This window comes from Meriones unguiculatus, chromosome 9, assembly GCF_030254825.1.
Source record: "Meriones unguiculatus strain TT.TT164.6M chromosome 9, Bangor_MerUng_6.1, whole genome shotgun sequence".
NCBI classification, from domain to species: domain Eukaryota; kingdom Metazoa; phylum Chordata; class Mammalia; order Rodentia; family Muridae; genus Meriones; species Meriones unguiculatus.
The window spans coordinates 40,982,689-41,054,620 of record NC_083357.1 but is presented as its reverse complement, the minus strand read 5'-3'; the positions used below and the strand labels follow the sequence as shown (position 1 = coordinate 41,054,620).

Sequence of the window (71,932 nt, the reverse complement as noted above, 5' to 3'; positions counted from 1 at the left end):
CTTTGCTGGCCAAAGTCAGTCACAGCTTATATTAACCCAGAATCTCACAAAATAATGCTCTCTTAACATTGTTCTTCTTTTATGCTAATATTGTCCTAATATTCTAATATGATAACATTTATCAAAATTCCATAATATGCTGTGATTTTAAAACTTTAAGAAAAACCAACTGACTCAGAGAAAAGAGAAAGTGAGAAACAATCTTGAACACATTGGCACAGGAGACAACTTCCTGATCAGAACACCAATTACTCAGGCATTAAGATCAACAATTAATAAATGGGACCTAATGAAACTTAAAAGTATCTGTAAAGCAAAGGACACTGCCAATAGAACAAAACATCAGGCCACAGAATGGGAAAAGATTTTCACCAACTCCATATCTGACAGAGGGAAAATTTCCAAAATATATAAAGAACTCAAGAATATGAATGAGGATTAAGCAGATTCTTGAGTTCTTGATATGTCTTGGAAATTAATCCTCTGTCAGATGTGGAGTTGGTGAAGAATCTGGACATCACCAAACAAAATAATCCATTAAAAAACGGGGCACAGATCTATATACAGAATTCTTAACAGAGGAATTTCAAATGGCTGAGAAACACTTGAATAAATGTTCAATATCCCTAACTATCATAGAAATGCAAATCAAAGCTACTCTGAGATTCCATATTATACCCTTCATAATGGCTAAGGTCAAAAACTCAAGTGACAGCACATTTGGCAAGGATTTGGAGCAAGGGGGAACACTCTTCAATTGCGGTTGGAGTGCAAACTTGTATAGCCGCTTTGGAAGTAAGTATGGTGGTTTCTCAGAGAATTAGAAATTGATCTACCCCATAACCCAAATATACCATTCCTGAGCATCTACCCAAAAGATGCTCCATCCTATCACAAAACACTTGCTTAACTATGCTTATAAAAACTTTATTTGTAATAGCCAGAAACTGAAAACAAGCTAGAAATCCCTCAACTAAACAATGGATAGAGAAAGTGTGGCACAATGCAGTATTACTCAGCTGTTAAAAAAATTACATCATGAAATTTGTGGGCAAATGGAAATAGATGGAACTATAAAAACTCGTCCTGGGTGAGGTAACCTAGGCCCAAAAAGAGTATTATGTACTCACTTATAAGTGAATATTAGTCATACAGTACAGGATAACCATGTTACAACCCACAGACCTAAAGAAGCTAAGTAATAAGAAAGGCCCAAGGGGAGGTGCTTGAATTTCATGGAGAAGGGGAGATATATTAGACATCATGGCCAGATAGAGGGAAGGCAATGGGTGGAAGAGCAGTGGAGAGCAGAACAGGAGGGATCAGGTTGGGAAGGATACAGGGAGAGAATACTGGGAGAGGCAATGGAATGGGGGGGGGCATCTCTGGGATAAGCTAGAAACCCAATGGAAACTCAATATAAATCTATGAGGGTGACCCTAGCTATGACTCCTGGCAATGGGAAATATGACACCTGAACTGTCCATCTCCTGAAACCAAGTAAGATTTCCAATGGAGGGATTGGAATACCGGCCAAGCTACAACCTGCAGTTTGTCCTGCTTACTTACATGATGTGCAGGGTTAATGGAGCAGAATTTGGCAAAGGATCCAACCAACAAATGGTCCAGCTTGAGACTCATGTCATGAGAGGGAGCCCTCCCCTGACACTATTCTGCTCGACTTGAAGGCAGGAGCCTAGAATAACTGTCATCAGAGAGGCTTCACCCAGGAACTGTTGGGAACAGATTCCGAGACCCACCGCTAAACAATTGATGGTTATTGTGAATAAAGCAGCAATGAGCATAGCTGTGCAAGTATCCTTGTGGTAAGGTGAAGCATACTTTGTTTAGGTATATGCCCCAGAGTGGTATAGCTGGATTTCACTGTATATTTGTTTCCTATCTTCCTGAGAAACCACCACATTGATTCCCATAGAAGCTGTAAAGTATTGCCTTCCCACCAGCAATGGGTGTGTGTTACCATTTCTTGCCAGCATGAGTTGTGCTATTAATCTTAGCCATGGTGATAGGTTTCAAAAGAAATCTCAAAGTAGTTTTGATTTCCCTGATGACTAAGGATGTAGAACATTTCTATACATGTGTCTGAGCCATTTGAGTTTCTTTTATTGAGAATTCTCTGTTTAGATCTGTACTCCGTTTTAAAAATTTGTATTACATGTTTTTTTTTATCTATTATTGACTTCATTATGTACTTTGTATATTAGTTCTCTATTGAATGTGGAATCAGTAAAATTCTTTTTCACTCTGCAGGTTGCCACTTTGTCTGAATGATGATGTCCTTTGCCTTACAGAAGCTTTTCAGTTTTGTGCAGGGTGATAAGTATGGATCTATTTTTATTTTTCTACATGTAGACATCCAGTTGGACCAGCACCATTTGTTGAAGATGCTATCTTTTTTCCATTGAATGGTTTTGGCATCTTTGTCAAAGATCAGGTGTCCATAAGTGTGTGGGTTTATTTCTGGGTCCTCTGTTCGGTTCCATTGATCCACCATTCTGTTTCTATGCCAGTACCATGCAGTTTTTAAAACTGTTGCTCTATAGTACAACTTAAGATCAGGGATGGAGATACCTCCAGAAGATCTTTTATTGTAGAGGATTGTTTTAGCAATTCTGGGTTTCTTGTTATTCCATATGAAGTTTAGAATTTTTCTTTCCAGGTCTGTAAAGAATTGTGTTGGTAATTTGATGGGTATTGCATTGAATCTGTAGATTGCTTTTGGTAAGATGGCCATTTTTACTATGTTAATCTTGCCAAGCCATGAGCATGGGAGATCTTTCCATCTTCTCATATCTTCTTCTAATTCTTTCTTCAGAGATTTGAAACTGTGGTACATCTATACAATAGAGTATTACTCAGCAATGAAAAATAAGGAAATCATAAAATTTGCAGGTAAATGGTGGGATCTGGAAAGGACCATCCTGAGTGAGTTGTCCCAGAAGCAAAAAGACACACATGGTATATACTCACTCATATAGACATACAACATAGGACAAACCCACTAAAACCCGTGCATCTAAAGAAACTAAGCAAGAGAGAGGACCCTAACTAAAATGTCCAATCCCCATCCGGAAAGGCAAAGAGGATGGACATCAGAAGAAGAAAACAGGAAACAACCTAGGAACCTACCACAGAGGGCCTCTGAAAGCCTCTGCCCTACAGACTATCAAAGCAGATGCTGAGCCTGATGGGCAACTGTTGGGCAGAGTGAATGGAATTTTAGGTAAGAACTGGGAAATAGTAAGAGCTGGAGAGGACAGGGTCTCCACAAGGAGAGCAACAGAACAAGAAAATTTGAACACAGGGAACTTCCCAGAGACTCATACTCCAACCAAGGACTATTCATAGAGATAATCCAGAACCCCTGCACAGATGTAGCCCAGGGCAGTTCAGAGTCCAATTGGGTTACATAGTAATGTGAAGAGGGACTGCCTCTGACATAATCTGATTGGCCTGCTCTTTGATCACCTCCCCCTGGCGGGGAGCAGCCTTACCAGACCATAGTAGAGGACAATGCAGCCACTTTTGATGTGAACTGATAGACTAAGATCAGAAAGGAGAGGAGAACCTCCCCTAACAGTGGACTTGGGGAGTGGCATACATGCAGAGGGAGGAGGGAAGGTAGGATCGGGAGGGGAGGAGGGAGGGGCTTATGGGGGGATGCAGAATGAATAAAGTGTAATTGATGAAAAATTTTTAAAAAAAAGGGAAAAAATAATTTAAGAACCTTAAATGACTTTCAAAAGTGGAGGAAAACATGGAGTTAGTCAATTGGCATGGAGCACGTCTCACCCCTGGGGGCAATGGTCTCCTGAACCTACTCAGACCTCGGACACCACCACTGCTAGTTCTAGAACTGATGCAGGATGTTCCAACGAGGGGGTTAAGGCTTCTCATAATATTTCTTATAAGCCCACACCTGTTTGTTTATATCCTCCATTTTTATTCATTATTAGCCAGATAGAGCCAAGTAATTGTGGTAATGATACTTGCTTTTTTGCCCAATGCTGGAATGCTAGTAAATTTAGGTATGCCCTGCTTACTCGCATGCCTTGCTGGGTGCCTGTGCCCATTGATGCCCCTCACGCTATAACTCTCTTCAGACAGAAAAGGTATCTTGGAACTACAGCCATCATTGTTACTGCCATCTCATTGGTGGCTGTTGGAGCTACCACCGGGGCATTAGCCATGAGTCATACTGGGCAGACTGCTCAGACCCTGAATAATCATTTAGCCAATGTAGCTCATGCCTTAGTTGTACAAAAAGGAATTAATGCTCAACTAAAAGGAAGCTTGACAGTGTTCAATCAGAGGATTGACCTCGTGCAGGAGCAAATTGATACCCTATGGCAAATCACTCAACTTGGCTGTCAATGAAAATATGCTGGACTTTGAGTCACTAGCATATAACGTGAGAATTTTTCCTGTGCTGCAAATCTGTCTAAACAATTGTCGAGCTATATTTTAGGTAATTGGACTGGAGAATTCGATACTATGATGGAGCAGCTGAGAGTGGCCATTGTCACAGTAAATTCTACCAGAGTGGACACAGGACTAGCCACAGGATTATCATCATGGATTGCTGCAGCCATGAATCATCTGAAGGAATGGGCGGGCATGGGAGCGTTAGCAGGCCTTCTGGTGTTGGTCTCCTTGGTTTGCCTGTAGTATATATGCAAGATTAGAGTCTCACAACAGCGTAATGCAACCATGATCATTCAGGCCTTTACAGCCATTGAAGCAGGACATTCTCCCCAAGTATGGTTGGCTACCATAAAAAGCTAAAATGTTATGCTCAGGATGCGAGGCTAAGTACTGCACTCAGGGTCAGCTGCTTTTGACCCAGAGAAGAGCATGTCTGATTGCATGAGGGTTGATGCCCCAGGTCCCGCCTCTGAGAAAAAGGTATCGGTCAGGTCTGATGCGCTTTGGGTGGATGACACCTAAATGAATATCGGTACAAAGTCCCAACTTATTTCTAATATCAGAGATCAGACCTCTACTCTTGCCTGATGCGTCTAAAACAAAAAGGGGGAACTGTAGAGAGCTGCGGAATGCTATGCCTTAAAGATGGAGCTGGTTTCCGCCTTCCACCTTCCCAATGGTGAGTGCTCTCTGTCACGAACAATTCCACATTTGGCTAAGGCTGAGGATCTGGCTTGCTTCCATGTATGTGGACCTATCTGCATTGCCCACGTGGCACGCTGGGTTTGGCTACCCAGAGGCTATTTTAAGCTGTGGGCTGGCTTTCCCCGGGGTCCGATGATTGTTCAAGGTTCCTGAATAAACTGCATTGAGAAAAAAAATAATAAAAAAATAAAAAAAATTTAAAAAAGAACTAAAAAAACAAACTGATGAATAAGGAAAAAAAAAGAAAAGAAACTGTCATCAATACCAGGTTAAAAAAAAAAACAACCAAAAAAAAAAAAAAAAACATGATGGGGCTGGAAGTGCAAAAGCAGGGGCAACAGTGCCTAAATCAGAATTCTGAGAAGGCTTCCACTAACTTCCAGAAGGGATGGATGCAGATTTCCCCTCCTGGCTTCAGACCAACTTCTGACATGTGTTTAAGGAAGGGAAAAATTCTAGACCTAGCTACGGTGTGATTCTTACTCCTTGGAGTACAATGACTCAATCAAAAGCCAAAGTCAAGAATGGTGCACAGAGCTATTTGGCCAGAAGGACATATCAGGAAGCTCCTGGTGGGTGTCAGTGTTTATAAGACCTGGAGACACAATGCTCATGAATATGTTGGCAGCAGTGACTACTAGGAATTCAGTTAACCTCGGAGTGCTTGCATGCTGTCTGTGTCAGGGAGAAATGCAGTTCAAGGAACTGGAACCATTTACAATCAATTTGATGAGAGAACACAAGGAAACCTAATGGGCTGAGTTTGGGGTGTGAGAGCTGAAGCAAAATCCTGCCCAATCATTTAGCAATATGGTCATGAAGGAGGTGCTCTTTGCTCTCAATAGTGACCCCTAATCCAGGCCCTTCTTCTGATAGCTTCTCTATGAGTGAAGACTTTTTGCCACACCTTGATGACTGCAATGTGCAGTACATGGACCTCTTGCTGTTCTTTATGGTTGTGGTGATGCCCACTATGGCCTTGGTGAGAACACTGCCAGATTTCAGGGTGTAGATGAAATATCTCACCATTTCAGTGTTTACCAGTAAGGCACAAAAGTCTGCAGGAGTTTTCACCATGGTTTTTTGAGTGACATTTACAAGTTACAATAGTTTCATAGGTGCACATGCACACACACATGAAGATCACAGAAGTGTTTGTGGAAGGTTTGTTCTAATGTGGGTCTCAGGGAAGGAACTCAGTTCCGTAGGCTTGCAGGAAGTACCTTGACATGCTGAGCCAACTCCAGGCAATCATCTCAATCCAGGTGTTTTATAAGTCACATATCTGTATTTATATTCTCTGTATATGATTCTATGCTTTATTTCTTAATGAATAGATTCCTTTCACTAACAAAGTTTGCCTTAGTGAAAATACATGTTAACTGCTGGAGACTATGGAGAGATCAGTGGAGAGTCTAATGTTTGGAAGACTTTAAAGTGACTATGGAACCTACCCATTTTGTCAGCCACAGTCCTAGACAGATTTACTTTAAAAATTTTTAAACCCTGTATCTCCTAGAGAGATGATTGAATTTAGGGCACTGTACATTCTAGGCAACTACTCTACCCCTTGAGTTAGAGCCCACATCTGGAACACTATTCATCTTCTACAGCAATTACAGGGCAGGCTGGATAAGTACATTCAGATGGCAATTTGGCTGCCCCAAATCTGGTCCTTGAGTATGGCTGACAGAATGCCTTCAAGACTCAGAATGTTTAGCTATCTGGGAGAGAAAAGGAGGGGCCTCAGTTCACTCTGTCCAAGGACAATTTTCCAGGAAAAGGCTGATGTAAAACTATTATCTACCTATACTAGCACCAGTAGAAACAGTCAGATTAATCTACCCATGTTGTAGCATTTAGCAAGCCATCCAAAGCATGCTGACCCCAGACTCCTTCAAGCTACTAACATGAACCCAGTCAATAGTGTAATAACTTTTTTGTGTGGCCTGAACCAAGTCTCACCTGGTGTCCAGAGTGTCGACACATGGCCCTTTTCCTTTTAGTGTGAGCTTAGAAAAAGATGGTGACATATGGCAGATAGTATAACCAAAGGCTGTGCCATGTTCTCTGGCTGCTGAGCTTTTACAAGGCCTGGTTTGCCAGCAACTGTCTGGGACCCACAGGATTACTTTCTCCACACCTTAACTCTCTGACTCACCTCAAGTCTCAGAAGTCAGATCCATCCCCTAAATTATGAAACGGTCACCTGTAAGAAACACTTGCTACATATACTCTGAGATCTGACATGGCAAAAAGACAAATTCAACTGTCTATCTTATATCCCAGGTTTGCACACTCATGTTCTCCTCCTCTGCTTCTGGCTCTAAGCACTGTAAATGCTTTTTTGTTTGTTTGTTTGTTTGTTTCCTCCCTAAACTTACTCGATGAAGATTTTTTTCCTTATCAAAGTTTGGGCAGTATCCAGGCAGACATGATGCTAAAAACAGTGCTGAGGGTTGTATGGTGTTGATCCAGAGGCAGCAGAAAGGTACTGTGCATAATACAAGAAGAAGGAGAAGATATATTCTCAAAGACTGCCTCCACAGTGATGACCTGCTTACAACAAGGCCCCACCTACTCCAACAAGGCCACACCTCCAATAGTGCCATTCTATGTAGCCAAGCATTTAACCACATGTATCAATGAGGGCCATAACCTCAAACCACCAGAGATGGCTTGCAAATGTGATCTGAATATCACTTATACACCCACACACATACAACTCAGGCCTCACATATGTGAGAAAGCCAAAGTTTCTTGAGATGAAGCATTTGAGTTCCATCTTGTCTTTGTTTTCTGGGGTATAGATCTAGAGGTATATTCTGAACTTTGTCCCATCCAGAAGGAGAAAGATCTTCAGACACCATAGGCTGAGATATGCTTGTTTCTCACCTTCTGTCACATTGCCTCTTTGCTAACAGCAAGACCCCCAATTTTAGCTAGGCACAAGGCCGCCCAAAGTTGAACCATTGTCCAGCCTCCTCAGATCTGGTCTGGCTACATAAGGATTGGCTGAAGGGATGGTAAAGAGAAGTGTCAAGTCACTGTGGAGAACTCTCTTAAAGGTCAGGTTCTCTTTTTTCTCTGGCTGCAAAGCCTGGCAGTCAAGTGGCTACAATAGGCCAAAATGAATGAGGAGGCACCTACCTCAAGAATTGTGGAAAGTGCTGGTCAGCTACTGTCTGATCTTCCTATTGTCCACTGGATGTTTTGTTTAAGTTTTGGGTTTTGTGATGGAGATGGAACCCAAGGCCCTGTGCATGTTTGGCTTGTGCACTACAGATGAGCTACTGACAAATGACCCTGCATGGAACTTTTGTCAGAAAAGAAAATCTGTGTATTTAGGACATTGTCAACTACAAGTTCAATCATCTTGTTACCTGAAGGCTAGAGTCTACCTGCTTTTTCCCACCTTCTCTAGGAAGAACAACTCAATTTTTGTCAGAGCATAATATTCAAGTACTTTCTAATTTATTTTACATAATTATTTCTGCATGTGTTTATGCCTTTCTGTGTGTATACATGCAGACATATATGAACACAAAAAAGCCACTGCTCCAGTGGGAAGTCAGAGGAATACTTGTAGAGCTTGGTTCTCTCCTTTCTCTCAGGTCACCTGGCCTGGCAACACATACTTTTCCAAGATGAGCATCTCACCAGCCCCATCAACTACTTTCTAGAAGGAGGTCAGCTCCACAAAGGAGGTCTGCTTCTTTACCATCCTTAAAATACAGTTGGCTAGACCTTCAACATGCCAGTGTGCATAAAAATAAATAAATCTTAAAAATATATTATGTATAAAAAAATACCTGGGTCATCATCTTACACACCTTTAACCCAACATTAGGAGGCAGATTCCTGTGAGATGCAGGCCAGCCTGGTCTACAGAGTGATTTTCAGGCAATCCACGGCTACACAGAGATACCCTTTCTTAAAATAACAAATAAGAATAAAAATGTAATAAAAAAAGAATTAGCACTGGGGAGTGGTGGTACAGGACTTTCATCCAGTACTCAGGAGTCAGAAGCAGGTGGATCTCTGAGTTCAAAGCCAGCCTGGTCTACATAGTTAATTCTAGGACAGCCAGAACTACAAAAAGAAATCCTGTTTTAAAAATAACAAAAAAAACAAATAAATTAAAATTAAAACATTAAAAAAATGATAGTAGTAATAATGAGGAAGAAGAAAAAAAGAGGAAGAAGGAGAAGCAGAATCATCGAATCAGAAGAAGCAGAAGTGGAAGAAGCAAAAGAAAAGGGAAAAGAAGGAGAATGAAAAGGAGAAGCAGAAGGTGCAGGAGAAGAAACAGAAGAAGAAGAAGAAGAAGAAGAAGAAGAAGAAGAAGAAGAAGAAGAAGAAGAAGAAGAAGAAGAAAACTCTCATAAAGTGCTTTCCTAACAAGCATGAAACCTACATTGTGAATTCCCATAACCTATATAAAGCCATGAAGCTTGTGTATCGCTAACCCTAGTGTTCTGGGACATAGAGAAAGAGAATCAATAGAAGTGCCAGGCCCAGTTATGCAGGCATGCACAGTGGCAAAAACAACAATGAGGAGATAATTAGATGGCTCAGTTAGTGAGAGTGATTGCCATTAAGTTTGACAACCTAAGGTTGTTTCTTTGAATTCATGTTAAGATGGAAGCAAAGAAATGATTCCAAAAAGTTTTCCTCTGAACTTCACATGCAGGAATGGCATGCACACACCTGTCCCTATACACAGTCAAAAGGGATCCTAAGAAACCCTGGCTCAAGGTAGAAGATAAAGACTAACACCTGATGTCCTCCTCTGCCCACAATACCCATGCTCACACTCACACAAACACATATGCACACATATCAGACACATGCAACAAACACACAGACATACTATTTTAAAAATACAACAAGAAAAATTTTCAGCAACTCATCACTGTCTCAGCTAATTATTCAGCCGTCTTTAAAATACTGCATGGTGGACATGAATGTCCAAGTTTGACAATAAACCCACTGGTCCAGCAGAAATGGATCTAGACCAGAGCATTCAAGTCTCAAGTTCTAGTGACCACTCTGCAAGCCCCAGGAGTCATCCAGAGGTGGGAGTCTGTTTGCATGTGTTGGCAAAACACATACTGCTCTTCACTGCTCAGGAACAAGTCTTGGTCTGTTGCCACCTCATGCTTCATCCTCCTCCCTTTCTGCAATTATCTTTAGCCACATGATCATGACTGTGACTATGCACAGCCACCCAGCACAGGTGTCATTGTGGGCTGCAGCTAATTTAGCCATCTTTAGGCCTCTAACTCTGACACTGGAGCCTCTATGTGACCTGGGTGGGTTTCATTTGCTAGCTATCTGTCTAGCTTACACTCAGGGAGATGTAAGCTAAGTGAGGTTTGATTTGTTGTGCAGTGCTCATCCTCAATGCTAGCAGAGAGCATGGAATACAGTAAGCACTTTAAAAATCCTAGTCAGAAATTGTGCATGTTGACTCTGACTTTAATCCTTGCACTCTGAAAACAGAGGCAGGTAGATCTCTGTGAGTTTGAAGACAGCCTGGTCTACAGAATGAGGTTAGAACAGCCAGATCTACTTTCTTAGACACTGCCTTAGAAAAAAATAAATAAAGAAACACAAAAAAAAAACAAAAAAACAAAAAGGGGGCTTGAGAATTGGCTTAGTAGTTTACAGTACTGGCTGCTCTTGAAAGGACCAGTGTTCAATTCTGGGCAACCAATGGAAGCTCAAGGCTTCTAAAACTTCCATTCTAGGGAATTCAAGACCCTCTTCCAGTTTCCTTGGACACCAGGCACACATGTGGTGGGCAATCATTCCTGCCCATAAAATACCTCTATGCATAGAATAATAAAATAAACATTAAAAAATGACTATACATGTCAGGGCTTTATGAAATGGTTCAGCAGGTAAAGGCTTCCTGTACAAACCTGAAGACCTAAGTTCTACCCCCAGAATTTACATAAACATAGAAGGGAAAAACTGACTGCATAAAATTGTCTTGTGACCTCCACTTGTGCACATACACAGAATAATAATTCATAAAAATAAAAAAGAGAACAATAGCTTTTGAAATGGAAGAGTCAATCAAAAAATAAAAACTCAGTTAGGTTGGAGGCATGGCTCTGTGATAGAGCACATGGAAGGCCCTGGGTTCCATTTATAGTACCAAATGTAAAAACACACAAAACACTAGTAAGGAAGTAAATTCAAGACGTACTTTATATCAAGAAGTGAGTGTCCTGGAGCCCAGCAGACTTAGAATCCCAGCCTAGAGATTTGAGGTTCATATGACAGTATCCTTTATCCTGACCAGAAGCCTGGCTTGGATTTTGCAGAACCCCCCTCCCCATTCATCAAGTACACAAGCCAGAGGCCTCGTGACCTTGAACTTTTTCACAAAAAGCCCCACTACAATTGTGCCAGAGATGGTGCTTCATAGAGCTATGTTCATGAAAACAGGCTGAAACTCCTCCTTCCTCCCCCTATTTCTACCTAAAAGCCAAGGACTCAGTCCTGGCTCCCAACAGAACAACCAGAGCAAAATGCTTCTAGCATATACCACTATGGGTGATTTCTTTAAGTGTCTCCAAATAATCACTTAAGCTTTACTGGAGACTGAAGCAGGAAATGTTCCCATGGAGACCCCTGGGACACCCCAATGGAGATCATTACCAAGTGGAGGGGTTTAGAAAATGGGGTGCTAAACACAGAAGAGAGCCTTGTGGTCTGTACTCTGAGAGGAGGAGAGAGGCAAAGTGGCAAAGTGAAAGACCCCAGCTTAGAGAGGCAGAAGAGTTCCTGGTTTCCACTAGCATTGCTAACTACCACATGATACAAAGCTGCTAGAATAAGCATAGATGAGGTCAGATGGAAGAACACAGCAAGGGTGGCAGTGGTGATCTCCAGGGTAAATGAGAGTATTCCTTCTGACTGGTTTCTCTTGCATTTGGATTTATTTTACTACAGCGTTATCTATTAATTGTTTTGCAAATGTTGTTGTTGATCATTTCCATGCTGACTATGTTGTCTCTTCAAACCAATCTCACGTGGCACAGATCTCCTCTATGGCCTGGGTGAACTCTGTCCACACAGTGACACACAGACATCTCACAGATTGGAGGAACCAATGTCAGGCTTCTCAAACTCTGTTAGCAAGTCTACATTTTGGGCAACTCTCTTTACACCATAGCAACATCACTCAGGACATGAGTCCTTTTCTTCCAGGGATTGAAGAGGGGAGCATCCTCAGAAAAGGTTGATGAGTCTGCTGCTCCAGAAATTAAAGGCATGATTACCTCTGCCCACTTTATTTCTACCCTCTACTCCATCCTGCACCAGGCCCTGCTCCACAGCCCCACTATTGCTTTAAAGCCTTGAGCTGGACTCACATTCACAGAGATCAGCCTGCTAAAAGGTTTAGAATGCAAGCTCCATAGCCTGCAGAACACACCTGCCTCTGCTTGTAGCCCTGTGTGTAATATCTGGGCAGCCAGCTCAGCTGACCCACTTGTGCTTCCCTGACATTCCACAATCAAATGGTGCCAAGTAAAGCTGGCAAGAAAAGAAATGTATTAGGAGAGAATTAAGGTGAGAAAGTGACTCAGCCCAACACTAGCCTGCAGGTATCCAGGGAGAACGCTCCAGAGACAGAGGCCCTGGTAACCTCAGCTTGCAAGCTGACCTGCTAGTATTGGTGCATGGCTGAGCAAAATGGGTCTGAAGAGATCAATGGCCAAGCTGCTGCTCTGCCCCTGCCCTTTAGAGCATCTCTCTCAGGCTAGTATGAGCTTGATCAGTGGCTTTACATACACACAGGCCCCCTTCTTAACATTCGTTTGCCTTGTGGGATGTGGAATCAGACTAGGGAGGTGACTTCATCCTTGGGAAGAGCTGCTCACAATGAGGATTGAACATCTGGTAGAACCAAATCCCCTAAAGTGCAGAGTAAAACCATTAGGTGTAGCAGCTTTGCAATTCAACATTTCAAATTCAAATTTCTTGACTTTGGAGAAGATGCTCACCTCAGAGACTTTCTCCATTTATTTAGCCAGGGAAGCCCATACGGTTCAACAGTTGATTCATTCATTTTCACATTCATCCCATAAATGCTCCAGGGTCTATGTTCAGTTTAGAATAGATTCTAAAGAGTAAACACCTACTAACTCCTTCTGAGATGATTGCTATGTGGATCCTGCAATCTTTGCACTCAGGATGTTAGGGAAAGAGGATCTCAAATTAAAGGTTAGACCCAGCTTCAAAGAGATACCCTATTTCAAAAAGACACAAGAAAAATATAACGAATAACTTGTACTGGGAGGATAAAAAGAAAGTGAAATTCTTATGCTTTCTTAAAACTATGATAACCAAATCCAGCTATGTCTCCAGCCCCTAAAATATGTTCAACAGCAAAAGATATATCTCCTTCCATCATCTTACCCACATTCACCTAAGCAGAGGGGAAATGCGGGGATATAACATATCTGGGCACCATGGGTCACCACTGATAATCTGTTGAAGCTTAGTATATTCTGCTGTAAGCAGGGACAAAGACAACCCAGTGAACCTAGAGCAAGAAGCAAAACTATGGTTCTGGGAGGAAATGGATTAGAGCTGTGGAAAGATGAGCAGATCTGACCAGACTAGAGATTTCTGCCTCTCATAGTCAGTAGGTTTATGATTTTAGAGAAAACTTCCCTGACCTCTTTGAGACTCAGTTTCATCTATAGGAAATAACAAAACTTACCAGAATCGTAAGGGTTCAGAGAGGAATAAATGAGAGAGAAGCTGAAAGCCGGAAAAGGCTAATTCTACTTCCGGTAACTCCTACAGATGATTTTGTCATTGTTATATTTGGTTATTGATGGGCTATGGTTACAGTTGAAGTTTAGGTAGTTTGGTTACAAAGAGTTTACATGTGCAAGCTGAGTTCAGCTGTTTTCAGTAGCTTAGAGCCTTAGATGGTCTTTGTGACAAGGACTTCAGATTTCATTACAGTACCCTATGAATGTATACCTGGCCTAGATGTGTGGCCATCCAGCCTAAGTCTCTGATGCAGTGCTTCTGTGTCAAAGAGTTGGTAGGTGGTAACTTTTTAGGAGAGGCCAGAGTGAAAAGGCCAGACTTAGAAAATCAGACAAAGATTGGCAGGAATGGCACTGAAAATCAGGTTCTAAAAGTAGCCGTAGCATGACCTGTTTTGCAGTTCAATAATATCACCTACTTGGATGATGGAGAGAGTGAGAGAGAGAGAGAGTAGAAGGAGAGCAATCTCACAGCCATCCAAACACCTTACCAAGATCCTGTACCACACTTTACATATTTGTTTGCTTACTTTGCCCATATTTGTTTGCTTACTTCTAATCCTAGCACTCAAGGGGTAGAAGCTGGTAAGAAGCAAGCTTGAACTCCATGAGAACTTGTTTCAAAACAGTGACAAAGGAAAAGTAGGAAAGAAGAGATGGAGGAAGGGAGAAAATATTTTAAATGTAGTAAAGTTTCCCTCACACATAGGAGGCCCTAGGATCAATACTGACTCCATCAAAAAGGAGGGGTTTAGACACACAAACAAAACAAAACAAAAATAATAAACCAAACATCCCAAACCAACCTAAACCAAAAGAAACCAAACCAAAACCCAAAAATCTAACCACAGAAAAAAAAGCACAGGCATAGAATCTTGAAAACCAGGAGATAAAGAAGTGACTCACCGAATAAAGGCACTTATTGCCAAGCATGACAACCTGAGTTTGACCCATTTGATGGACATGGTGGGAGGAGAGAACCAGCTTCTGCAAGTTATCTTCTGGCCCCTACACAAGCTATGGTACAAGCATGCACACCCACATATATACATACAATTAAATACATGTACTAAAATCTTTGGAAACAGATTTCAAAACTAGGCAACTCTAAACACTGCATAGTTTAATAACACAGGCATTCATGACCAAATGGTATAGAAAAGGCAAGGCTCCCTGCAGATTCACACAGGGTTTGGATGAGAAAAGGAAGTCTAGCAGCATGCTACTAGGGAGGGGACCAAAGAGTGCTCTGGATATTCTGGAAGGTTTATTGGTCACAGTGGGAAGAGGAAGACATGGCCATATGTTTGACAATATACCCACCATCTTTGATGTTTTCTGAATGGACAGATACCTGCAGTGAAGAAGCATGGACACTGCTGTCACAGGACAGGGGAGACAATGCCTTTCCCCCTTCCTTCCCTGCTGGCTGTGGAATATTACACGACGATTTAGCACACATACCCTTCTGCTTGGGTTACTGTTAGCTGTTCACAAGTCTCTCTTCCTTTGCCCTTAATTTATTCATTTAACTGACAATTATGGAATGGTCCTAAACTGTCAGCATGCAGAAAGGAATGTCACTGAAAGGAACATCCAATAAAGAGGAGCCACCAGCTCTGGGGTATGGTGACATGCCTCTGATCCCCAGAAGTAGGAAAATAGAAGCAGATGGAGCAGGAGTCTGAGTCCAGCCTGAGGTACATGAGACCCTATCTAAAACAATGATAAAAACAAAAATAAAGAAAAGCCTGCCTTTACAGATGTGGGAAGGTTGACAGAGCTATCTGTACAAAATGACCTGACTTGGCCCTCTGTGTTCTCAGGATCTGTCACCCAAAAGGGAGAGGATGAGGGGCTGGGGGGAGGCTGAAAGCTTGGTCTGTCTGACAGCCCAGCCTAGGATCCCCAGAGCAGGCAGATCCCTCGCTTGTCACTGAGCTCAGCCTAGAGCTTGAAGACAATTGCTTGGGCCCGGAGATATGAAAGTCTTAGGTATCACTCAGAGGAGACTCCCCCAGCTTAAATGCAAGCACAGTCACAAAAGTATTTGGCTCTTTTTGTAGGGGACTTTCTGGGGTCCGGCTCACTGGAGTCTTACTGATAAGAGTCTCTATGGTGCACATGCAGGTTTAGTATCCCAGAGGGTCTGACCTGAGGGTCTGTGCCAAAGCCCAGGAATCTGGAAGTCAACATGCCCCGCTGGTGTCTCATGCATAGTCTAAGGATATATCTGCTTTGTGCTGAAAAAGGAACTTTAAAAAGCAAAGGTTCTTGTGAACACAGGTGAGTACTGGAGAAGCCAGGGAAGTTAACACAGACTTAACCCTCAAAGAAAGAAAACGTTTATTAATCTCCCTCCAGAAATGGTGGGAAAGGGTGAGGTTTAAAGTCTCATGAGCATTTGCAATTTGTAGAGACTGTTATTGCCTATATATCCCAGAAATTATGTTAGTTTTTCCTGTATGCTTCTCACCTGAATCTGGAGCATTGTTTCTACGTTCATAAAATGCATCCCTATGAGAAATGTCATTTGTAGTTTACAATAACCTAAGTCACTTCTATGTTACATTAGGGTTAGGGCCTGGTCAATCTGGGTTCCAACTGGCATTATGTTTACCTCAGTCATTCTCCCCAGACCTTAAACCTTGAGCACTGTTTTTACGGCAACATTACCAATCTTTATGGGAAATTCCATATGTACTTTGAAAAGAAGTTCCATGGGGCTGGAGAGATGGCTCAGAGGTTAAGAGCACCGGCTGCTCTTCCAGAGGTCCTGAGTTCAATTCCCAGCAACCACATGGTGGCTTACAACCATCTGTAATGAAATCTGGTGCCCTCTTCTGTCATGCAGGTGTACATACAGATAGTTTACTGTATAAATAAGAAAATCTTAAAAAAAAAAAAAAAAAGATGCCTACGAAAAGAGGTTCCATGTAAATATGTCTTAAGCTTTGTTGTATACATGGAACTGAGTTAATCATCATTGGAGCACTCCCCCCCCCCAAAATAGTGCTGTGTTTCAATATGACTAAAACAAAGTACTTCATGTCAGGCTCGAGAAGTATGAATCCTTTATGGACAGCTAATTCAAGCAAAACAGAGTTTCATTCTTGTCTCTTCCTGGATCCTTTGGCTTCTGGCCATAAAGCCTTCAGGGACACCTGCACATCCAAATGTCTGGGAATCCCACATGTTTCTGAGACCCTCATTCCTCTGAAATTCAAATGAGACTTTCAACCCTGGAGTACCCCAATGAGTCTATTTGTATATTCCTTCAGAAATATTCCTGGAAGGAACAGTAGGGTGGGAAAGAGATAGGCCTGGGTTTGGAAATTTGTGGCTTGCTCAGGTGTGTGTGTGTGTGTGTATGTGTTAGGTTGCTATGATTTTTTTTTTTTTTTTTTTTTTTTTTTTTTTTTTTAGTGCTGAATGCTGAACCCAGAGATTTGAGTGTGCCAGGCTGCACTCTACCATGGGTATGAATATTAACCCCACTTCCTCTTTGCCACATTAGTTGGATCCTCCATAACTCAAGTTTTCCCATTAGCTCAGAAGAAAGACTAATAACGGTACCTATGTCAGAGGATGACTCTGAGGACTGAGAGTCAGTGATGGGAAGCTGTTGAGCCTGGGATGTAATAGGCTCCACACTGAGATTTCAGGTCCCTTTGCTCTTGTCTGGTGGTGAAGAGGAGGGCAGTGTTGGGTAGAAGTCATTCCAGGGAGGGAGAAGCTGCCTTCCTGAATAAAGGAAGCTCAGAGAGGTAGGGAACAGCTCTCAATCCCTGAAACCAGAAACCAAAACTCAAACAGAAAATTATATTCAGCAGCCTCCTCTCACTGCAGATTTAGCAGGACAGAGCCACAGCCTGTGGCTGGTCTTGAACACTTAGTGGCAAGGGAGACACCAGTTTTCTCAAGGATGTCTTCAGAACAGCACAGAAAAGAGAACGAGGCCCAGAAGCAGCCTGGCTGGCTCACTGGCTAGGTAAAATTATGGCCTGTTCACACCAACGTGCCCCATTCAGAAGAAGACAGCTCCTCCCAGGAGTTCTGTGTTTCCTGGGGCGGGCTCAGCAGGCGGCTCCTGATACAGCGGCTCCTTCTGCAAGAGGCTCTCCTCATAGGCTGTGTCCAGTTCCAGTTCAAGGTGCAGCTTTTCACACCTGGGAGAGGAAGGCAGTTAAGACACAGGCCTGGTTGGGACCTGCCATATCAGCCTTCAAGCTGCTACCTCTCACCACCTCAACTGTGCTGGATGGTCAACACTGATCTCTTAACTGAAGTCATTGTTTGTAATCCCAAAACATCAGTCACAAAGTATCTGGGCCTACAAAATGTTTCTGCTTTTACATACATGTCAGAATTGGAGCTAGGAACTGTATGTTCTCTGTTCTGCTACAAAGACTAGCACTTTCTCCTACAGTCCAGGGGCATCATTATTTAAAATAACCTACCCTAATAATAGGATTGATATATAAGTTATTCATGATGACTCAGTGATGGATCATATCACAAGCTCATTCTTCCTGCTCAGGAGGCACCTTGCACCCAAGCATCATGCATAATGGAGCCTGGCATGCTAGCGCAGCATTTCCTGAGTTGTGTGTCTGCCAAGAATGGCCCTGGACAGGCTCTGGCACCAAACTGAAACCTCTGTTTTCCTAAGGACTAGAGCTGGCAGACTGCATCCTGGCTGTCTATGGGAGGGTGTTAGAGGACTCTCCCATGAAGGTTCTGATCATCAATGCAGCAGGGACATCTGCCTAGCTTCATCCTGGAAACTCCTTTACCTATTCTCTCCAGAGAACCTTTTCCACATAAATGGGTTAAAAACTGCAGAGGTCAGTGCTAAAGGGTGGGAATCTGAACACTTCAAGTGATGCTCCTAAATAAAAATATAATTTCAGCCTGGTGTGGTGTGCACACCTTGATTTCCCATCACATGGGAGGCAGATGTTGGCAGATCTTGTGACATTAAGCATAGCCTGCTAAGAATATAGTGAAGAGATCAGGAAGGGGTCGCAGTGCCCCAGACACATAAGGTGGCAAACATAATGTTTTCTGGACAGAAGTTCCTGGAGACTGGACCACCACAATTCTTTGAGGTGTTCTTTCCCAGGAGGGGCTCTTAACCTTGGTTAAGGTTCAAGGTGAGCAAAAGCCCATAAAAAGCAGAAAATCCAGGAACAGGGAACCCAGATGGCTTCACCTTCTCCTCCCAGACTGGGCTCCTAACTCATCTGGATGTCCTCAAATCGATGCTGCAGCTTTAATGCTAAGTCCCTTTCTTGGATGGCCAGTTGTGTCTGCTTCCTCAAATACTGCAGGAGTTTCTCCAGTCTTTCCTGTTCCTGTTCATTACAAGATGGTGTTCTCAGGGGAGGGTTGCACCCTGGCATGCACACACTGTTACTCAAGAGCAAACGCACATAGAGGACCCAAGAGCTGGCTGGACAGCCAGGCAAGTCAGAACAGCAAGCTTCAGGGGAAGTAAGAAACCCTGTTTCTGAACTCAATGGCTGGCTTTTTGATCACCTACCCCTGAGTGGGGGGTGGGGGTGGGGCTAAGGTGGGGCAGGCTTACCTGTTCAGATACAAAGGGAGGATGTACTCCCCTATCTGTGGACTGAGGAAGGGGCACGGGAGAAGATGAAAGAGGGAGGGTGGTATTAGGAGGGGACAATGATCGGGGCTACAGCTGTGATACAAAGTGAATAAATTGTAATAAATAAAAAAGTATATTAAAATACAGATGTCACACCATAAATAATGGACACATGAAAAAGTAATGTATCCCGAGAATAAAAATGTAAAATAAAAAAAAAGACCCTGTTTCAAGATAGAAATTGACATGAAAAGAACTCAGTGGCCTCCTCTGGGCAATGCACACATGCATGATGGTCCACAAAGCTCATGGGCTTCATGCCAGAAGAGCATGGAGTTTTACACAGCACACAAGCTCTTCCTTATGGCCTCACATGTCTGCTATCATCCCTTGCTGCACTAAGAAGACCATAAACAGCAGCTCGTTCATGAAATAATATAACAACTGCCGAAATCTCCAACACTGATAGGGTTCCCTGTCCCTCAAAAGAAGTAGTAGTCTCCACCCATCCTTTAACTGTCCCAGGAATGGGGAAACATCAAAATATAGGTGACAAGGGGGGTGGAGAGATGGCTCACAGGTTAAGAGCACTGGCTGCTCTTCCAGAGATACTGAGTTCAATTCCCAGCAACCACATGGTGGCTCACAACCATCTATAATGAGATCTCAGCCCTCTTCTGACATGCAGGCATACATGCAGACAAAATATTGTATACATAATAAATAAAATTAAAAAAATAAATTTGAATGTGTGTGTGTGCACACACACAAACTTTAAAAAAAATAAAAGGTGACAAACGCCCTCAAGGTAGGTAAGAAGAACTAAGGGGATCACATTCTATCTGCCTGTTCCATAACACTCAGCTCTGTAAAACCCTGCCTCATTCCCAGATACCCAGGGCTGCTTGACACCTCTGTCATGCTGTGTGAACTGATTTCTTTCTAGAGGCTCCAGAGACTCGACTGAAAATACTGGGAGAGGCTAAGTTTCTTTCATATTTAGCAAAACTGAGTCCAAAAGGCCCAGACAGGCTGATGGCTAAGAGGCAGAAGGGAGAGAACCAGAGTTGGGGACTCTCCTGTCCAGAATAAAGGCAAGCAAAAACGCCCATCCCACAACTGTTGAGGTCCCTGACAGGCACTTACCAATAGAAGCCAGTCTCCTTGTCAAGCTCCTTGAAGTTCTGTGAGGCTTCAGTGTGCTCCTGCTCTAAGGTCTGCTGGTCCAAGATCACCTGCCTGTGCTGTGTCTTGAATCTCTCATAGAAAGGATTTGGACTGTGGTAGGGCCTGGAATCAAAATCAAAGAACCCCATGAATATAGGCCTCAAAGATGTTGTGAACTCAGGCTATGACTTCAACTACCCAAGCATAGAAGATGCCACATTGTGGACCCTCTATACTGCTTTATTCTGCTGCTTATACAACTTGTTATCCTGGCCCCAGGCCAGCAGAGGCTATAGATGTCCAGGTTGAAATGTGCCCTGGCTGCATGAACTCACTCAGTAAGCCTAGAGGGGCTGTCTACCCCATTATAGTCTCAGGGGGCCATCCCACAACTCTTGGCCCACCAAAAACCTGAGATTTCATTTCTCTGTTTTCAGATTCTTTTCTGGGGATGAGACCCAACCTAGGGACATCTTTTTAAATTGCCTAAGGGATTCTACTGTGTCTCTAATCTGACCATATAAGCTAAGTGCTGCTTAAAGGGGCACACCCAGAACTCAGCACTGGCATGACATTGAGACAGACCAGCAAACCCCACCTTCACACCACTGGCTCCAAGAGTCTAGAAGGATACACAAACATGCAAATGTTTATGTACAGACACACACACATACACACACACACACAAACATACACACTGGAGGGGGGTGACAGAAAGAGATAAAGACAGCCAGGGAGGGAAAGACAGAAAGAACAATGGGATGCTGAAAAATCGTATCTCATGTACTGTCTCAAGATTATAAGGCACAAGGAGAGAGATGAAGAGTGTTGAGCTCCAGGCCTTCCTGTCCTGCACTGAGATAACCAAGAGGGATCAGGACCCTCCAGCTGCTACCAGGAGCCTCCAGCATTAAATCTCCTGCCAAGCAAGTAAAAATCTCATGCTAGCCACTGAGTTCATGTCAAAGACAGTCCCTGTTCCCTTGGGGGAACAGCCTGACCCAGCCATAGAGGAAGGCAATGTGGCCAGTCTTGATGAGACCAGATAAGATAGAGTCAGATGGAAGGGAAGGAAGACTTCCCCTATCAGTGGACTTGGAGAGGGGGATAGGAGGAAATGAGGGAGGAAGGGCAGGATTGGGAGGGAATGAGGAAGGGGGCTACAACTGGGATACAAAACAAATAAACTGTAATTACTATAGAAAAATAAAAAATCTCATGCCAAACCCACAGTAGTTAGTGTCTCACACAAGCCACTACCTACAAACCCTTTCCAAATGCATGCTGGGAACTCACACTCCACTGCCTCAATCCTGTGTTTTGTGACTCAGAGCACAGGCTCAGGGTTCCATTTGGAAGAAGCATATTAGTTTCTTTCCTAGGTATCACTCCTGCCCAAGCATAATTTCCTGCCTCTCTGAGAATCATCTAGGGACATGACACCCTGGAGGTGTCCTTAAAAGGATTATAGGAGGGTGACTGCAGAATCAAGACTGATACCATGGGGTTTGAAATAATGGATACTGATTGTCCAAGGATCCTTCTGTGATAAGGGTCAGGCAATCTCACAGCTTATTTCTCTCCGTGGTCATCAGCTGCAGCTGAGTGGTCAGCCTGTCTATTTCCTTCTTCACCTGCTTCTTGGAGGGGAGCTTTGTGGGGATGGTGGCTTCCCACTGACCCCTGTAGGGTGAACACAAGTAAACTTGCACAGTGACAAGGCACAGAGGATGGACACAAATAGAGCATGCCTAGAACCCAGTGATATGATTTTAAAGATTTTGGCCTAAGCCTGAGATGCCTGCTCTCTGTATCTCTGATCTGCCATCACTCTCTTAAGAAGTGGGTATCTGAGCAGCCAGGTATTTCCTCAGCTTCCCTACACGTGCTTCAGGTGGCCACGGAGATGGCCTCTGCAGGCTTATTCTCTCCTGGGACATTGTCATTGACCACTACCTCCTTTCAAAGCCACAGAGAGCTCTAGCCCTGCTGAGAAACATGTTAGCTTTTACCATGTGAGAAACTGGGTGTTTACTTTCCAACCATGCCTAGGGATGTCTCATTCTTTCTTCAAAACATCCTTTTCATCAATATGAGAAAGTAAACAGTAGTGAGATCTCACAACAGGATGAATGTGGCAGAGGAATCCTGTCTTATGTGTACATGTGCTTGAATGAACAACCAGGAAGAGCCTGCAGTGCTGGTTTAGTGTGGGATGTTTGATAGTCACAGAAGCCATGTGCCTGGCCTGGCCTTTGAAAGTGGCCTCCAGATGCCTTAGCAGATGGAGAATGCAGCCATCAGGGTGCTGGCAACAGTATGATGATCTGTTGGCAGAGGAAACTGAAACAGTTGAGGCAAAGAGAAAAAGTCTTCAGGCTGAGTGTGGTGCTCTCTCTCTCCACCAAAGATACTAAAGCCCGATTGGTTACAGGAATTCTGTGACTTACATAGAGAGATGCTGTCTGAAGAATGAAAAAAAATTCACTGTGTGTGGGTAGGACTATATGTTAGACATAACTCAGTTGCAGAGTGACTGCCTAGCATAGGATAGGTTAAGGAATTCTAGGCAGATGCCTCTGCTTCAGGGATGATCAGATTCTTCACTGAAGTGTTGTGTAACACATTCCCATAGAGAACCATTCTATCTCTATTCCTAAGAAAATTCAGGTTCCTGTTTGGTGCCAGAGCCTGTGCAGTGCTGTTTCCCTCACGCATACAACTCAGGATATGCTGCTCCAGCATGACAGGCTCTATCTTGTATGATGCTTGGGTGCAAGGTGCCACCTAAGAAGGAGAACTGAGCTAGTTTCCTGATCTTGTTCAGGTGACCTGGTAGCATGACTACATTATGCCTAGCTATAGAATGATGTGATCATGAATAATGTGGATATCACTCAGATGCTGTTGACTGTGGTTTGTTACTTTTACAAAACGATGTCCAGTAATGTTGGTGAAAGTCATGCTCTCTCTAGTAAGCAGTAAACATACACTACTCAGATCAACTTCTGACATGTGTTTAAGGAGAAGAATTCTAGACCCAGCTATGGTGAGACTCTTATTCCTTGGGGTACAAACAATAACTTCAGACAAAAAAGCCAACGTCAAGAATGGACTTTGAACTGAACTATTTGGCCAGAAGGACACATCAGGAGGCTCCTGGTGGGTGTCAGTGTCTCCAAGACCTGGAGACACAATGCCCCTGAATATGTTGACAGCAGTGTCCATTAGGGATTCAGTTAACCTAGGAGTGCTTGTGCGCTGTCTGGGTCATGGAGAAATGGAGCTCAGGAAACCAGAACCATTTACAATCCAGTTGATGAGAGGACTCAGAGAAACCTAATGAGCTGAGTTGGTGTGTGAGAGCTGAGGCAAACACCTGGCCAATCATTTAGCAATATGGTCATGAAGGAGTGTGCTCCTTGCTCTCCTTGCTCTTGTGACCCCTAACCCAGGCCCTTCTCTTGATAGCTTCTCCGTGTGAGGAGACTTTGCCTCATCCTGTGGACTACAGTGTGCTGTACATTGACCTCTTGCTGTTCTTCATGGTTGTGGTGATGCCCACTATAGCTTTGGTGAGAACAGCCACACTGCCTGACTTCAGGCAAGCAGGCAAAGAGCAAAAGCTTGCTGGGTAGTGGTGTCGAAAGCCTTTAATCCCAGGCTTGTCTCCTGGTCTACAGAGAGAGTCCAGGACAGCCAAGGCTACACAGAGAAATCCGACCACCCCTCCCTTTCCCTCCCCCCCAAAAAAGCTTCCTTCTTCTCTGTCCTTATATAGACTTTCAACAGAAGATGTGGCCCAGATTAAAGGTGTGCCTTCCCACCTCAAGATCTGGTTCAAAGGCTTGTCTCTTCCCACCTTAAACGTCTGGACTATTCATGGATTCACAGACCTCAAACCAAGCAAAAACAAAAAACAGAAAACAAACAAAAAACCCAACCAAACAAACAAACAAAAAACCTCTCACATTCCTGGGTTGAAGTTCATTCCAGATGTAGTCAGGTTGACAACCAAGAACAGCCATCACACTTCCCTTCTGTCTCTTCAACAGCCTGTTACCGAAACTATTCTAGTGGGTGCTCAGGCCATAACTGGCAAGGAAGAGGTGCTGAGAGGCAGCCAACTTGCACTTATAAGGGGGTTGTGGCTAGACAGTATGTCACAGCTCCCTTTGGTTTGCAACAGCCTTCTTTATCTTCCACTGAAGGAAAGATGGTTTAAAGCTTTGAGTAAATAATATTAAAAAAAAATCATAGAGCCTGCCTTAGAGTCTTTGCTATATTTTTTATATTAAAACATTTTACACTACCCTTTTCTATCCTTTTTCCAAAGTCCTTTATTTTACCAAATCCTTTCTTTTATTCCTAAATATTTTCCAGGTTGCCAACCGCGATTAAAGGTTTTAGCAATTAAAAATACTTCGTAACCTTCGAAGACATCCTGTGAAAAATGAGTAACACTCAAAGCTGCTGCTAACGGAGCACGCTCAAGCCAACTAATGGTGGTACAAAATCTTAAGTACAAAAATCTTCATTTTAAAACTTAAATTTTAGGGCTGGAGATGGCTCAGCCACTAAAAGCTAGGCTCACAACAAAAATCAAGTTATAGTTTTGGTCGTTCATTATTTTATATACTTTATAATTCAGTAAATTTGAATTAAATGACTATAATTAAAACCAGATAGATTTAAATGTCAACATCTGGGATAGGGACTTGAAGGTAATTATTATATATATATAATTTTTTTTAATGTCATACTAGCAAACTTTTGTGTTGCTGTGACCAAATCCCTGACATGCACAACTCAAGAAGAAAGGATTTCTATTTTGCTAATGATTCAGGAGGGTACAGTCCTGGGATAGTTCCATCGTGGGGGCAGGAGTCTGAGGATGTAGATGAGGGAAGGACAGCTCTAGCTAAAACCAGAACTACCTATCACCTTCATGTGCCTCCCACAGCAGCCCACTTCTGCTTTCGAGGTCAGTCTCAAAAGCCTTCAAACTTCTAAAACAGAGCACCCAGTTGGGGGAGGAGTTAGTGTTCAGACATGTTAAGACTGTGGGGCACATTCATATTCAAGCAATGATAGAATGTCTTCTTAAATACAGTACCCTAGGGGAGGCAGTTTACATAGTGCCTAAGCAGATAGGCATAAAAGCCACATTGTGTGCAGTGCCATCTCTCATGGGACTTTAGCTCCATGTCTTGTGTTTTCTTCTTCTCAGATTCCTCATCTGCAAAATAAAAAGTAGTCACCCCCTCCCAGGGTGGCTGTTATGAGGGTTAGTTTACACAAAGCACTTAGATCACTACCTGATTATCTGAAGCACTAGATAAATGTCAATCTTACTCCAGGGCAACTGTGAATGGGTCGAAGCCAACAAAAGCATATTAGTTTACAGAAGTAGGGTTTTTTTTCCCCTTTAATGCTGTTTGTAAATTTTAAGAATCTAAAATATGGTTTGGATTAGTCCACGAACTTAAAAACTGATGATTTCTTTAAAAAAATATTTTAAGACTAATATATGAGTGCTCTACCTGCATGTACACTTGCATGCCAGAAGAGGGCATCAAATCCCATTATGGATGGTTGTGGGCCACCATGTGGTCACTGGGGAATTGAACTCAGGACTTCTGGAACAGCAGCCAGTGATCTTAACCTCTGAGCCATCTCTCCAGCCCCGATAAATGGTTTCTTAAGAAAACATTTTGTGTCACCCAGTGCAAAGTATGAAACTCAATGGATGTCTGCCTTCCACAAAAAACATCAAAGACAATCCCAAGCATGTTTAAATTCCACTGTCAGCCACATGCTGCACACTATTATCCTATCAGTTCACCTGCTCGGAGCACACCTCAGTGAGGCAGAAGTTTTTGCCTGGTAGTCATTCATTCTTTGTTACTGCTTTTGACTTAGATAAACAACATTCTAACTGCTGAGAAACTTCTTTTGTAGGTTTATTTGTGAATGTTATTTAGAGTGAGAGTGAAAGACTGACAAAATACCTGTTTTTCAAAATGAACTGGTAACACCTTTGAAAGTAATAAAAAGAATAGAACCCAAATATGAGCTCATTGCCATTCGTCTGCAAAGACTGGAAAGTCAGTTCCCAGAGCTAATCATTTTCGCTTGCTTCACTCTGCTGAGTATACCTGAGCTTTGATAGAAAGGGCAAAGTATATTGGGCAGTGCCCTAACACATTTCTTTTCCAACCAGGAAAGACCATTGGATTTCTGCCTCTCTACATTAAAGATCTACTCACAGCCACTTAACAGTCTTAATTTAACTAAAGAGGTGGCAGAGTATTACAATATACAACACATGCACTACTTTTAATAACACTTCTAAGCAACAGATTTGGTTTATAAAACAAGTTTTATTATTTACACATAAGTTATAGCAGATTAGCTAAGTGGAGACTAATAAAACACACAAATATGAAGTGTAAATCTTTGTTTTAACTGAACATTTTCAGAAGATTGTAACTGTCTAACTTTAAACTTCAAGATCTGGTGATGTAAATAGAGGGGTGGAGTCAGACTCCTGGGTTTTGAATCCCACTTTGTAAGTTTCCTACCCGTGTGAAATGCAGTCATTTCATCTAAATCTATTTCTTCATCTATAAAGTAGGGACAGTATCGACCTTGAAATCTTGTAAGAATTCAGTCGTGTGTGTGTGTGTGTGTGTGTGAAAAAGAGAGAGAGAGGGAACGATTACCAAGAGAGTACCTCATAGATAAATAGGCAGTGAGGGGTAGGGATAGCCCTCAATCATTTTAGCAATTACTTTGGATGTTAATTCTGTGAAACTAAACCTCAAGGCACAAGTAAGCCTTGGATATTTTCCTTAGTATTATAATGAAAATATTTTTATAAATAGAAAAGAGATCAAAGCCTGAAAATTTCCCTCATTATATAGATAAAAATCTCCATAAAGGATATTTTTAATCAGGTAGCTAACACATTATGTATGGGAAACCATTACTTAGAGAATTGGGAATTTATGTTCAGTTTCCCAGGATTTGATGAAGAAAGGGAAAACTTTCACGGTGGAAACCTTATCTTGGAAGAGAAGTTTGATTAGGACACCAGATGAGGTCTGAAGGATAATATAAATGACAGATAACAAGTGTTAGCTGTTACACCTCTACGAAGGTCTTCCTTTATGTGGTAACAGAAGCAACAAACCCTAGTAAGAACTGAGTTTCTCTTCACAAAATATCCTGGGATCACTGTGCACTAGAGGTGAGCATGGAAGTGGCCTATCAGAAGCTGGTAATGTGGCTCTGCCCCTAAAGCAAGCCTGAAGACCAGAGTTCGTTCCCGGGATTCCCAAGGTGGGGGACCCAAAACCTATTTTGAGAGTTATCCTCTGGCCTCGCCATGGCAAGTACGCATCATGAGCACGCAGTAAACACTTAAAAAAAAATAAGTCCTCCGGCACTGTCCCCTCCCTTCGTGGTCCCGTCGTAAAGGTGACCGCCTGCAAGTCCCGGGTCCGCGCAGCAACCAGCCCAGCGATGAGCGCCTGCGCGTCCGGGTCCGCGTGGCAGGGTGCGGAGAGTCCGGGCGCTCGGAGGGAAAACTCCCGGGCGTTTTATTAGCTCCTTCCCCAGAACAGATCTACTGTCAACCCACCCTGAAAAAATCACTGCAGAGCCGCGCCCCGGGCAGCTCCCGAGCTTCTACGGAGGCCGAGACGGTAAGGTCTGGAGCCCGGGAGTCCCAGACCCTCGGCAACACAGCAAGGTTCCGTCTCAACAGCAAAACAACAATAGAGTCACAGCCCCGGTGATGCCCGAGAACCCGGCGACTCCCAGCCACTCACCTGCCAGGGTTAGAAGAGATGGCGCCGCAGCAAGCGAGGGCACGCGGCCACGCCCACCCCCAGTCAATCAGGCCATTGGCCCCGCCTACTTCCAGGAGCCCAGCCACCTCCCCAGCCCCGCCCTCCCCATCCGTCAGGCCACTGGCCCCGCCCTACCCACCCGCCACACCCTCTCCAGTCGGTCTGGTCGTTGGCCCCGCCCACCTCCCGACCCCGTCCCTCCCCGCCGGGCTGTCCTCGCTTCTCCGTCCGGGGCCCTGGCCTTAGCTTCGGCTTCTCCACCCGGACCGGGAGTCGTGGTGCGGGCTGCGAAGCTCCAGCGACCCTAGAAACCTTCGGGCGCGGGCTGAGCGGCGGGGCTGAGTAGCTGCGCCATGGCCGCGTCGGTGTGGTGCTGCCTGCGCTGCTGCAGGGACGGCGCGACCGGCCACATTCCTCTCAAGGAGATGCCGGCCGTCCAGCTGGACACGCAGCACATGGGTAAGGGCCTCTGGACTGGACTCAACGGCCGCAGGGGGCCGAGGGAAGTGGGGCGGGGACCACGTGACCGACCGCGCAGTCACCCGGGCACCCTGTGGCCTCTCGCTGGCCGCGGCTACCGGGCCAGGGCTATGCCAGCGTCGGGGGCGGTGGACTCCATCTCCAGGTGAAGAGTCAGGTGTCCCCAGGTGAAGAAAGCCAGGCCGCCCGCCATCACAGCCCGGGTGGTGGCTGTCACCCAATGTTTGCTGAATCCTGTCTTCAGTACAATCAAATATGGGCAATTTTCCTCTCACTTCCTGAAGCCCAAACAAGGCCGGTTGCAGAAGCCTGGAGTAACATGCCACTTCCACTAAAATCTTCATTGCTGGACTCCTTAGTCACTATTGGGAGCGCTGTAATTTCATCTGACTCTCCTCTTGTCATCGGGTCAAGCGATTGCAAAACAGACCAGCACTTTACTCCTTCTCATCCATCTCATCCATGTTTTTGTTTTTGTTTTTCCAGATCCCAATGGCTTAATAATCAATAATAATTTCTCATCCGATGTTCTCCCACTCTGTAGCATCTTTCCCCACATACTATCACTTCACTTTTTATAACCCGCCCCCCCCAAAAAAAAATAGTTCCAGGCTTCTGGAATATTGTCCAGTCAGGGGAGATTTCCCAGAATAATTATTTCAGTTAGAGTACTGTCTTTCTATGGATTATTACAATAAACTAATGTGCTTTTGATTTCCCCAAATACCTCATTGTCTAAAGGACAGCGTATTTAAGTAACACATGCATTCTTAATATTTACAGCAAAACTTTCTTCTACAAGTCTGAAAACATTGTCCATTTTATTTTCCATTGCAATACTATATGCAGTCCTTGTTTCCTATCTTGTACAGCAGCAGTACTTTAATACTTGTCTCTAGTGCTTAAATAAATACCTTTAAGCTCTTTCTTACCACTATAGACAATGGATGTTCAGACCTTGCACTTTCAGGAAATGTGTCTATCTAATTTTACTCACTTAGTGAATGAATATGACTTTTTGGTGACAAGACACTATATTAAGTGCCGGGGATAACGTTAGAGGGCTATAGTGGACTTTTTCTTCTTTTTTTTATTCTTTATTAGTTACACTTTATTCACTTTGTATCCCCCTGTGGTTCCCTTCCTCCTCCCATCCCAATCTCTCCCTTCCTCCAACCTCTGCATGCATGCCCCTCCCCAAGTCCACTGATAGGGGAGGTCTTCTTTTCCTTCCTTCTGATCTTAGTCAATTAGGTCTTATTAGGAGTGGCTGCATTGTCTTCTTCTGTGGCCTGGTAATGTTGCTTCACCCTCAGGGGGAGGTAATTAAAGAGCAGGCCAATCAGTTCATGTCAGAGACTGTCCCTGTTCCTATTACAATGGAACCCACTTGGATACTGAACTGCCATGGGCTACATTTGTGCAGGGGGTCTTTGGTTATCTCCATGCATAGTCCATGGTTGGAGTATCAGTCTCAGGAAAGACCCCTGTGCTCAGATTTTTTGGTTCTGTTGCTCTCCTTGTGGAGTTCCTGTCCTCTCCAGATCTTAGTGTTTCCCAGTTCTTTGATAAGATTCCCTGCACTCTGCCCAAAGGTTGCCCATAAGTCTCAGCATCTGCATTGATAGTCTTCAGGGCAGAGCCTTTCAGAGGTCCTCTTTGTCAGGCTCCCAACTTGTTCCCTCTTTTCTCCTTCTTCTGATGTCCATCCTTTTTGCCTTTCTGGATAGGAATTGAGCATTTTAGCAAGAGTCCTCCCTCTTCATTAGTTTCTTTAGGTGTACAGATTTAGTAGGTTTATCCTATATTATATGTCTATATGAGTGAGTATATACTGTGTGCATCTTTTGCTTCTGGGATAGCTCACTCAGGATGATCTTTTCCAGATCCCACCATTTACCTGCAAATTTCATGATTTCCTTGTTTTTTTGCTGAGTAATATTCCATTGTGTATGTATACCACAATTTCTGCATCCATTCCTCCACTGAGGGGCATCTGGGCTGTTTCCAGCTTCTGGCTATTACAAATAAGGCTGCTTATTTGTAATAATGGTTGAGCAAATGTCCTTATTGTGTACTTGAGCCTCTTTTGGGTATATGCCTAGGAGTGGTATAGCTGGATCTTGAGGAAGTGCTATTTCTAGTTGTCTGAGAAAGCACCAGATTGCTTTCCAGAGTGGTTGTACAAGTTTACATTCCCACCAGCAGTGAAGGAGGGTTCCCCTTTCTCCACAACCTCTCCGGCATGTGTTGTCACTTGAGTTTTTGATCTTAGCCATTCTGATGGGTGTAATGGGAAATCTTAGGGTTGTTTGGTTTCTATGCCAGTACCATGCGGTTTTTAGTATTGTTGCTCTATAGTACAGCTTGAGATCAGGGATGGAGATACCTCCAGAAGATCTTTTACTGTAGAGAATTGTTTTAGCAATTCTAGGTTTCTTGTTGTTCCATATGAAGGTGAGAATTTTTCTTTCAAGGTCTGTAAAGAATTGTGTTGGTAATTTGATGGGAATTGCATTGAATTTGTAGATTGCTTTTGGTAAGATGGCCATTTTTACTATGTTAATCCTGCCAAGCCATGAGCATGGGAGATCTTTCCATCTTCTGATATCTTCTTCTAATTCTTTCTTCAGAGACCTGAAATTTTTTTCATACGAGTCTTTGAGTTGCTTGGTTAGGGTTACACCAAGTTACTTTATGTCATTTGTGGCTATGGTGAAGGGTGTTGTTTCTATAATTTCTTTCTTGGCCCTTTTGTCTTTTGTATACAGGAGGGCTACTGATTTTTTTGAGTTAATTTTGTATCCAGTCACTTTGCTGAAGGTGTTAATCAGCTGTAGGAGTTCCCTGGTAGAATTTTTGGGGTCACTCAGGTATACTATCATATCATCTGCAAATAGTGATACTTTGATTTCTTCCTTTCCAATTTGTATCCCCTTGATCTCCTTCAATTGTCTTATTGCCCTAGCCAGGACTTCAAGAACAATGTTGAAGAGATATGGAAAGAGTGGGCAGCCTTGCCTTGTCCCTGATTTCAGTGGGAATGATTTAAATTTCTCTTCATTGAGTTTGATATTGGCTATAGGCTTGCTGTATATTGCCTTTACTATGTTCAGGTATGTGCCATGTATCCCTGATCCCTCCAAGACTTTAAAGATGAATGGATGTTGGATTTTGTCAAATACCTTCTTAGCATCTAAGGAGATGATCATATGTTTTTTCTCCTTCAGTTTGTTTATGTGGTAGATCACATTGATGGATTTCCGTATATTGAACCACCCCTGCATACCTGGGATAAAGCCTACTTGGTCGTAGTGGATGATATATTTGATGTATTCTTGGATTCAGTTTGCAAGTATTTTGTTGAGTATTTTTGCATCGATGTTCATGAGGGAGATTGGCCTGAAATTCTCTTTCTTTGTTGGCTCTTTGTGAGGTTTAGGTACCAAGGTGACTGTGGCTTCATAGAATGAGTTTGGTAGTGTTCCTTCTGTTTCTATTTTGTGTGATAGTTTGAAGAGTATTGGTGTTAGCTCTTCTTTGAAGATCTGGTAGAATTCTGCGCTGAAACCATCTGGCCCTGGGCTTTTTTTGCATGGTAGACTTTTGATGACAGCTTCTATTTCCTTGGGGGATATTGGACTATTTAATTGGTTTACCTGGTCTTGATTCAGCTTTGGCATGTGGAATCGGTCAAGAAAATTGTCCGTTTCATTTAGATTTTCAAATTTTGTGGCATATAGACTTTGGAAGTAAGACCTAATTATTGTTTGAATTTCCTCAGTGTCTGTGGTTATGTCCCCCTTTTCGTTTCTGATTTTGTTGATTTGGATAGTTTCTCTTAGTTAGTTAGCCTTTTAGTTAGTTTGGCTAAGGATTTGTCTATCTTGTTGATTTTCTTAAAAAACCAGCTCTTGGTTTCATTGATTCTTTGAATTGTTTTATTTGGTTCTAATTTATTGATTTCAGCCCTGAGTTTGATTATTTCCATCCATCTACTCCTTTTTGGTGTGTCTGCTTCTTCTTTTTCTAGGGTTTTTAAGTGAGCCATTAAGTTGCTTGAATGAACTGTCTCTTGAATGAACTTTCTTCTTGAAGGCACTTAGTGCTATGAACTTTTGTCTTAGCACTGCTTTCATTGTGTCCCACAAGTTTGGGTATGTTGTGCCTTCATTTTCATTGAATTCTAGGAAGACATTAATTTCTTTCTTTATTTCTTCCCTGACCCAGCTGTCATTTAGTAGCAAGTTGTTCAGTTTCCATGTGTGGTAGGCCTTTTGCTTTTTCTGTTGTTGTTGAGGTCCAGCTTTATTCCATGGTGATCAGATAGGATACAAGGGATTATTTCAGTCTTCTTGTATCTGTTGAGTCTTGCTTTGTGACCAACTATATGGTCTATTTTGGAGAAGGTTCCATGAGGTGCTGAGAAGAAGGTAAATTCTTTTGCGTTTGGGTGAAAGGTTCTGTAGATGTCCATGAGGCCCATTTGATTCATGACCTCTATCAGAATTATTGTTTCTTTGTTTAACTTCTGTTTTGTTGACTGGTCCTTTGTTGAGAGTGGGGTGTTGAAGTCTCCCACTATTAATGTGTGGGGGTCTATGTGTGGTTTAAGTTCTATTAAAGTTTCTTTTACAAATGTGGGTGCCCTTGCATTTGGGGCATAGATGTTCAGGATTGTGATATCTTCCTGGTGGATTTTTCCCTTGATGAGTATGAAGTGTCCTTCTCTATCTCTTTTGATTAATTTTGGTTGAAAATCTATTTTATTAGATATTGGAATGGCTACTCCTGCTTGCTTCTTGGGTCCATTTACTTGGAAAACTGTCTTCCAGCCCTTTACTCTCAGGTAATGTCTATCTTTGTGATTTAGGTGTGTTTCTTGTATACAACAGATTGTTGGGTCTTGTTTACGCATCCATTCTGTTAGTCTGTGTCTTTTTATTGGAGAATTGAATCCATTGATGTTGAGGGAGATTAATGACCAGTGGCTGTTAGATCCTTTGATATTGATGTTGGCTATAGTAGTGTGTTTGTGTGTTTGGCTACTTTTGGTTTTGCTGTAGTGAGGTTATTTATTTCCTGTGTTTTCTTAAAAGTAGTTGGTTTTCTTGGGTTGTATTTTTTTTCTAGTATCTTCTGTAATGCTGGATTTGTGTGTAGGTTTTGTTGAAATTTGTTTTTGTCATTGAATATCTTGTTTTCTCAGTCTATGAGGACTGAGAGTTTTGCTGGGTACAGGAGCCTAGGCTGACATCTGTATTCTCTTCGGGTCTGCATGATATCTGTACAGGCTCTTCTGGCTTTCATAGTTTCTGTTGAGAAGTCAGGTGTGATTCTGATGGGTTTGCCATTATATGTTACTTGGCCTTTTTCCCTTGCAGCTTTTAGTATTTTTTCTTTGTTCTGTATACTTACTGTTTTGATTATTATATGACAGAAGGATTTTCTTTTCTGGTCTAATTTATTAGGTGTTCTGTAGGCCTCTTATATTCTTATAGGCCTCTCCTTTAAGTTGGGGAAATTTTCTTCAATGATTTTGTTGAAAATATTTTCTGGGCCTTGGAGGAGGGAATCTTCTTTTTCCTCCATTCCTATTATTCTTAGGTTTTGTCTTTTTATGTTGTCTTGGATTTCTTGGATGGTTTGTGTCAGGAAGTTTGTAGATTTATTATTTTCTTTGATGGATACATCGATTTCTTCCATTGTAGCATCCACACCTGAGATTCTTTCTTCCATCTCTTGTAGTCTGTTGGTTATGATTACCTCTGTAGTTCCTGTTTTCTTTCCTAGGTTCTCCCTTTCCATGATTTCCTCCATTTGTGTTTTCTTTAATTCTTCCAATTCTGTCTTCAAATCTTGAGCCATTTTGTTGATTTGCTTCACCTGTCTGACTGTATTTTCCTGTTTTTCCTTCAATTCCTTCAGCTGCTGGTTTTAACCTTCCTCTGTTTCTTTTATTTCTTTCAGTGATTTAATCATTTCCTCTCTGAACGCCACAAGCTGTTTGGCTGCATCTTCCTGTATTTCTTTACGGATGACCATAATCTGTTTTATTATATCTTCCCCTAAATCTTTACACACTTTATTTGCTCCCTCCATTAACCTCTTCATAAGCATAGATGTAAGGTCATCTTCTTGAATTTCACTTATGTTAGGGTATCCAGGGCTACTTGTCCCTAGATAACTGGGTTCTGGGGATGCCATATTACTTTGCCTTTGTTGGTTGTGCTTTTTTGCTGGCCTCTACCCATGTCTCTGTCTCAGGTGTTTTCTGTTAATTTCTGGTGCCTGCTGGGTTCTGGGGTGGGGAGAATCCACTTGGCGGGGTTCTGAAGTTCTCTTCTGCTTTTTGAGTGTGGTCAACTGAATGGTGGTGCTTCGCAGGAATTGTCACAGTTCACTTCAGGTGTATGGACCTGTGTGGTAACTGTGGTGTTCAGGTAGGCTCTCCTCTCATCAGGAGAGGTTCTGGTTATGGCTGTCTGCTGCTGGGTTTCTTGCTCTGAATTTAGTGAGCAGCAGCTGTTGCTCTTAAGGTGTAATTGTTGGGTTCAGCTCTCTTGAAGAACCAGGGATTCCCACAGTTTTGTCAGTTTAGCTAGGGATAACTGGTTGATCCTTGGAAAGCAGTATCTGAGGGCTGCTGTAATGGCTTTTGTAGGTCTGAGGATGCAGCTGTGTGCCCCAGTCCCCTAGTGGTACTCAATAATGGCAGGTGAGCACAGCGCTCATGCCTGCAGTAGAAGAGCCTAGAGTCTGCGTGGATCCAGAAAGTCTTTTGGTGCTGGGTGTCCTGAGCGTTAGTCTTGATGATCCCCCCCCCCGCTGTGGGGTTTCCTACTGACAGGGACACCCAGTCTTTGCTTTGGGGACAGCAGTTCTGTCTGTGATGGCGGGTAGAACCGCAGGCACAGACTTACGTGGCTCCGCCTTTCTATGTTCCTGGGGATTGGGTGCCTGGGCGTCTGCTGAAACTGGGTAATTTTTCCCTGAGACCTTTTCAGGGTGGTGGTATCAGCTGAGTGCTCTGAGATCAGACCAGCCGTTCCCCTCCCTGTGGGTTTGCACCTGACAGAGAAACTCAGTCTCTGGTGCCCTGGGGCCCACAGTTCTATCTGGAGCAGTGCCTGGGTCCCCAGCTCTGGCTCTGGGCTGGCTCCTGGGCACCCGTGGAACCCCAAGTCTTTTCCAGGGGATGTCTGGGTGACCTAAGGTCAGTTCCAATCGTTTCCTGCACCGTGGGGTTATCTCTCGACTGAAAAATCCAGTCTCTGATGTTGTGGTACCCACAGTTCAGTCTGGGACAGCACGCTGGCATGTGGCTCTGGGCTGGCGACCAAGCAACCGGTGGAACAGGGATCTCTTCTGTGGTTTAGCTGGGTGAGTTAAAGCTGATTGGATCCCCCACCATGGGGTATCCTCTCACCTGGGAAATACAATCACTTGTATTTTAGGGCCATGAGTTCTGACTGCTGGTCACTGTGCCAATCCTTCTGTGCTGCTGTTCAGAATGTGAGTCATCCTGGTGCCACCATCTTGCTGAATCCTATAGTGGACTTTTGAGACCCTGCCTTATCCCTGGCCTTTGTCTTCTTTGGAAAGAACAAATTGATCCATTGAATTATTTCACTGTTTCCCATTCTCCAGTGCTGTCTGGCCCCTCAGGAACCGAGTGAAGTACAGTGATACCATCTCCCAATTTCTTTCCACCCATGGAATTTTTTTTCTTAACCTGTCTTACAATAAGTTGAAATTGATATGAGAACCACAGTAAAAAAGTAAGAGGAGTGTTGAATTAGAAGAATGATTCAAACATGAATTCATTTTTGTCATTATTTAGTCAACTTACAACCTGATGGAAGCTCCTTTCCTTCTCTCCTCCTAGAGGTACCCCAATGGGTACCAACCCACCCTGGTACATCAAGTCTCAGCAGGACTAAGTGCATCTCTCCCACTGAGGCCAGAGAAAAGAACCCAGTTATGGGAAAAGGATCCATCAATTGATCTCAAGTTGAAAACATGGGAAACATACTACATGTGTTTGGTTATGGGAAAGATTATGTAACCTAAAGAATATATTTGGAGCTGGGCGTGGTGGTGCATGCCTGTGATCCCAGCATTCCCAGAGGCAGAGGCAGGCAGATCTTTGTTAGTTCAAGGCCAGCCTGGTCTGCAAAGCCAGTCCGGGATAGCCAGGGCTACACAGAAACCCTGTCTTGGAAAAAAAAAAAAAAGAATGTATTTGGGTGTTTTGTTTGTTTGTTTCATTTTTGTTTGTTTTGTTTGGTTTGGGTTTGGGTTTTTTTGTTGTTGTTGTCGTTTTGTTTTGTTTTGTGAGACAGGGTTTCTCTGTGTAGCCTTAGCTGTTCTAGACTCACTTTGTAGAAAAGGCTGGCCTCAAACTCATAAAGGTCCACCTGCTTCTGCCTCTTAAGTGATGGGATTAAAGGCATGGGCCACCACCACCTGACTATGTTGTTGGGTTTTTAAAGGGGTTAGTCCCTCTATATTGCTTAAGTAGTTTCCAATTCCTGGGTTGAAACCACCCTGCCACGTCAGCCTTCCACATAGCTATGACTACAGGCTACAGGCATAGTCAGCCACCATGCCCAACATGCTTTTTCACTTTCCTTTTTTTTTGGAAATATATCTTTCAAGTCTAAACAATGATGTTCCATTACTCAAAACAGTTTTGGGGTTTAAAATATATTTTTATTGATTCTTTGAATTATAAATTGGTCTTTTAAGATAGCTGGCTTTCAAGGTGGCTACTTTGGGAAGGATGGTACTTGTCCTGGTTCTGTTTTGTTGCTGTTGTTATTCATTTTTGGCAACTTGACACAAGCTAGAGTTACTGGCAAGAAGGCCCTCAGTTGAGAAGATACCTCCATCCAGGTTGCCTGTAGGCAAGTTTATAGAGCTTTTTTTTTGTGTGTGTGACTAATGGTTGTTGTGGATAGGCCTAGCCCATTGCAGGGTGGTGCCATCCCTGGACAAGCTGTCCCAAGTTGCATAAGAAAGCAGGTTGAGAAAACCAGGAGGTGCAGGCCAATAATCAGAGTTTCTTCTTGGCCTCTGCTTCAATTCTGCCTCCAGCTTCCTGCCTTAAGGACCTGCTTCTCTCTTTTTGTGAATTTGTTGTGGAATTGTAAGCAAAAGAAGCCCTGTCTTCCCTGAGTTGCTATGGTCATATGGTTTTATTAAAGGAATAAAAACTTAAGACAGCATTCATTTGGAAATTTCTAATATTTATTAACACACAGTCTTTGGCTGTATTTTTGTAGTGGTCTGTCTGTACTCAAATCTGATTGACTTTCCAAGGTGGTTAATAAAACTGTGAACTACTTAGGTCCAAGTATAGAATGCCGTTGTCCTAAGCAAAGAAAAGTAGCTCGCAGTGATCCTCCACTGATTCACAAAGGCCCCAGAATGATCTCTGAATATGTTCGCCTTTCTGCATGAACTACCTCAGATAGGAAGTACAACAACATAAATAAGAGAGTGACGTGGTCAGAGTTGTTCATGTAGTTCCAACTCACGCAACAGACTCATTGTTTTAAAAATCTTTTCATGTTTCCATTAACGCAGTGCCACAGGATGAAATAGAAAGCAGTAAATGGTCTATTATACAGGTGGGCCATATGTAGAAGAACAGTTAGAAAAAGAAAGTATCATTTATTTGCAAACCCTTAGAAATGATTTTCACGAAACTCATTCTTCTCAGTTTCAAGAACTGAGATTTACAACTCAGAATTGTTCACATGATGGGGCAAATGTATTGCTGTGACTCAACGTGCAAAAGCAGCAGTGGCTTCAGGGAAAGACACAGTGCCGCCAGAGAGCAGCTTTGGGTTTGCTTGGGTTTGTTAGAGTTGCTAAATCTCCTGCCTTCTACTACTTGCTCCAGAAGGCTAGAGGCCAGTTGCCATGGTCATTTGCTGCAACTCTCTACTTTTTCTTATATATACAGCAAGAATGAAAGTGTCTTCAGTTGTTCTCTCCAGAAGTCCTGACACTTTCCCTGATTATGGTTTGCTAGGTCAAATAATTGTTCCTGATTTAATCAATGTGACTACAAAATGTGAAGTCTACTTACAGACTTAACCCACCTCAGATGCTGAAGCCCTGGACTGAGTCCTCAGAGTTGTTGGATTTCAAGAGGGAAGGCTGTCCACAGAAGGAAAGCACCTGCTACTTGTTCACTGCGAAGCACAGCTTGTTTATTCACTTCCATATGTTATTTACTAAGTGCCTATTAGAAGCCAAGAATTATACTGTCTTTAACATCAAGGAAGAGACTCGATTTGAAACTGCTAGAGTGATATGGGGCAGTTAGATGCAAATCATTTATAAAATTTGCTGCAATAATTTGATGTTTTTGTTTTCATTGTAAAATTGCATTTATTTTTTTATTTTGTGCATTTACGTGTGTGTGAGTGTGGTTAGGAACAGATGCGGAGCCAGAGGATTACATGTACTTGTGATTCTCCTGCCTCTGCTGCTTCAGCCTGTCCTATGTTCCACCATAGCTAATACAGAATAACTTGCAAGAGGCAGTTCTCTCCTTCCAACAGTTAAGGTTGTTAGACTTGGTGACAAGTGGCTGAGTCATCTCACCAGCTCAGAAATTGGGTTTTAATATTTTATAAAACTAGAGGTCAGAGGACTACGTGTAGGAGTCAGCTTTCTTCTACCATGTGTGTTCCGGGGACCAAACTTAGGTCTTCTGAGGCTTTGTGGCAGGTGCCAACCCTTAAAATTTTTAATTAAACAAACAAACCAAAAAATGTATTTACCTTAACAGTGTATGCTCTTAAAACAACCAGTTTAGAATGATTGTTTTGTTTAAATAGGAACACAGCCTTCTGGAGGTATGCTGCTTTGTCCTAATATTTGTATCTGTTTGGCCTATGGTTTTATTGCTGGGGAGGAGATAATGGGGGCCATAAACTTACTCCTCTGCTCAACTTGACTTCTCCAGTGTAATAATTATAAGACTGTTGGTAATGGCTTCCATTTAGTAGATGCTTAGCTGTCTTCTAATAGATTGTCTTGATTCATTTGTTTAGAATTGAAAATTGTACCAATATAGTAAGTTTTTAAAGTTTTGGGGGCTTGGCTTAAATGAAAATTGCTAAATTATCTAATCTGTTTATTGGTTGAAAATTAAATGAGTTAGTCTCCTAACTTATGTGTTTTTTTACATTTATTTTGTGTGCATTTATGGGGGCACATGTGTCATGGCTTGCACATGGGAGTCAGTTCATAATGTGGGTTGCTGAGATCAAACTCAGGTGGTCATTGGGCTTGGTGGCAAGTGCCTTTGCCAGATAAACCATCTCACTGACCCCCCCTTTACAAATAATTTAAATACTCATCATAGTTTAGTTTAGTTGAAACAATTTAATTGAAAAAGACTCATTGCTACAATATGTTATATATAACCAGTCTATTAAAAAGTAGAAAATAAACTATTTAAAATAATCTATCCATATTCCATATATTTGAAAAGACTAATAATATTCCTGGTTTATTGTTGTTGACTGAATCAGTGACAGGGCCTGGGACAGTGGCTTAGTGGTAAAGTGCTTGCTGTGTGAAGACCTGTGTTTGAATTCCCTACCACCCACACAAAAAGCTGGGCATAAAAGTACATGTCTGTAACTGAGGCACTAATGGGCCAAAACAAGAAGATCCAAGGGGCTCACTGGCCAGCCAGTCTGACCAGTGACCTCCAGGTTCTGGTTCAAAAAATAAGATGGGAGGCTTTTTAGGAAGACACTTGATACTGATCTTTGAGAACTACCCCTGAGTACTTGCTCCTCCCACGGCCTCTTTTACAATCGAATTAACTGTGATTGTGGTATCTGTGTTTTGTTTAGGAACAGATGTTGTCATTGTGAAAAATGGAAGAAGAATCTGTGGCACGGGAGGTTGTTTAGCCAGTGCACCCTTACATCAGAACAAAAGCTACTTCGAGTTCAAAATCCAGTCTACCGGTTAGTACAATTGCACTTAACTATTAAAGGTCAATTATTATGAATATGAACAATAATTGTTAACATGAAAAAATTTCAGGAAATGATTAAGAAAAAGTCCCAAACTCTGTAGACAGGGCCTAGTCTTCCACTCTTGTGATCCAGGTTAAATCAGTTTGCTAAACTGGGTTTCATTTTCTCTTCTATGGAATAGGAATTATAGGAGCTGCACTGTCTGCCATGTAGGAGTTTTTATGACAGTGTTTTAAGACAAGACATGCTGCTGGGCGCGGTGGTGCATGCTTGCCTGCAATCCCAGCATTCCGCAGAGGCAGGCAGACCTCTGAGTTCGAGGCCAGCCTGTTCTACAAAGCAAGTCCAGCACAGCCAAGGCTACACAGAGAAACTCTGTCTCAAACACCCACCCCACCCTCCAAAAAAAGACAGGACATGCTGAGCAGATGTAAGACACTAGCATTATTTAAGGTTCTAAGGCCACTCTTACTATGTTAGACATATAAAGTATGTGGACTCTTGCTATATTTCATGTTAGGATGAAGGGTAATCTTTTGATCTGAGCTTTCCCCTTAACTCTTTTACCAAGATACTTTGGTTGTTTGTTTTCTGAAGCAGTCATCAGATACAGAATCCTGGAAGAAATCTGAAGTGTACTTCCTATGCTTGATGTTATAACAAAGTAATCCCAGCATTTGGGAGTCCGTCAGAGGGTGCCAGATCTCTGTAAGTTTTAGACTACCCTGGCTTACCTACTGAGTTCTAAGCCAGCGAGGGATACGTGGTGACTTGGTGCATGGCTGTGTTCTTTCCCAGCCACAGAGAGGCGTGAAGTCATGGGAGGACACTGGTGTTGCAAAGTCACCCACCTCGTGAGAGCCAGGAAACAGAGAGTGATGACATGGAAGAGGCTGTGCAAAGGTGTGGTTCCAGTAACCTCCTTTCTCTCAAACAAGTCCCAGTTCCTACTTTTTACCACCTTCTAATCATGCCAATATACTCTGACTGCACCAAGGCACTAACCCCCTGAGGAAAGCAGAGCCCTCATGATACAGTCACCTCTCCGATTAAATTCATCAATAGGGATCCACTTGGTTCTTTGTGGGGGACACTTCATAACCATAAGACTTCTCTTTGCAATTTTATGGAGTTTCTTGAATTATATAACTATAATTATGTAATAGTCTGAATGACTATTAGGATCTTAACTTATAGTGATATTATGGGGAGATTTGTGGGTTTTTTGTTTTTAGTAAAAGCAATAGTATAAAGAGACCTCTGGTGAAATCTTTACGAGTGATAAGTACAGAGTAAGAAAACTGCAGTGGAGAGAATCCCACTCTTTGGACAATGTGGTACTTGTGTAGCTGGTTTCTTATAATAGTTTATACTGGCTTTCTTAGGTGAATGGCATAAATCCAAGTCTGTCCACTGTGCTGTTTAAGTTACCGCACTGACTATTGACTGCCCCCAATATGTGCTTGCTTCTTAAAGAAGAAAAAGTGTTTGAACCTAAATCTAATATAGATCTAGATGTGGATGTTTCTGTGAGGGACACAATTTATAGTGCCATCCCTAGGACAGATGGGCTGTTGGAGTGTCAATGCTGTCTTGGAAGTTAGAGGTTAAAGAGTAAGGACACTGCAGAACTCTGTCTGCAAATGTTACGAAGTTATTATTGTCAACCTGCTGTCATTCTCATAAGTGTCTCTTTGGAGAGACAAACTATATGGTCAAAGTATCTCAGACATCAAGAGAGTAAAATCCAGACATGCACGCATGACAGATTCAGTCAGTCCAGAAAAAAGTATTAACAGAATGGAGTTCAGACCTTTGTCCATGAATAGTGTTCCTTCTGATTTCAATAAAAACTGAAAAGGTAGAAGCTTGAGAAAAAGTCCAAGACTGTAGACATTTTGTTTGGCTGGGCAAGAGAATGCTTGTTTCTATAGATACAATCTGGTGGTGGAGCACTTACCTGGTGGGTGTGAGGTACTGGATTTAGATGCCCAGCGTTAAGAAAATTATTTTAGATCTTATTCATGTTCAGACTTTATAAAATTGTTCATAACATACTATTACTCCTTACTCTTTTTAAAAATAATTAAAGACAACTTATAAAAGTTGTCTTTAATGACCAAGGTAATTTATAAAAGTAGGTATTTAATTGGGGTCTTGCTTATAGTTGAGAGGGTGATCATCATGGCAGGGAGCATTGCGGCAGGCAGGCAAACATGGTGCTGGAGCAGTAGCTGAAAGCTTACATCTTATTTATAGGCAGGAGGCAGAGAGAGAGAATGGGCCTGTCGTGGGCTTTTGAAACCTCAAAGCCTACCCCCAGTGACATACCTCCTCCAACATGGTCACAGACCAGACCTAATCCTGCCTAACAGTCTACCAACTGCAGACCAAGCATTCAAATGTATCAGCCTGTTGGGGCCATTCTCATTCAAACCACCACTCCTTGTAAGTACTTAGACCCAGCAGATGAAGTTCAGTACCGTGCCCAACATAACAAAACTGTGATTGTTCAAAGATTCTGGTGGGGGTGTGAAAATCGGAGGTCAATCTTAGAATCAGTGACTCTGTCCTCCTTCCTCTTTGACTTGGGTTCTGAGGTTCAAACCCAGGTTTTCAGGCTTGTCACTTTATCTGCTGAGCCATCTCACTGACCTTGCAACCCACTTTTTAAAAAGTTGGTTTTTATATAACAGAAGCAACTAACAATGGTATATACCCTTGACCGCAGCACTGAGGGTGCCCAGGCAGGCAAATCTTTTGAGTTCAAGGCCAACCTGGTATATATACTTAGTTCCAAGTCCAAGCTAGCCAGAGTCACATGGTGAGACCTGGCTGGAAAAGAAAGGAAGAAGGAAGGCAAAAGAAAAAGAAAAGCAGTTGATACTCCCTTTTAAAATAAAACCTTTTATACTTGTGTTCTTCACATTTGTGATGTATTTAAACTTTTATTTTTAGGAATCTGGGGTATAGGTGTTGCAACTCAGAAAGTTAACTTGAACCAGATTCCTCTTGGCCGAGATAAGCATAGTCTGGTGATGAGAAATGATGGAGCCCTGTACCACAACAATGAAGAGAAAAACAGGCTGCCGGCAAACAGCCTTCCTCAGGAGGGAGATGTGGTGGTGAGTGTCCTGGTAGAGTTGCTGTCACTGTAAATTATTAAACCTGAGCTGTGTTGACTTGATGTGGTTTTACATGGCAGGTTATGACTTTTATTACAAAGCCCTGGGATTGAGTCTAATGAGATGGTACCATTTCCAGAGAGAACGCTTGCCAAATACTGCTTCCTCACTTCATTGCTCTGTCTTTTTTGGAGTTTCTAGCAAACCAGGACATGAGGGTGACTGACCCTGTATTTTCATGTAGCAAGATCGTTGGCTGCTAAACAATATTCCACTGTCACAGAGAAACCTTGACATTCATTATATTTGTTTATTTATTTATTTATTTATTTATTATTTGCTTTTTTTAAGACAGGGTTTCTCTGTGTAGCCTTGGCTGTCCTGGACTTGCTTTATAAACCAGGCTGGCCTCAAACTCACAGAAATCCCCCCTGCCTCTGCCTCCCTGAGTTCTGGGATTAAAGGTGTACACTGCCACACCTGGCTGACATAAAATTTTTAAAGTTTTTCTGATCATACTAGAGGATATTAGGTATTTTTGAGGCCAGAGATTTCTCCGAATATTTCATATTTATTAATGTTATAATAATAAATTATTATTAATTTATTATATTAATTTATATAATTAATAAATTATTAATTTATTAATGTTAGGAACCTATTTGAAACTATAGCAAGTGTTCATCTATGTTAAATCCAATCTTATTAAATAACTCTAACTTTCAGAACCCTTCAAAGAACTGGACTCAAAAATTCCAAGGGTTAGAACAGAGCATGGTGGCACATAACTTTAATCTCATCACAGAGAAGGTAGAGGCAGGGGCATCTCTAAGAGTTTGAAACCAGCCTAGTCTAGACAGTGAGTTCCAGACCAACTATGTATAGTGAGACCTTGTCCAAAAACACTCTCAAAGGTTGCTTAGAGAAGTTCTTATTTTTGTTTTGTTTTGTTTTGTTTTGTTTTGTTTTGTTTCAGTTTTGGTTGGTGGTGGTGCTAGTAGTTTTATCAAGTTCTAGGACAGCCGGGGCTATATAGCAAGATCCTGTCTCAAAAGAGAAACAAAAAGATTAGTTGCTAAAGAAAAAGAGATAAAAGGCTAAAGAAAAAGAGACATAAACTATTTTAAAATCTGCTTTTCTTTTTTTTTTTAAGTAGTTGTATGTTGGTTAGTTTTTGTTGTTTTATCAAGTTGACAAAAGCTTGGATCATCTGGGAAGAGGAAACCTCAATTGAGGAAGTACTTATGTCAAACTGGTCTGTAGACAAGTCTGTGAGGGATCTTCTTGATTAATGATTGGTGTGCATGGGTCCAACCAACTGTGGACATGGTGCCCAAAACAAGTGGTCTTGGGTCATATCAAAATGTAAGCTGAATGAACCATAGAGAACAATCCAGTTATCAGCACTCCTCCATGCCTCTGCTTTAGTTCCTGTCTCCAGGTTCCTACCCTGAGTTCTTGCCTTGACTTCCCGTCATGATGGAGTGTATAAGCTGTGAGATGAAATAAACCCTTTCTTCCTCAAGTTGCTTTTGGTCATGGTGTTTATCAGAGCAATAAAAAGCAAACCAAGACTAGTTGACTTTTTTATGTTTTAGGTCATTGCCAGATATTCACAATATGGATCATCCTTATATAAATAATTTATTGGGCAGGATCTCCCTTTGTAGCCCTGACTGGCCTAGAATTTGCTGTGTAGACCAGGCTAGCCTAGAAATTATAGAGGTCTACCTGCCTCTGCCTTTTGAGTGCTGACATCAAAGAAATGTGCCACCATGCCCAGCTAACTGATTATTTAAAAGAGATTTTTTTTCTGTCAAGTTGAGGCTGTCAACCTATTTATAATAAAAGTTGAAACAGATGTCTTCTTCATTGTAATCCTGAACTTCTGCATATTTTGCCTTTCTGTCCCATCTCATTCATTGAGATGACTGCTACCACAGGTTGACAGATCTGAGAATGCCACTGTTAGTCTGTCAGCACAGTTAAATCAGACTTTGAGCTTTCATGCCCATCCGATAAAAAAAAAGATCTAAAATGTTAAATATATGCATAATCAAGGAAGCTGACCCACATCTTCCTCATCTGAACGCTTGGTTTTCAAAACTGTCAACAGTGGCAGCAGGAGCAGCTGACAGGAAACTACTCTTGTGTTTCATGGTGTGGCTGTCGAAGACTCAAGGTTTTTACATCATATAGAAAGCAGGCTAGGTTAGAACAGAACTTGAACTGAACTTGGCTGGAGGAGATGAGAGAGATTCTTAACATCCTTCCAAATTTTGGGGTTTTGTTATTCTGATTGATGCCTAATTTATAACTTAACTTGCAGTGGACTGTGGTGCCACAGGTAGTGAGGGATGTCTGGACTCAGTCCCATAAAGAGAACCGTACATTCTTTTCTATGCAATTATATTTTGAGTTTTTAAAAATGAAAACAGACCTCTTTACTAAAAATGTGACAAGCGTATTTTTAGGGTTTTTAAACTAAAATGAAACAAACAATTACTACATCATTGTAGTAGGCTTGATGGTTCATGTCTATAATCATAGCACTTGAGAGGCAGAAATAAGAGGGTCACCTCAAATTCAAGGCCAGCCTGAGCTCTATATACTGAGTTCCAGGACAGCCAGGGCTACTAAGTAAGACTCTGCCTCAAATCAGTTATGCAGTGTTTATTTGATTGTATATTAAGATAGGGCCTTGTGTAGCCCAGGCTGGCCACAGACTTTCTAAGTAGCTGTGTAGGATGACCTCTGTCTTCTGAGGTCCTGCCTCATGCCAAGTTCTAGTTGCAGCGGTGCTAGGGATCAAACTCAGAGCTTTGGGCATGCTGGAAAACACTCTGTCAACTGAGTACATTCCCAGCCCCCAAGTCATTGTTTAACTGTAGCTTTGCTAAAATTTGAGTAGTTCTTTATAGCCCTTACCACACTGACTCTCCTGAACCTTTGCTGAGAAAGGGAGTTGAAGCTAGGTAATGAATGCATCGACGAAAGCATCTGAGTTTGTCTGTTGTTAGTTGACCCAGATCCAGTTATCCAGAGACCCACAGAAGCAGTCTCCTCCATGCTCCTACTTGGTTTCTTGTTTGTTTGTATTGCTTTCTTTTTTTGTTTTGTTTTGTTTATTATTTGAAAGAGCTCTCTGGCCTCTATTCTTTCTTTTTAAAAATGACTGGCATGCAGGCATACATGCAGTACAGAACACTATATATAATAAAGAAATATTTTTAAATGACTGTTATTGTTGTGCTGCATCTCAAATCTTAGGTCTCATATATAGTAGGCTGCCTTCCCAGCCCTAGTTAGTAATTCTAAGTTGAATATGCCTTACCTGAAATGCTTGGGACTAGAAAAGTTTCCAACTTCAGGGTTTTGTTTGATGTTGGAATTTTTATAAGTACAGATTGAGATTTCTTAATGTGAAAGGACCAAGGCAATGTAAGCATGGAATCCTTCTACACCTGGGAAGTTATTTATATTATATATTTTGTTTTGTTGCAGTATGTGTGGGGGGGTCGTTTTTCCTGTAGGTATGTGCAAATGTACATTCCTGGTGCCTGTGGAGGCCAGAAGAAGGTTTCCAATCTTCTGTGGAGTTAGACCTGCCACGTGGATGTCCTCCCAAGAGCAGGCAGTGTGGCTGTGAGCGTGTCTCTGCAGTGCAAGGAGTTTAGAACTTTATTTAAAGTGAACTGAGGGGTGGCTCGCATGTCACATGGAACTGGTAGTCATCAGAGGACAATGTAGGAGTTTTCTCCTCCTACCATTTGGGTCCAGGATCAGATTCAGGCTTTGTGGCAAGAACATTTACCCTGCGGAGCCATTTTGTAGGCCCAGTTTTTCACAGTATTTTTAGTGTGCTTTTATTTTGACTCTGACCCATCATATGAGATCAGTTTTGGAATTTTCTATGTGTGATACAATAGTGTAGTCTATGGGCTCAGAAAGTTTCAGGTTTTGGAGCCTTTCATATTTTTTAATAGGGATTCCAACCTGTATTGTAGAATGTTTTAAGAAAAGGAATATGTGGCATAGTAAGAGTGTCTTCAGCCAACATTTTGGTTTAAATCTCAGTTCTGCCACTTTCTAGCTGTGCAGCCTTAGGTAAGTTACTTAACCTTTCTGTGCTTCAGCTGCCTCATCCATTAAAATGGATATAACTGTCTTGTGAGTATTAAATGACTAAATATGAAATGTCTAGAATAATGCCCCCTAGGGCCGGCTGTCTCAAATGACCACTAGAACTGCAACTGTATGACTAATGTCATTTTCTAGCCATTATTAGTGTATATAGCAATGTATTTTTATTCTTATTTAAGCTATTCTTTTTAACTAGGTACTCACCATCATTCATATTAAACTGTAGATACTGGTTTTACTTGAAATCTGGGTAAAAAGAGAGAAATGTATTGATTTCTTACAAATAACTTATCTAGGAATAACTTTGTGGGTAAGAGCACTTGTTCTTCCAGAGACCTAAGTTAGTTCCTGATACCCATATTGGGCAGCTTACAACTACCTATACCTCCAGCCCCAGGAAATTCAACACCCTTTTCTGGACTCCTTGGATACCTGTCTGCATGTGTGCATATTCATAATCAGACACACATATAAAACATTTCTAAGTTTAAAAATGTTAAAGTTTTTTTATTTATTATTTTTATACAGTATTCTGTCTCCATATGAACCAGCATACCAGAAGAGGGCACCAGATCTCATTAAAGATAGTTAGAGCCACCATACAGATGCCGGGAATTGAACTGAGGACTTTGGAAGAACAGCCAGTGCTCTTAACCTCTGAGCCATCTCTGCAGCCCTGACTAATTTTTTTTTTTTTTAATAAATGACATGTATCAGTTCGTCTTTTCATAACTTGAAAAGAATGACAGGTAGTCACCACAAATGGGGAACAGTGTTTTTCCCCATCAGATAAAAATCTGTAGAAAGACCAGTTGGTTTTTTGTTTGTTTGTTTTTGAGACAGGGTTTCTCTATATAGACCTGACTGTCCTGGACTCCAGTTTGTAGACCAGGCTGGCCTCGAACTCAGAGATCTACCTGCCTTTGCCTCCCCAGCCCTGAAATTAAAGATATGTGCCGCCACACCCAGCACAGTGAGGTTTTTTTGGTTTTTTGTTTGTTTTGTTTTTTTATTTTATGAGTTTAAGAGAGTCTTCATGACATGTGAGCTTACTCTTACTATTGAAATAATAAAATCCAGGTTATCCAGATATAATACTTTAATTAAACTCTTATCTTTGTTTTACCTCTGATTGGAATTTTAATCCCCTCAGTAATCACTAGTTGATTACTGAAGTGGACTACCAGATTGTCATTTCTTTTTTTGTTTTGTTTTAGCTTGTTGTTGTTTTTTTTGGGTTGGATTGGTTGGTTTGGTTTGGTTTTTCAAAACAGGGTTTTTCTGTTTAGCCTTGGACTCACTTTGTAGACAAGGCTGACCTTGAATTCATATTGATCCACCTGCCTCTGCCTCTTTGAGTGCTGGGAGTACAGACCACCATGCCTGGGTCAGATTGTCAGTTCTAATAAAAGCTCCTGTGACCCCATGCTTTGTGTCTGTGAGCATGCTTCTCAGTCAGTGCTTTAAGTTATTTAGGTTTTTGTTCAACAGTTATATTTCTATCCTTAAATTTTTTTTTCTTTTCTTCATAGGGTATAACATATGACCATGTAGAGCTAAATGTGTATTTGAATGGGAAAAATATGCATTGTCCAGCATCAGGTATACGAGGAACAGTGTATCCTGTTGTATATGGTAAGCTAAGATGGTACTCATCTATTGGTATATACATGTTAACTGTTGTTTACCATTTATGTTAGTTTTGTAGTTAACATTCAGAAGTCTGAACAAGTTGTTAATAAGGATTTTATCTGGAGTATACTCAGAACATTCCATTATCTCTGCAGAATTAAGATTTATATTTATTCACTACATACTATAAAAGTTTCCTGAGTACATAGTGATTGTAATTAACTATCCACAACCGTGTCCCCTTTTATCCTATCATTTGTTTGCTTTTTTAAATTTTTCCTGTGATCGGTGTTTTGCCTGAGTATGTCTGTGCACCACACATGTGCCTGGTACTGGAGGATACCAGAAGCATTGGAGTTACATATGTCTTTGAGCTGCCAGGGGGTCCCGGGAACTGAACCCTGGTCCTTTGGAAGAACAGCAAGTGCTTTTTTTTTTTTTTTTTTTTTTTTTTTTTTTTTTTTTTTTATCAGTTACATTTTATTAACTCTGTATCCCAGCCATGTCCCCATCCCTCATTCCCTCCCAGTCCCTCCCTCCCTCCCTCATCTCCACCGTGCCCCTTTCCAAGTCCACTGATAGGGGGGACCTCCTCCCCATTCATCTGATCCTGTTTTATCAGGTATCTTCAGGACTGGCTGCAAAGCCCTCCTCTGTGGCCTAACAGGACTGCTCCTCCCTTCGGGGGTGGGGAGACCAAAGAGCCAGTCATTGAGTTCCTGTTAGAAATAGTCCCTGTTCCCCTCACTTTGGGAAATCAATTGATTACTGAGCTACCACAGGCTACATCTGAGTGGAGGTTCTAGGTTATATCCATACATGGTCCTTGGTTGAATGTCAGTCTCAAAAAAGACCCTGTGCCCAGATATATTTGGTCCTTGTGGAGCTCCTATCCTTTCCCCATCAGACTAACTCCCCTTCTTTCTTATGATTCCCTGTACTCTGCCAAAGGTTTGGTCATGAGTCTTTGCTTTGAAAACACTGCTAGTTAGAGTCTTTCAGATGCGCTCAGTAGACTCCTGTCTTAGGTTCAATGCTCATCCCATCTGTCTTTCTAAATGAGGATTGATCATCTTACCCCATGTCCGCTCAATTGATTATCTTTTTTAGGTGTATAGATTTCATTATGTTTATCATATCTTATAGGTCTATATAAGTGAGTATATCCCATGTTTGTCTTTCTCCTTCTGGGATATTTCACTCAGAATGATCTTTTCTAGATCCCACCATTTGCCTGCAAATTTCATGATTTCCTCCTTTTTGATTGCTGAGTAGTATTCCATTGTATAAAAATACCACAATTTCTGTACCCATTCCACCGTTGATGGACATCTGGGTTGTTTCCAGGTTCTGGCTATTACAAATAGAGCTGCTATAAACATGGTTGAGCAAGTGTCCTTTTTGTGTACTTGAACAAACTTTGGGTATATACCTAGCAGTGGTATAGCTGGGTCTGGAGGAAGCACTATTCCTATTTGTCTTAGAAAGCGCCAGATAGCTTTCCAGAGTGGTTGTACCAGTTTACATTCCCACCAGCAGTGGAGGAGGGTTCCCCTTTCTCCACAACCTCTCCAGCATGTGTTATCGCTTGAGTTTTTCATCTTGGCCATTCTGATGGGTGTAAGGTGATATCTCAGGGTCGTTTTGATTTGCATTTCCCTGATGGCTAATGAGGATGAGCATTTCTTTAAGTGTTTTTCTGCCATTCGATATTCCTCTGTCGAGAATTCTCTGTTTAGCTCTGTTCCCCATTTTTTAATTGGATTACTTGGTTTGCTGCTTTTCAGCTTCTTTAGTTCTTTGTATATACTGGATATTAGTCCTCTGTCAGATAAAGGGTTAGTGAAGATTCTTTCCCAATCTGTAGGCAGTCATTTTGTTTTGATGACGGTATCCTTTGCTTTACAGAAACTTTTCAGTTTCATGAGGTCCCATTTATTGATTGTTGCTCTTAGAGCCTGTGCTGTTGGTGTTCTGTTCAGGAAGTTGTCTCCTGTGCCAATGAGTTCTAGGCTGTTCCCCACTTTTTTTTCCAATTGATTTAGGGTATCTGGTTTTATGTTGAGGTCCTTGATCCACTTTGACTTTAGTTTTGTGCAGGGTGATAAATATGGATCTATTTTCATTTTTCTGCATGTAGACATCCAGTTGGTCCAGCACCATTTGTTGAAGATGCTGTCTTTTTTCCATTGAATGGAATTGGCTTCTTTGTCGAATATCGAGTATTCATAGGTGTGTGGATTTATTTCTGGGTCTTCTATGCGGTTCCATTGATCCTCCTTTCTGTTTCTATGCCAATACCATGCAGTTTTTATTACTGTTGCCCTGTAGTACAGCTTGAGATCAGGAATGGAGATACCTCCAGATGATCTGTTGTTGTACAGGATCGTTTTGGAGATTCTGGGTTTTTTGTTTCTCCATATGAAGCTGAGAATCTTTTTTTCAAGGTCTGTAAAGAATTGAGTTGGTATTTTGATGGGAATTGCATTGAATCTGTAGATTGCTTTTGGCAGTATGGCCATTTTCACAATGTTAATCCTACCAATCCATGAGCACGGGAGATCTTTCCATCTTCTGATATCTTCTTCGATTTCTTTCTTCAGAGACTTGAAGTTTTTCTCAAACAGGTCTTTCACTCAGCAAGTGCTTTTAACCACCAAGCCATTCTTCCAGGCCCTTATCTACAAATGTTTTTCTACAATTACTAAGATAGAGGAGTTGACCAAGAAATGAAACTGTAGCAAGTAACTAGGAAATTTTATGTGGCTTGAACATTTATTGCATTATAAGATTACCTAAACATTGTCACTCTTCTGAGAGAAATTTTGACTTAGAATAATTTCAGATTAGCTTTTGTTTTTGATAGCCATGATATATAAGTGCTATCATTTTCTGTATAGTTGGTCTCTAAAATTAGGCTGTGTTGATGACTCGTAATGCCTTTAATATTTTATTATAGAAAATTTCAAACATTCAAGAAAGAGAATATTATTATAAGCTATCATGTGCTTGTCACCCACTTGAATTATCTGTTTGTAGCCATGCAGGTTTCATCAAATCCAGCACTTCTTTTTTCACTCTTTCTTGAATTATTTTGAGGCATATTGCAGACATATCATTTTGTTAATAAATATTTTATACTTATCTCTAAAAACTAAGGTCTTAAGCCAGGAATGGCGACACGCACCTTTAATTTTAGGACTTGGGAGGCAGAGGCAGGTGGAGCTACACAGGAAGACCCTGTCTCCAAAAAACCCAAAAAAATCAGGGGCTAGAGAGATGGCTCAGTGGTTAAGAGCACTGGATGTTCTTCCAGAAGACCAGGGTTCAATTTCCAGCACCCGCATGGGACCCTCAAATGTCTGTAATTCCAGTTCCAGGTGCTCAAGTGCCCTCACACAGACATACATACAGGGAAACACCAGTGCACACTAATAAATAAATAAATAAATAAATAAATAAATAAATAAATAAATGAGATAGTAATAATAAAAGTAATAATAAAATAAAATTAAGAAAAAAACAAAAAACTAAGGTGTTTGTCTTTTGAAAAACCCTAACTGTAATGCCTCCATCATCCTATTCTGCTCTTAGTACATATTTTGCCAACATCAGATCAATAAATATGACTTTAATGACATATGATATTGTAATTTGGTCATTTATACTCCCCATTACCTTCTGTCATTCCCTCACACTGAGCCAGATAACTATATGGTGAGTTCCAGAACAGCTAGGACTACATAGAGAGACCCTGTCTCAAAAAAACAGAGAAAAAAAAGTGTGTTTTAAATTCAATGTAGGTTAGTATCCTTATATATTGAGTAAGCTTAAAAGAAATTGTTTTATTTGCTGGAATGTAAATGTAGCTTAATATTTAAACAAGTTAGCCTGAGAAATTAAAGATCAGTAGAATAGCTAAATTCATACCAGTGAGTGTATGAAATAAAATTATTCTAAAATACTTCCAGGGGCTGAAGAATTGGCTCAGCCACTAAGAGTACTTGCTGCTCTTACAGGGGACGCAGGTTGTGCTCTTATCATCTGTATTGGGTAGCTCACAACTGCCTGTAACTGCAGTGTCAAGGGGTCTGGTTCTCTCTTCTGGACTTCACGGCTGTCGGTACTCATGTGGGCAGGTGATCACAGGCATGCACACACAACTTAAAATAATAAAATCTTTCAAAACATAAAGTGCTTTTTGACATTATTTAAATGAAGCAAATTATATGTAGGAAAACATATAATTTAATTTGATTAATAATTCCATTAAACTAGATATTTTAATAGTCTGGTGCTATTTAAGATAAAAATAAAATTCCCTTTGTTCTGCATCTTGTCTTATTCTTAATCCTAAAACTAAAACAGTCCACTTTCATTCTCTCTACTTTTTATTCGAGATAGAGTTTTTCTGTGTAGCTTTGGCCGTCCTAGAACTCACTCTGTAGACTAGGCTGGCCTTGAACTCAAGGATCCACTTGCCACTCTGCATCCCAAATGCTGGGACTAAAAGTGTGTACCGACACTGCCCGGCTGACTCTACTCTTAAACACAGCCTATAGAGAGAAAAGACTGTGCAGCCCTGAGGTTTACTAACAGAGCCAACACTTGAAGGCTAATCTAAGCTTGCAGTAGTTTCTGAAATTCTTTTTCTTTGCAATGGTCATTTTGTTTTGTCACCATCATGGTCAAGATAATGAACATATCTTAATAATCTGTGGCTCTGACCTCTCCAACCAAGTTCCCACCAGGCAGCTGTGGGTCTGGTATTGCTCACTTAGATTAGCCTGCATTTCCTAAATATTACGTAAATAGAATCAGATGCTTAATACTCCTTTCTGGTGTAGCTTCTCTCACTTAGCATAAGTAGTTAAGATATAGATTCATCCATGTTTCAGCATATATCGGCCTTATTTATTTATTTATTTATTTATTTATTTATTTGCTCTGTAGTAAAAGCCCGTGTGCCTGTACCAGAATTTGTTTATCCCTTTATCACTTAGTAGCTATTATGCTTATTTGTGATTTTTGATCATTATATGTAAACCTGCTGTGAGTGTTTGTACATATATACATATATATGTACATGCACATAAAAATAGAATTAAAACACTTAAAATATTATGTTAGGAAAGTAGTTTCTGTTTCATTGTTCAATGGTGCTAGAACCCAGGAACGTTGCTAAGCATGTGCTCTGTCACTGAGTTACACTCTGCCTGAAAAGAGTGTTTCATAATTATGTGTGCCTTCTAACTTAATTTCTTTCTTTTTTGCCTTTCTAGTTGACGACAGTGCAATTTTGGATTGCCAGTTCAGTGAATTTTATCATACTCCTCCACCTGGTTTTGAAAAAATATTATTTGAGCAGCAGATCTTCTGAATGAGTTGGTTTTCAAAACTTACGCTTCTGCACCGTCACACAAGTGCTTAACTTAATAAAGCTCTCCCTGATCTAGAAATAAGAACACATTCTGAAAACTGAGCTTCTTATTGTTGTCTAAGGAACCCGTATATTCATTATTCCATACTGAGGTTTGATTTAAAAGATTTAGGCAACTTATTTAATCTTATTTAAACAAATAAACCATGGGTTTGATTAACAGTATTATGTGGTAATATGTATATAAATATTTAAAGGGAATTTTTCTTATATAAAGTATTTGTTTGACAATGATGTGTAATTGAGTGTGTTTTGGGTTTTTGTTTTGTTTTGTTTTGTTTTGTTTGTCATTCTGAACTTGAGTCACCACAATCTGTACTCCAATAATTTTGTGTACTTGTCCATTTTGATAAAATGAAATGGCCGGAACTTATATACCTGGCAGCTTAGTTTTGCTAATGTATTTCCTCTGATGATAGAGTACTTTTCTTAAAACTGAAACTGCTTCTTTTGCTGTGTTATATCACTGCTTTCTGTTGCCTTTCTGAAAGATGAGAGACTAGTTATCAGAGTATCTTGTTGAAGACCATCAAGCTGACGAAGTAGTGATTGATTGTACACAGGACACTGGCAGACATATAGAAGAGTTATGATGCTTTAAATATAAGCGAGCCAAGTATGTTGGCATGCACCTTCATTCCCAGCACGTGGGAGACAAAGGCAGGTAGCTGAGTTGGAGGCTAGCCTGGTCTGTATAGAGAGTATTATTAAATACCAGGACAACCAGGGCTGTGTAGGGAGAACCTATCCAAAAAAAAAAAAAAAATCTAATTGTTTGTTTGCTGTAAAGAATAATAAAGACTTATGAAGGAATATTCAGTGTTGTATTTAAAACATTCTTCTTTTTTTGTTAATTCTATGGTAATTTTAGAAGTTTTGAAGTAACTGAGTCCTGATGGTGCTGAGCCTTTGATCTTCACTGTCCTTTAGTTAACATCCAGACTGAACCAATCCCATCTTCAAACAATTACATTCTTTTTCTCAAATAAGCATAGTCAAGACAGGTCACAACAAGTAGTGTGGTATATGGGGAAAGGAAAACATGGGTGCTAGAATGCAGAGAATAGTTGCCCAATGTCCTTCTGTCCTCTGCTGAGTTTCTGAGGGCCCACCTTACACAAAGGGTAATCATACTGACTTGCTGAGAGTCTGTGACTAGTTGATGCTGTGTGAAATGCTTTAATTATCAGGCACTTAAAAAACCCGGTTGCCTTTGTTGTAAAGCAGTGGCTTTCATGGGGTCTCAGAACAACAGAATCACTGGGGAACTCCTGAGACTAGGGACATTCTCAGACTGAAGCAGAGATTTAGGAGTACATTAGGGACCTGTGCATGCTAGATCTGAAAGGGTTTGTGTAATGTAATTGTCTAAGGATTTAAGGCAGGCCTGTTTAATCCTAGAAACTATGGAGTTCTTCAGGATGCGTATGTGTTTTTCGGTAGACAAACATTTGATAACGCGCTTTGCAAACATTTTTACCCAAAAACCGACATTTTACCTCTGAAGATTCATAGAATTCATATTGTATGTGTTGTTTATTAATTTTCATCTGACTCTGTTTTAGTAATTCTGATTCACAACATGTTTAACCGGGTGTGGTGGCACAGACAGTAAACCAGCACTTGAAAGACCAGGGAAGGAGGCTCACAATTAAGGCCAAACTAGACTATTTACTGAAATGCTTCCTGTCCCCAAATATAGAAGGTGGAGAGGAGGAGGTAGGAATATGTGGAAAATAGAATTCTCTACTTTCAGTATGGTCCTAATACATCCACCTGCTAGTTAGTTTTTAGATTTTTTTTAATGTCTGTGTGTATATGTGCACTTGCATGCAGGCACAAACAGTAGTCCAACGAGTGCTCGGATCACCAAGCTGGAGTTACATGCAGTGTGAGTTGCCCAGTGTGGGCCCTGACAACTAAGTTCCAGTCCTCTGCAAGAGCAGCAAGTGCTTTGAATGGCTCAGCCATCTGAGCCCCAAACTCTTAGTTATATTTTTAAAAGTTAACTTTTTAAAATCATCACATTCTTTTTTCTTTTTCTAATATTGCGTTTATTCTTTAACAATCATATACATGTATACAATGTATCTTTCTTGCCATTTTTCTTTTATTTTTGATATAATTACATCATTTCCCCTTTCGTTTCCTCCCTCCAGACCCTCCCATATATTCCTCCTTGTTCCTTTTCAAATTAGTGGCTTTTTTCCCATAATAGTTGTTATGTGTGTATATGTGTATATTCCTAAATATTACCTCAGTCTGTATAATATTATAATGTATAATGTTAGTAGCTGTACATGTTTTCAGGGCTGACCATTAGGTATTGGATAACCAACTGGTGTGCTCTTCCCTGGGAAGACTGTTTTTCCCACTCTGCATTCCTTAGTCACATGAAGTTCCTTGTGTAGGGTTGAGACCATGCCATCTTTCCTTTGGCTTGTCCATGTTGTTCTTGTTCAGCTCATGTTTAGTCAGTCATGTTCATGAGACTTTCAGGGTGTAGTTTCTGATGTTACTAGGGGACACAGCCCCACAGCAAACTCTTTGATCTTCTGGCTCTTACACTCTTTCCACCCCCTTTTCTACAGTATTCCCTGAGCTGTAGGAGTATCAGTTGTCTTGTAGATGTGTCCATTAGGGCTGTGTTCCCCAGCTCTGCATTTCGATTGTTGTGGTTTTCTGTGGTGGTGTCTATTGCAAATGGATCTGTTGTAATGGACCTGTTGCAAAGAGAAGTTCTCCTGAGGGATGAGGACTACACTCATATCTGAAGATTAGACCTAGGAGCCTCCAATAAATGAGAATGTGGCGTTTGTCTTTCTGGGCCTGAGTTACCTTACTCATTGTGATCCTTCTATCCATTTAACCTGCAACTTAAATGGTTTTATTTACAGCTGAATCGTATTCCAACATGTACCACATTTTGGTTGAGGACATTTAGGTTGTATCCATGTCCTAGCTATTATGACTAGAGCAGCAATGAATATGGCTGAGCAAGTATCTGTGGGACAGGATGTAGAGTTCTTTGGTCATATGCCAAGGAGTGGTATATCTGGGTCATATGGTAATTTCTTTTAGATTATTTTTGAGAGTTCTCCATACAGATTTTCATAGTGGCTGCACCAGTTTGCCATCACACTAACAGTGGATGAGGGTTCCCTTTCCCCACATCCCCTTCAACATTTGTTATGTGGGCTGTTTTGACCTTTGCTACTCTGACTGGGATAATAGTTTTATGAAGTCCTATCTGCCAGATGTTAGCCTTACTCCTTGCGTAAACGGAGTCCTACTTAGGAAGCCCTTTTCTACATCTATAACATGAAGCATACTGCCTTTTTTTTTTCTAACAGTTTCAGGTTTTACTTTCAGGTCTTTGATCCATTTGGAGTTAGTTTCTATGTGTGATAATTACCTAATTTCATTCTGTATGTGGGCATGCAGTTTTCTCAACACCATTTGTTGAAGATGCTTTCTTTTCTCTAGCTTATGTTTTTGGCATCTTTTTTTTTCAATTATTAAGTGGCTGAAAATACATGTATTCATGTTCGGATCTTTGATTTTGTCCCATTGGTCCACATGTCTGTGGTAGTACCATATTGTTTTTATTACGATAGCTCTGTAATGTATCTTAAGATCTGGAATTGTAATTCTGCACTGTTATTTTTGTTGTTGTTGTTCAGGATTGTTTTGGCTATATGGGGTCATTTTTTGTTCTGTATGAGTTTTTAGGGTGGCTTTTTCTTTTTCTGTGAAGAATGATATGGCTTTTGATGACTTGAGATTACATTGAATTTCTAAATAGCTGTTGGTAAAATGGTAATTTCCATAATATTTACCAGTATATAAGAATGGTATGTCTTTCCATTTCTAGTCTCTTTCTCTACCTCTTCTTTCAGGGGTTTAAGGTTTTCATTGTAGAGGTCCATCACTTCCCTGGTTAGGTTTTTCTTCTCTGTATGCTTGTTGGTGGTGTATAGCAAAGGTATTAATTTATGCAAACTGATTTTGTGTACTGCCACATTGCTGTATTTGTTTATAATTTCTAGAAGTTTTGTGGTAGAAAGGGTTGATCTTTAACTTCAGCAGTAGATTTTTTATTGAATTGAGTACACCAGAATTTGGTGCATATATGTTTAGGATAGTAATGTCTTTTTTGCTTCTCCCTTGATAAGAATGAAGTATCTCTTCATATCTTCAATCTGATTAGTTTTAATTTGAAGTCTATTTTGTCAGATTTTAGGATAGCGATGCCTGCTTTTTTCCTGATCTCATTTGATTTGAGAACTATTCTCTATCCTTTTACTCTAAAGAACCTATTTTTAAAGCTAAGATGTGTTTCTTCTAGACACTGATGGATTTTGTTTCTTGATCCACTCAGTAAGCCTGTGTGAAGAACTGAGGCCACTGCCCATACTCAGGAGTGGGTTACCCATAACTCAGGGTGCTAACATTGCCCACATGATAGTAGAACATTATGACTTCACTTATAGCTATGAGGTTTTATTTAGCTGTGTTTTGGCATCATTCTGGAGTGTTCTGTTAGAGTCCTATCCAGTAGATTTCCCCGTGGAACGCTGCTTCCATTTGACAGCTAAATGCACAGAACTCAGTGCAGTGTGGTAACAGCAGTGCTTCCTTGCTTGCAGGCCGGCATGTCTGGGAGAGAATGGTGAGCAGTGAGCATCTCCCAGGAGTTCACTATGGCTGGGCATTGCAAGTAGATAGAAAATGGAGCATACAGCTAACTAATGATAGCAAGAATAAGAAAGCAACAGTTGTAGGTCCAGGGGGAGAAAAAGGCCTGGTGCATCATTCCTTTCAGAAAAAGGTTTTTTAGGATAAAGGGCCTGAAGCCAAGAACTGAACCTCAAGAAAGGTGGGTGGGACATTAGACAGGATATAGTAAAATATGTTAAAAGTAGAAGACCTTTAAGGGGACAGAGGGGCTTCTCCTTAAAACCTGGAGGGGAGCTTCATCAGGATTGAGAATAAGGGAAAGATAGGGAGAGATAGCATGAAAGGATGTGGTGGGGAGGCCAGGAAGTCTCCAGAGCAGTCCTCAAACAACCCCAGAACAGAGGAAATACCAAACTTTTATGACCTTGGGAGCTTGTTAGTTTTCCCTTCTCTTCCCCAAATTGAGGGCATCGGTCAAGACCCTCAGCATCAGATGGACATGGCCAAACCTATTGACATCAACTTCACATTGGCAGGGAATTTCACATCATGTGATTTAGTTTGACATAGCCTAAGTGACAAAGTCCATGAGAATCCAGGTATTGATTAGGGGCAAAACTTAGGGCCGGCTCTTAGGCCATAGCACAGTAGCTTACCTCTCCATGTCCTAGGAACTAGGGGGATCCTGATCCCTTCAGATTGTGGGATCTGGTTCCTAAAAGAATAGCCACTTTCTTAAAGGGCAGGACGTTGTGACGGTGTCATCAGGTGCGGGCATGGGATGGATTCATAAAAGAATTCCTAAGTTAGTTTCTCAGCCTCTGCCCTGGGTGAAGATCCAGCCTCAGAGAACAGAGAATGCATTGAGGGCAAGTGTAGATGAACCCAAGTTCTCTAAGAGGATGTGTCTGCCTTCAGGAAGCTGCAAACCATTTAGCCCTGACCAACTGAGGCATTGTGATTGTGAGGAAATACAATGTTGCAATAATCAAGCAAAGTAGGGCTGGCACAATGCCTCGGTAGGTAAAGGCATCTGCCACCAAGTTCAATGGCCTGAGTTCAATCCCTGGGACCCAGAAGGAGAGTGCCACCTTCCAAAAGCTACTACCCTTTGACCTCCAGACATGCCATGCACCATAGCACACACGAACGCACTTATTCATGTATATACACAGTAAATAAATGTAAAAAATGTTTTTTAAAATGTAGAAGTCAAAATTATCTTGGGTCTTTGTTAGCCCTATTCAGTAGACTGTTATCATCAAGCTCTACTCTGACCTTTGGGACTACTACTCTCAAGCATGTAGACAGAGTCCGCAGACCTCTAGACTCTACTGTCCCTAAATAAGGATGTGACAATATCTGCATCTTGTAAAGATTTCCTGGATGTCTCAGTCATGGTTTCTGTAGTTGTGATGAAACACCACGGCTGAAAGCAAGCTGGGAGGGAATGGATTTATTTGACTTATACTTCCATATAGAAGGAAGTCAGCATAGGAACTCAAGCAGGGCAGGAACCTGGACGCAGTAGCTGATGCAGAGGCCATGGAAGAACATATTGACTTGTTTCCCATGGCTTGCTCAGCCTTCTTTCTTATAGAACTCAGGACTACCAGCCCAGGGTTAGTACCACCCAAAACAGGCTGGGCCCTGCCCCATTGATTACTAATTAAGAAAATGCCCTACATCTGGATTTTACGCAGGTATTTCCTCAATTGGCATTTCCTCCTTTCAGATAACTCTAGCTTGTGCCATTACACTGGTTTTGACAAGACCCCAAATGAAGGAATTTCCCTGCTTCTGTCTATCTGCCTATCTATGATGCTCCTGGTAACTTGACTTATGTTTCCAAAGCGCAGTCACTTGTAGTTCAACTGCGAACAAACTATTTGCTTTGGGTCTTTAAAGACTTGTTGGCACAGATTAAGTTTAGTGTTAGAGCACTTGGTTGGTACAAGCAAAGCCTGGGTTTAATCCCCAGCATCCACACACAAGTCAATATAAAGAGCTTGATACCGCATATCAGACCTAGTTATTCAGAAGCAAAAACCCAGGAACCTTACCACCACCAAGTCAAAACTGGGAGGAATGGGAGCCAGCATCTCCAGCCTGTGGAGATGCAGTGTGAAGCATGGGAACTGCAGAAAGTGAGGTCTTTTAAGTCTAGTGGTCTCTGAGGGAGGGGAGCAGTGTCTTCAGGATGATTAAGGCCCAGCCAATTTGAGGTTTCTGAAGCACCTCGTCTGGGACAATAAGATCTGGTAAATGCTCTGCCCAACTCTCTGTCAATTACTAGAACAATAAATCTTTAACTCCAGCAGGCCATGGTGGCACATACCTTTCATCCCAGTGCTCTGGAGACAGAGGCAGGTAGATCTCTTTGAATTCAAAGCCAGCCTGGTCTATTCATTGGGTTCCAGACCATCCAGGGCTACATAGTGAAACGCTGTCTCAAATAAACAAAATAAAGTCTTTGAGCCCTTCTTATTCTTAATTTGTATATGATGGCTCAGAACGCATCAGCGTGCAGTGGAAAATAGCATGGCAAATCTGAGGTGCCAGGAAGCCCCTGGTTAGTTCTAGTGACCGAACCACCCTCATCTTCTCCCCACCCATGTCTGATGGCATCTTGACTGGCACCTAATCAGGTCCCATGAGTGGATAAGGGTGTGTCATGTATATCTCTCTAAGCCCTCAGTGTGCTGGCTAAATAGGTATTTAGTTCAGTTTGGCTAAGGAAAGCAAATCTGGCTGAGTCACTTTGGAAAGAAAACCTTTATTTCTATCACTATTTCTATCCTTTGGCTGTCCTTGTGCTGGTGTCGGGGAAGCACTGGGAAGATCCCGGTTCTGCAGGAGGCTGAATGGGACTGGAGGCTCTTTGATCTGAGGAAATCACAGATTCCTTGGGACAAGAGCTTTGTGGAGAGATCACTAAAGGACGATGACAAAAGCCCTTGGAACCAAGGAGGGAATGCCATCACCTTTCTGCTTCTAGTGGTGAAGGGACAAAGGATATTTTTTTTTCCTAGAGATGAAAAGAGAATTTCAGTTTTAAAAAATGGGGCTATTCCAAGTGGAGGAGAGAGGTATATAAAGACAGCCTGGTGGAGGAACAGTGAGTGGTGAGTGGAATAAAAGAAACCAGAAGCAGGGGAGGGGCTCAGGTGGCAAGCTAGGGAAGGTTGGTGAGGAGAGGCTAAAGAAAGGTGCTATGCAAGGGAGTTTTAGCAAAACGGTGGTTTGGATCAGGGAGAGAGAAAAAGCAGGGATGCAAACGAGCACAGCTCAGGTCCATCCAATGCTGAGGACCTTGGCCAGTGCCCTCAATTTTGGGAAGAGAAGGGAGAACTAACAAGCCGGCAATTTGCTTCAACAAGTCACTGAAAGATATGATTTCTGTAATTCTCAAGACACTGTCAGTTAAAGGAAAAGTTTCATCTCATTTTGTTTTGTTTTGCTTTGCTTTGCTTTGTTTTGTGACAGGCTCTTATGCTTTCCAGGCTAACCCCAAATTTAGTGTGTAGCTGAGGATGACCTCAAACTCCTGGTTTTCATACTTTCACCTCCCAAGTGCTGGGATTATAGATTTGTGCAATCATACTGGCACTGGGGTTTGAATTCAGGACTTCGTGCTTTCTAGGCAAGCACTCTACCAACTGAGCCATACCCCCAACCCCTGAAAAGCAATTTTAAATAGAAAACTCTGGTATCTGTAATAAATCTCACTCCCTGGCTCATCAGTGCACTTACCTTTTCTAATGGTTGGTAACGTGTTAGCTTTCTATTACTGGGATAAAACACCCAAGAGAAACACTAAAAAGTAAGAAAGGTTTGGTTTATTTCACAGTTCTGGTCCATGGTTGCTGGGCAGCAGTGAGGCAGAGAGCATGCTACGGAACAAGCTGTTCATGTCATGGTAGCCAGGAAGCACAGCAGAGAACTGTCTGGTCCCAGTATCTCCATCAGTGATGCTCTCAAAGTGACCCACCTCCTCTAGCTAGGTCCCACCTCCTTAAGTTTCCATAGAAACCACAGCTGCAGGTCAGGGCTTTAACATGGGAGCCTTTGGGGGACATTCCTATTCAAACCAAAAGAAGGTGAAGGCTGAACCTTGCTCTCTAGTGCTTAGGGCTTCAGAAAAGGGATTAATAACTTTTAGGTGCTGTGCCAGAGACTGCTACTGATCTAATACTTGTTGTTATAGTAGTAGTAGTTCTTCTTCTTCCTCCTCTTCCTCCTCTTCTTTAAACAGAATCTTCACATGTTAGCTGATCACATGGCAATGGAGTGTTTGTTTCCCAGCCTCTATAGCAGTCTGAAGTCTACATCACTGTGTTCTTCTGGCCTGCAGACATGGCCAGAAAGTGGGGTGTATTCTTAAAGGGTGGAGCATATGCCTTCTTGCTAATGTCATCCTTATGGAGAAAGCAATGGAAGCAGCCACCTTGAGAGATGGTGCCTTCTCAGACACAGATGATTTACATAGTATCAGTGCTGTGGAAGGCGCTGATCACCAACCACCCTGTACATGAGAGCAAACACAATTCTGTCTCATATAAACCTAAGCTAATCCTAGGGCTCCATGAGAGAACGTGAATCTCAGAAAGGAAGCCAGAGGCTAGGGTTTACACCATGGTTTGGTTATACAAGTCCCCATGGGCTCTTGTGTATGGATTTTTGGTCCCCATCTGATGGTGCTGACTTGGGAAGTTGTGGGATTTTCAGCAGGCTGCGCCAGCTGTTGGAAGTGGACCAGGCCTTGAGGTCTATAGCCCAGCTCTGCTTCCTGTCCTGTTTCTACTCTTTGTTCCTCAGGATTCAAGAAGCTTTGGCATCCCAGCCCATACTCCCTCTGCCACGGGGCTGTTGGCACCTGGCAGGAACAGCCCGGCACTCCCCCTGCCATGGCACCTGGCCACTCCTGCCATGGTGGACTGTATCCTTTCCAACTGTGCACCAAGTACACTTTCCCTCCCTTAAATCACTAAGTAGATATCAGCTCAGAGAGACAAGAAAAGTAAGGAACACAGCTGTTCCGCCACTTTTCAGATTCTAGTGACGGCAAATGTCGGTGACTTAACTGAGTATAGAAACAACTCAGTCTGGAAAGTAAGGGGAAATGATGGAAATGGCCAGAATCCTGGATAACAATCCTTTCAGCATGAAGGCCAGGGACTTGCTGGTCTTGCTGGAGTTTCTGGCCATGTCCATAGAAAATCCAGAGGGGTCTCATCTCCACTGGGCACAGTATCTTGGGTATGTAGGGAAAGGGTGTTAGGTTGGCCCACAGTGCTGCTGTTGGCTGTGCAGCAAAGAATGAACCCATTCACAAGGGTTGGAAAGCCACATGTCTGTGATAAATTCCAAGTAGAAATAAATGTTCACAAAAGTTAAATGGCATTATAGGAAATACTGAAAAATTCTTTGGTCATTTTGAAGAGGAGACACATTGGAAATTTAGGGTACCAGAATGTCAGAGAAGGCTGTGACAACTGAGAAAAATGCAGATATAATGTTATATATTCTCATATTTATAGTCTCACAGACTCTCATCTATACAGTTTCAGGTATTCTAATGCGTACAAATGCATTCTCATACATACACACGTGTACGTGTATGTAATCTGTACTATATGGATATATCCCAGGAATCTTGACTAAGGGAATCCTTGTGATGGCTAATCACATTGTGATTGCCAATGTGATTGGATTAAGAAACACATAATTAGCAAATATGCCTGTGGGCCTGTGAGGGCATCTCCAGTGACAGAGTGTAAAGGCTCTGACCAAAACAACAAGCTGACTGCTTGATGGAGTCATAACAGGGGTAGCATTGTTAGAATATAGCAGATGTAGTTGGGGGGGCGGTCTAGCTGAAGAAGAGGGTCACTGGGGATGTGTCCTTGGGGATCTTTCTTATGTTGGCTCCTTCTTTCATTCCTCTCCTCTGTCTTCTAGCAGCCACAGTGGGAGCTACTGTGTCCCACCACACCCCCAGTGCCCTGATGGCCTGACACCCGGGAAAGCAGGAGCACAGGAAATCTTTCTTCATCTGAGTTGTTTTGGTCAAGAATCTGGTCACAGCAATGAGAAGAGAGAGCAGCACAATTCTCTAAGTGCAGGCCCCCTCATCAAAATCTCCCATGGACATTCTGCTGCCACCCAACACAAGGGGAGGTGAATCAGGAAAGCTGGGGTGGAAAAGACACAGCCATTCACTGCTTGTGGCTAAGTCTTATTTTTGTACATTTTACCCAGATATGTGACCTGTGGTTATGTTGTCCAAAGACATGAAAGGGCCTGAAAGGGCTAGCAAGGGCTGCAGAGTTTCAAACCCATGAGAGTTAAGTCATCAAGCAGAGGAATAAAGCAGTTTCATAAACTGAAAAGGTGAATGGGCAGCTTGTGCATCAGATTTTTCACAGAGATCGGCTTCAGTGGCTTCCTGGAGTCAGCCCAGGAAGGGGAGGATCCAGCAAATACATTTGCTTTGGGTGACCTTAGATCCTTCAAACGTCCACCACCTATGAAATTATTGCCACAGATATTGAGTCTGAATCTGGTTCCTCTTCCAGGCTTCACCCAATTGATAGGAAATTTCAAACACCTCCCCATCCCAGAGGAAGGACGAGATCTGCAGAGTCCAGTCCTCAGGAGTCTGGCAGAGCATGTTCAATGCAAACAGCTAAATGGAGAAAGGAGCTTCGGGGGTGAGGGTGCCACAGGGCCTTGAAAGTCTGCACCCCTAAGCGACAGTGCTTAGTCCCATCTTGACATTTGTTTCCTTTGCTTGTTTGTGTGTAACAGGGATTCACTGTGGAGCCCAGCTAGCCTCAGACTCCTGGTGACTCAGCCTCCAGAGTGCTGGAATCACAGTTGTATACCGTCGTGCTGGCCCAGATCTTGGTATTTAAAACTATGGCAAACCCATTCGGACGCGGAGCAGACATGGACTTTGAATGCTGCCTAGTTGTCTGATGGGGATTTTTGTTTTGTTTTGTTTTGTTTTATTTTGTTTTGTTTTTGAGGTAGGGCCTCAGGTAGCCAGGCTGGACTCATAACTCCCTATGTAGCTGAGGATAATATTTAACAACTGATCTTCCTTCCTTCACATCCCAACTACTAGGATTGCAGGTACTGAATACTGCACCCAGTTTATGAAGTGCCAGAGATCAAACCCGTCCTTCAGAAATACATACTAGAAAAAAATGCTAAACTGTCTGCCTATAGCCATTGCTATATTTGATCCTTGCCACTACTGATTCATTTTCATTTTCATACAATTGCATAAATGGAATCGTATATACATACATGTATAAAAGTATTCGTATGGGGGGGTGTATGTGTGTGTACAGGTGGATAGGCATGTGTATATTAAGTGCAGTCAGAGGTCAGGGTTGACTATGTGTTTCCCTCCAGTTTGCTTGTTTGTTTTGAGACAAGGTCGCTCTCTAAACCCGGACTTCCCAATTCAGCTGGACTAGCTTACCAGTGAGCTCCAGAGGTCCTCTCGCCTTCACCTCCATGATGCTGGGATTACACATGCACAGATGTGCACAGCTTTTTTTCTGTGGGAGCTGGGGATCGAAACTCATGTCCTCAATTCTTCATGAAAAGCACTGTTCTGACTAAACTATCACCCCAACCCCATTTGCTCTATCAGGCTATCCCCTTTTCCAAGTTATTGATTAACATGTAGTGTACAAAGCAGTGGGCTTTTAGGCTGTGCCTTTGCCCTAGGACACCCCATTTTATAAGCAGCTGTTGACTCTGCTTTGAGGGAGAGGGGGGACTGCAGCCCCTGGGTGGATGTGGATACTTCACCATCTGGCTGGCACCACCCCTCTGGCACCAACTAATAAGTAACCAATTCCTGGAAGTAAATATGGATCTACCTTGTAGTTTATTGGAGGGAAGCAAATTGAGACTGTAGGGGTGTGTGGGTATGTTAAAACCTTATCAGGGAAACCAGGCCCAAGAGCTTATCAGACACACCAGACCAAGAAAGGGGTGTCAGGTACCGAGCAGAGGACTCCCCAACTAGCCCTAGAGCTATGATGTTTGGCTCCTGGGTGTTGCTGCCACCAACTTCAGCTGCCTGCCCTGTTTGCCTTCTGCTCCTAACTTGATGGTTTCTGTTCTCAGAACCCCCGCCTCCTTTCACCTCACAGCTGCATTTTGCTGCTTTGCTCTCAAACCCTGACTCCAGGCACTCTGGCAAGCAGCTGCCCCTGCCTGTTCTCTTACTAAGGTAGACTTCCCTGCAGTCCACTTTGGGAACTTCTTAACCTCTGCTACAGCCCCTCCAACTTAAGTTGATTTTGTAAGCCATCTCTATGCATATAGAAGATTTACTACATGGTATGTGATAGGAGGATTAATGTTAGCGATTAAGATAACAATAAAAGCACCTGAATTTGCCTTGGCCAGGCTACAAAAAAAAAAAAAAAAAAAAAAAAAAGAGGCAGGATTACATGTCACATTGCTGTCATTGAAACTGGGGGGAAAATGTGTTTTCTGTCAAATGAATCCTGCAAGTGCTTCCAACCCACTCAGTCAGTCTTTCTCCATGAATCCTGGTATATGGCAGAGCTGCCTCACCCGCCTTCTTTCTCAAGGTTGCACCTCAGCCATGGAGGGACAGCCAAGTCCTGCTTGGGTTGGGACAAAAAACAAAAGCCATTTCTATTGCTTCTGGACTGCTAAGCACCAGCTGCTCAGGAGGACACTGGCTCATGCACAGCTGACAAATGACCAACACCTGGAGGTATTCCTTCACTTGGCCTGTAAGAGCCTGCTGGCAATTTTTGATTAATAGTGACCAGTTATGGTAATGATTAGCCAATTATGAGCGCTACCGCACCTCCACAGGTGGTCATGGCTGCTAAAAGAAAACAAACTGAATGCCCCTGTAAATAAATCCAGTAAACCCACTAGTTCATAAGTTCATGAATGTGGACTTTTTTTTTTTTGTCTCTTGTCAGTGCTCTAACTGGGGTAAACAGAGGTTCATTTTGTGTTTGTTAGATCTATTAATAAAAGATGAGGCGGGCAACCGATCTTCTATGAAAGACGTTTATTAGGTGTATATGAAGGGAGGGAGGTAAGGGAGAGCAGGACATGATGGGGAGAAAGAGACAGAGGAGGAGAGGGTGCCCCGAGGGGGGGAGAGAAAGAGAGAGAGAGAGTAAGAGAGCGAGAGCAAGAGAGAAGAGCAACAGAGTGACCACCTGTCGAGTTGTCCCTTTAAGGGGCAAGGTAACCACGCCTCCCAGGTGTGGCCACCTGGCTGGTGATACATGATGACATCATAAGTTGCTAGGTAACCCAGAAGCAGGTTTTGTTCCAAAATACTAGCATTCCTCCCTTTTTCTGTACTTAAAAATGAGGAACTTGGGCTGCTTTTTATAAGGTAAGTTAAGGTATATAAATTTAGGTTCATTGGAAGCAGCTCTTGGTTGTCATGCAAGGGGTTAACAGAAAGAGAAGAATTATAGCAACAAAATGGTCAAATTACAAGATCAAGAGTAAGGGAAGCCTCTGCCCTGGAAAATTTAGGGTAGAGGGTTGTCAGTAGAGAGTTGCCAGCCATGCAAGGCAGCATGTAGGGACTGGGGAATGCTGGGAGAACCTGGAGCTGCTTGTCCTGGTCCTAAAGCACACCATTTTAGCCTTTTGTTAATAATAAGTGAATAACAGGCATAGATTCTCTTCTGGCTACTTCCTACTGATACTGGGGGTGCTGTAGGGAGGTCAAAAGGCTGAAATATTGGCCAAGTCCAGAATGAACAGGCTGTTTTGATACTTTCCAGGGTCTGTGAGAATATCCATGGCTGGGAGAGAAAGAGCAGGTCTAGTTTGATGGAAGTCTGTGAGGTCAGAGTTGAACACCTGTAGCTGCTTTGGTGCTGGTGTGGCTATAGGAAACATCTGTGTCTGGCGGGACACTGAAACACATATATAGGCAGAAGATAAAGTTAAGTAGGTTATGGAGAAAATCCTTTACGCATACATTGAAAACTTTGGGGGAGCAAACAGAAGTGGAAGGTTTGGATCAATGAGACTTGAACATGGGAACCTCGATCTACCTGGGGGGGGACCTTTATTTACCCAATCACTGGCAGTAGTTTAAAAAGGCTTTGTTTTGGAGCTGTCATTGAGGTGAGGTTTGGTTACAGAAGTGTGTAAACTCAGAGGCCCTAGTGCTAGCTGGCACTAGGTGTAGAAACTTAAAATTCTTCAGAGGACATCCTAACTGGAGGGATGGGCGTCTGGGCGTCTCCCATTGGGGGCAGAAGTCAGGGACCTTCCAAAGGCATCCCAATAGCAAGGTATGACTTAAGCAAGAGGTCCTACCTGGTCCAATAGCTCATCAGCTTTTGGCCAGAGATGGGGTACAGATGCCCAGCGGGGCATGGCCGAGGGTACAACGGTTTGCCTAGTGCTGGGTCTTCCCACCAGCAAGAATGGGGAGAAGAAACCGTGTGCAAGTGGGGAGTGGGAGAGTGGGGCCCTAAAATGGAGGTCAGCAGAGAGGGTCAACCGTAAACAGTTTAGACTATGGCTGATGGAAGGGGGGTCCCTCCGTCTCAAAAGATAGTACGAAGTTGCTGGAGCTCTGCGGTGCGGTCAAGCTTCCCCTACCAAGAGAGGTGTTTTATGCTGAAAAATGGAGTGAACTTATCAATCTAGTGGCTGGTCAATAAGGAGAATTCACCAGTCCCGCCAGTGTTGCATGCAGTAAATAGCAGTCTGGTAGCCAGGAAAGGAAGTCCCAAAACCACGAAAAGCGGGGGAGTCCCACCTTTTGAGATAGGCAATAAGTGCAGTACTTATCTGGAATCCAATTGACCTGAGAGGTGGATTTAGATGGACTTTCTGCAGTTTACAAGAATTACTTTTAAGTTTTAAGAAGGAGATAAAAATTAAGCCTTTTTACCTATTTAAGGTACCTTAAATCACCTTAGACCTTGTAACCTTTATAACTTGCATTTACCAACCTTAAAACACTTTCTTAGACCCTCAAACATTTCTAAGTTGCATTATCAACCTTAAGACACATTTTTAGACTCTAAAACATGTATAACTTGTATTTATCAACCTTAAGACACTTTTTAGACTCTCAATTATGTATAACTTACATTTACCAATCTTAAAGCATTTTTTTAGACTCTCAAGCATGTATAACTGGTGTTTATCAATCTTAAGACACATGTTTACCAATCTTAAGGTATTTTTTTTAGACTCTCAAACATGTATAACTGGTGTTTATCACTCTTAAGATGCTTTTTTAGACTCTCAAACAATATTTTTTTGAGAGGGACCTTTGTATTTAGTTATTTACCATGAGACATAGTTGAGACTGCTATGAACATTTATTGTCCTTTAGCAAGAGGGATGGTAAAAGGTTTCATTTTAGGCCTGTTTTTGAGTCTGGCTACAAGGCATATTGTTTCTATGCCTGACAGTAGCAGCTCTAGGACTTAGGCATAAGGCCTGGTCTCCTGCATATGAAGAGAACTGGGAAGGCATCTTAAGTCTCCCAATTTCTGATAAAATTACAGAAGTTGGCAATATGTCTGTTGGACCTCACTGTGAGGTCAAAAACAGACCTATAATGTTATTCTGGGCGGAGTGATGGTGATGGAGGTCTCTGAGTCAAGGATCCATTTGTCCTCCACCAGGCCAAAGAGCTAGAAGGCTGGAAGTGTCTGTGGCTCTTGTGCTGGTTGAACCTCCATGGCTGGGCAGAGAGGACAAGCCTGCTTGGGAGCATTTTGACTTCCAGAGGCCAGTCTGCCAGCAGGCAGTGTGTGGCTTGTTGAGACC

The 71,932-nt window shown here is 42.1% G+C and overlaps 1 protein-coding gene and 1 long non-coding RNA gene across 3 annotated transcripts; one reads left to right on the top strand and one right to left on the bottom strand.

Annotated features, from left to right (window-relative positions):
- Positions 1 to 15,055: 15,055 nt before the first annotated feature.
- LOC110561532 (uncharacterized) lies at positions 15,056 to 28,668 on the bottom strand. Its single transcript, XR_002477179.2, has 3 exons — positions 28,566 to 28,668; positions 20,710 to 20,853; positions 15,056 to 18,121 (listed from the first exon to the last, which is right to left on the bottom strand). It is a non-coding gene; the product is annotated as an uncharacterized LOC110561532 (long non-coding RNA).
- A 79-nt stretch (positions 28,669 to 28,747) lies between these two features.
- Spryd7 (SPRY domain containing 7) lies at positions 28,748 to 56,233 on the top strand. Of its 2 annotated transcripts, XM_021657987.2 has the most exons (5): positions 28,753 to 29,045; positions 40,952 to 41,068; positions 44,039 to 44,205; positions 49,881 to 49,983; positions 55,263 to 56,233. In XM_021657987.2, the coding sequence occupies exons 1-5, from the start codon at positions 28,940 to 28,942 to the stop codon at positions 55,358 to 55,360; spliced, it is 591 nt and encodes a 196-aa protein (XP_021513662.1). In that variant the 5' UTR covers positions 28,753 to 28,939; the 3' UTR covers positions 55,361 to 56,233. The 2 variants fall into 2 exon arrangements, with proteins under 2 accessions (XP_021513663.1, XP_021513662.1); XM_021657988.2 differs by lacking the exon at positions 49,881 to 49,983 and having other exon boundaries at positions 28,748 to 29,045; positions 55,263 to 55,364.
- Positions 56,234 to 71,932: the final 15,699 nt, after the last annotated feature.

Bases quoted from the DNA above. Each gene is read 5' to 3' on its own strand.
- Spryd7 (XM_021657987.2), top strand. From the start codon at position 28,940: ATGGCCGCGTCGGTGTGGTGCTGCCTGCGCTGCTGCAGGGACGGCGCG. The intron at 41,069-44,038 runs GTTAGTACAATT...TTTTATTTTTAG, and splicing joins GTTCAAAATCCAGTCTACCG to GAATCTGGGGTATAGGTGTT. The intron at 44,206-49,880 runs GTGAGTGTCCTG...TTTTCTTCATAG, and splicing joins CTCAGGAGGGAGATGTGGTG to GGTATAACATATGACCATGT.